The following is a 72,089-nucleotide window of genomic DNA, read 5'->3' on the forward strand; positions in this document are numbered from 1 at the left end:
TTTGAAGTACCTTTAAAAAAAATGTTAACATTCTACCATTGCTTTGTTGGCTGATAGTGAACGTGCAACAGGGGAAAGGAGGGGGGGAGGGAGTGGAGAAGGAGAGAGAGAGAGAGAGAGAGAGAGAGAGAGAGAGAGAGAGAAGCGCTAAAGAAGCAAAGGGGAAGGAGGAGGCTTAAGATTCCTCCTTGTTCCAGAGTCTGATTTGGCCCGGGAAGGCGAAAAGGAGAAAGTGTCCTGTTTTCAGAACGAGCCACGCCACGTCTCCTGTCCTCGGTTTTGCAGCAGTCTTGCGCGCTGCCGTGCTTGATAGGCACGGTCTACTCGGTCGTAAGCGCCGCGGACTTCCATTGGACACACTTCCTGGACACTTGTATACAGGATTGCAACCCAGATTTAGCTCCCCGTGACAATAATTCCAGAGCAAGCTATAAAATAATAGCTTAACTCGTTCTCTCTTACTTTTACTTTTTTTTTTTTTAGCTCAACACAAAATAGACAGTACCCCTGCAAATATTTTGATTGATCTTCCATAATCAGCAGACGCTTTACCTGGGAAACACAGGAGGCAAACAAGGGGTTTGTTTTGGAACTCAGATTCCCCCCCCCCGCGCCATTAAAAAAAATCTACGCGTGCATAAGATGTATGAATAACAGAGGTAATGTCTGTCGATGGATTTCAACAACATTTACTTCCCAGCCAGTATATTTAGGATGTCAGAAAAAGGCACGTGAACGGGAAATAACATAACATCCTTCTTCTTCTTTTTTGCGGAGGGGGAGATTTATTTCTTTTTACTAACAGGTTGGCTTCGGCTAAAGTCTTGTGCCCCCTTACTTGGGACGTGACCCGAGCTGAATAAAGTGGGACTGGTAAAAACCGTAGGATCGCGAGCTACACGATGCCCTTAAGCTAAACGCGTTTCATAGGAGATTTCTCGTAACGGATCAATAGTATTAGTGATGGAATCCTGTTGATAAAAGTGACTACCCTTCTTATCGAACTCATAGCAGTTCCCCTCTCAGCATTTCATCTCAGTTGTTAAGACACTCACAATAGGGGAACAGATGCAGCGTTCACAACATCTCATATCGGCGTCGCGCCGCAGTTTAAAGCTACGCGCGTCTCTGCAGGTTCGATCTGCATCAGCAGCTTAAGAGAGCAGCGGATGGGTCCTTAAAGGTATATCTCGTCCCCATCCTCTATAGCAGCCTCTGCAAGACTCTCTTAAGACGATTTTTTGGAAACATTATTTTTTTTGGCAGATCGTCTGCCTGAAACCACGAAGAGGAGAGTTCGGAGGAATGAATGACAACCTTGCTGGTACTTGCACAAATTGCTGGGTTCCTGCGCACTCTCCCAGCTTTTTTCTCAAAGGGATGCCGAGGTAGAATTCACCACCCCTTGCACTTGTAGAAAGCCCGGCGAATCCGAGCATCTATCATGTATTATTTTAAAGACAAGCAGGACACTGACAGACAGCTGCGGAGCACCGGGTGGAAAATCTGGGCTCCGGGAGGGAGCAAGTGACTGAAAGATCCCAGCATTTTATTTTGGCGAAACGGGACTCTCCTTAGTGGCGGCGAGAGATGCGCCAAGGTGCCTTTCGTACCACCGCGCAGCCGGATCCTGTGCGTGTGGATTTGGAAGCAAGCCTCCTTGTGTCGGAGGAGGCTGATTCCCAAATAAGTGTGCGTTGGACTGCCTGCCCCCCCCCCCCGCGCCACCTTTTCTGTTCAGGACCACAGTGGTGAGATGCGAAGGTCTATTCTAAAGCCTTTTCCCCTTCCTTTTTGCTCAGCGCAGTTTCTTTTGAGATTCTCTACGTTCTGTCACACTAACACGCCGCATCACACGACGGGACACACTGACCTGCCTCGCTGAGTACAAGGTGCAGGGGGTCCTGCTATTTTTTCGGGGGGGGGGGGAGGACAGTACCCCGAAGCTTCATATCTCTGAACAAGGTGCCTTTTCAGCCCTGGAGGGCAAAGTCGGTGAAGAAGCTAGTTCAGCCTTAGTTGTTGAACGGAAATTCGCTTTAATCGTGCCCTGTCAAATGCTTTGCCCCCTTAGTAACTACACACACACACACACAGAGTGGTACCTCGGGTTACATACGCTTCAGGTTACAGACGCTTCAGGTTACAGACGCTTCAGGTTACAGACTCCGCTAACGCAGAAATAGTGCTTCAGGTTAAGAACTTTGCTTCAGGATGAGAACAGAAATCGTGCTCCGGCGGCGCGGCGGCAGCAGGAGGCCCCATTAGGTAAAGTGGTGTCTCAGGTTAAGAACAGTTTCAGGTTAAGAATGGACCTCTGGAATAAATTAAGTACTTAACCCGAGGTACCACTGTATCTATATAAACACGGGAATACATATGTTTCAAAGTTATTTATCTCCCACTTCTCTTTCTTCTCCACTTTCCTGTTAAGTCAAACAACTTTATAGAGAGAGAGAAACAAAGTTGCGTTCAATTGACATTGCTTTCTGCCGACAGAATGTGTTTGTTACCCTTTACGTCGATAGCTGAATGGTTAAACGGGTGGAGAATTTCTTAGATGCCCTTAAACACCAGCAAGAGAGACCCAGGAAGGAAGGAAGGAAGGAAGGAAGGAAGGAAGGAAGGAAGGAAGGAAGGAAGGAAGGAAGGAAGGCTCAGAAGATGTATAATCTGTAGCCTATTTCTATTCTCTCTCTCTCTTCCTGCATAAAGCGAAGCGTTTCCTTGGCGCTCGCCTGTCTGCTTAAGAGTCACTTTGACTTGCTCCCAAGGAAGCGTGCGCAGAATTGCAGCCTGTACAGCTAAACTCTGTTGCTGATCCCCGCTCCCCTCCCCCCCCCGGAACGGCCCTTTATTTCTCCAAGAAAATACTAATAATGATCAAGCCCCCGATTTATCCCTCTGGACACAAGACAAGACCGAGGAGGAAAAGTATTTTCCCCAGGAGACCCGTTGCTGCTTTAGGTTCCAGTGGAAAGGGCAGACTGCCATTGGCAACTGCTTGCCCGGGTGACCCCAGTCGAAAAGAGCCGCCCCACCGAGACCCACCAGCGACCTCTTTTCTCTAAGACTCTCGCAGGAGCTTTAAAGCTTAGCGCTCCTTGGGCGTCAGGGCCAAACGGGCTTAAATCTATGGGGCAGGGCTTGGAGCGTAGCTTTGTTGCTTGGCTAGCAGTATTAACAGCCCGATCCATAGCATAACTTGGAGGAAGCTCCACGTTAAAAATCAGCGGCACTGACTTTTAACCAGGTTTGCTCAGGAGAGTAGTGGTTATATATGCATGTGTGTATGTGTATAGATGGGGAGCGAATTATCACCGAAGCTTTTGAACTTCCAGAGTCCCCTTCTTGTAAACGCTGACCTCTCCAACTGCCCCGGCCGCCAAGGAAGCGACAGATGGATTTACATTTTTTGTGACACGTTAAATTCCATCCTCCAAACGTTCCCATTCGCTCTGTTGCTCGGGCTCCAGAGAGGCATCGTTTTAAGAGGAGTAAGAGCAACAATAAGAACAATATTATAAACTAACAGGAGGGAAACACACGCGCCCGCATTCAACTTCAGACTCTCAAAAATGTGCTCGGGGAAAGGATTGCTCGCCCAAAGAGAGTAAAATAAATAACTACATCGACACACTGTGTAAGAAAACTGCTCCTCCGCTGTGGCTTAAAAGTGGGACAAAAACTGAAACACGAATCCCTCCTAGATTAAACTATGAAGTTCATAATTCATTGTAGAATAAATTGAGTTAAAAACAACAACCCCCAAACCGACCTAGGTTATTTCCACGGTGGGTTCCAACTGAGTGTGTTTAGGCTGTGAGATTACCTGCTCCAGAGTAATCCCATTAACAACCCTGGGGCTCCTTCGGAATGATCACAGTATGTGAATGGCAAGCCACCGTGTCTGAATACCTCTAGTTCCAGGCGACCAGAATTACCGTATAACCTGCTTAGTTAAAGAACAAAGATGTCCGCCCAACTGCAAAGGTAGCCTTATCTGTCAAAGAAAGAGGTGATATTTGCTCCTGTCTCGGTCTCCTTTGGGGGAAAGGGAGGGAGAGAAATCGAATAAAGGAATCACAACAGTAAATAACAACGTAAGGCCAAGCTGGCAGCGGGGCGGGGGAGCAATAAATAAATATTTAATAAATACAGTTTGGATCTGAAAATGATTACGGGTGAAATAAATCAGGTAAGGATGTCTCAAGCTCTGTCAGGGACATCTCCCTCTCTCTGGTGTGATGATTGTACCTGGAAAAAGGCTCAGCTAAAATTAGCAGTATTTTCTTCTAAGAAAATGCATATAGGGGTGTAGAACTACCCGCCATCAAGGCACACACGTTCACAAAGAGAGCAGAGCAGGGGAGAGAGAGATGGTTTTGAAGCCTGCTCGCCGTGTTGGGATGAAGCCCGCTTGTTGCTTATATTTTAAGAATTTTAGTGAAAAAATTAAATTGGCACTACAAACACCCTGAGCAGGAAAAGATCACACACACACAAATACACATTCTAGGGCTGTTCATCTGACTGGCTTTCTCCAGAGGCGATAAACAAATAACTTTTTAAATGACAATATAACAAAAAACTTATTTTATCTTCGCTTCTGAGAATGTTCGCAAAGATAGCGTACATAATTTTGAATAAACATACCGAGGTCCACAGTTCAATTTGGAAAGTGTATACAGTGTGGTTAATTTGTATAATCTGCCCCAGTTGTATGCTAATCGTTTGGGAAATTATCAATTGAATCGCAAAAAAAGGGGGGTTAAAACAGAAAAGGTGGTGCATGGATTAATATTTATTTACCAGGCACCATCAGAAACAAATTCATATGAGATTAAAATTATATTTTAACCTTGCAGTCGGTATATTATCCGATGAATTGTATCTATTATTTGATTAAAGCTTTCAGTCCTAGGTCATTAGTTAGACTCTAAGGAGGAATATATGGGGAAGGGAGACAGTGGGTGGCACTATACCCGCATTGACTTTATGGGAGTCGCAGGGAATATAACTGATGGAAATAAAAGGATCCTGCTTTCACCGAGGGGAAAAAATCCTTATGTTTAATTCACATTTGAAAGAATATAGGAACAACGGTCTCTGCTCTTACGCAGGAGAATTTCCCAGTAGATGGTGCGCTACGTCTTCAGTGCTGGGGTGCAGTTTTAAACATGTCTAAAGATCCCTCTGTATGGAGGATTAAATATGTAGCTCTTATTCTACACATGGGTTGGTTTTTTTTTTACTATTAATATTTTAAAAAAACTAAACGTTCACTGCTCAGTTTATGCTGGAAAGGAACAAAACAATTGTCCTTAGAAAATATATCCATAAGAATGCATTAATTATTCTCTCCGCCTCTAAATAAAAAATTTGCCATACTTTAAATAAGTTTATATCTCAGTTTATTTATTGTTTATTTTGGGATTGGGGAGCAAAGCGAAAAACGATTGCAAACGGCTTGCGCTATACCAGCCTGAGCTGTCTGTAATTTTGTAAAACATTCTGAGACTTCTCCTTCTGCAACATTTACACTGCTTGAGTCGCGGTTACCCAGTCGCGGTTATTTCCATTTTACGGATGGAGAACTGAGGCTGAAAAACCAGGACTCTCCCAGAGCCACCCAACGGGTCTCCCCAAGGAGGTGGCACCAGAACCCAGCCCCCCCTTTCCTCCTGATACCACCCAGATCTGAATTTCTAGATTTAGTTGATTTTTGGTTAAATGCTAGATAAATCCAGCACCTTGCCTGGAGAAAGCAAAGGGCTGTAAGAATATGAAAGAGACGGGGTTGCTTTGGGGTGCTAGGAATGGAAGAGAGGGTGGCAGGCACCCCTTAGATTGCTCCCCCGCTCCCCATCCACTTGCATAACCTTCTAAGGAAGAAGCAACCGGTTTTTGGGGGGGAGGGGTGAGGGGACCCGTAATTTCTGATTGGCCGAGGGCACCTCCTGATTGACAGCCGTTCCGGTCCTTTGGGCTCCGCCCCGTCGCCGTCCCTTTATTGACACTAATGAGCAAGTTCTTCCCACCGGTCTCCTGCCTGGAAGTGCTGACAGATCAAGGCAACAAATTTCAATTACAAGCCCTAATTTGTGTCCGCAGAGCGTTTGTTACCCATGTCAGAGCTGTTTGGCCCCTCAGACGAAGCAGAGCTTGCAGGAAGAAGAGGAGGAGGAGGGGGAGGAGGGAGAGGAGAAGAAGAAGAGAAGCGCTGCTTTTCCAAAAAGGAATAGATCGGGCTTGGGAAGAAAAGAGGAGGGAAAGGGAGAAGAGGAGGAGGAGGAGGAGAAGGAACCCCAAACCTCTTTGGGCTGCCTGAAGTCGGATGTAAAAGAGAAGGAGGCGACGCGAAGGCGGACGGCGCGGCCTGGAAGGAGGCGATCAGGCGCCCGGGGAAGAGTGGCGGAGGGCTCCAAGCCCGGCCCGGGCATGGCGGAGAAAAGGCGAGCGTCCCCGTGCGCCATGCTGAGCCTCAAGGCGCACGCCTTCTCGGTGGAAGCCCTCATCGGCGCCGAGAAGCAGCAGCAACAGGAGCAGCAGCAGCAGCCGCCGAAGCGGAGGAAAGTGGCCGGGGAAGAGGCGCCACCGGCGGCCGCCGAGGGCGCGAGCAGCTGCGGGAAGGTCACCGCCGAAGGCGCGGACGCTTTGGCGCCCAGCGCCGAGACGGGGCCGGCCGCGGCCGAGAGGAGCTGCGGCGTCCGGGCTCTGCCTCCCGGTGAGTGAGCGAGGTAGCGCCCCGGCCTGTGTTGTTGCGGGGGGGGGGAGGGGGGGGAATTCCCCTCTCGGGCTCCCCTTCTTTCCGCGAAAGCCCGTCTCCCCAGGCGCCCCGCTTCCGAAGACTCCCCCCCCCTCGGGGGGCGATCGTACTCTCCTTGTACCCAAACCGAGTGGCCTCTCCGGGGACAGCTGTCATGGCCCAGAGCTTGCCCTGGGTACCCTGCTAAAAACCAGGAGATCTTGACTGTGCCCAAGTGTGCCCCCCCCCCCCAGTTTTCCCAGGTCTGAGTGGGTGGGCGAGTGGGGGGAAATGCAAGATCAACCCGCTATTGTTTAAGAATACTTCCGATGGCGTGAGAATAACACACACACCCTCTAACGATCGTTTTCATTATTCAGCATTAATTTTATGCACATTGCAATATCTGTCCTATGGGTTTCCTCATCTGGTTGAGTTCAATGGGACTTGATCCCAAAGATGCGCCCAAAGGCATGCGAACACAAGAGTCTTGTGACGCTAAACCCAACGGGTTACGGTACTTGGTTTCAGACAGTGGGCACAAAATCAGGCCTGCGTAAATCTTACTGGTACCGAAAGGAATTATATACATGAGGGGTTTATCTTTAAATTACTGGTTGTGATAGTACTATTAGATGTTCTTAACTTTATCAGATAATTGCAGATGGTTTTAACCCTTATTTAGCCTGACATATATAGCTCATCTTGTTTTATTTTAGAGCTGAGTTAATATCCATTAATAAATCATCCAGTTTATACAAAATCCAGTCTTAACGATTTCTAGCTGACATATTTTTTATTCTTAATAGGAATGCTCAAGCACACCCACTTATGTCTTAATTGTTCTGTTTAGGTGCCAAACTAATGAACAGATACTTAATAACATTCTAGGGTTTCCCCCCACACGTATTGTTTTCATATCTGCTTCAGCTTTAACTAATTAGAAACACAGAGGTTTTAAGGGCACCCAGAGTCAGAAGATGTTGGATGTCTTTTATTAAATATCAAATAAACATATACAAATAATAAATATATGGAACAATACATTCCATATAATTTGTTTCTAGTCATTCATTTTTATTATTTTGGTGCCCTCCCACAAAAAATGGAACTAAAATGACTAGTATATTATCTTAGGGATTTATTTAGCGAGAAAATGGATTAACATCCTTTATAAAAATAAAGAAACCAGTTCCTTTTATATTTAATTCATTTTATATTTAATCCATTTCAAATCCTTAGGGTTTATTTTCAAATGTGTTTTGGATTGGAATGCTTGGCTTTCTATTTTAGACTGCAATCCTATGCCCATTTATCTGGGCGTAAATTCTATTGAACTCAGTGGGTCTTGCTGAGTAGCGTCTAGGCGCGAACGGGCAACCTGGGTGTAACCCACAGAAATCTTAAAGTCTCTACAGTACAGTTGAAACGCCGATTTTATTGCTACGATCATGTATACTTTTATAGCATTTGGGCCTGCGCAGTTTTGCACCTCATAATCCCCGAGAACTGTTGCAGAACCTGCCCAAAAGTCCCCCAGTGAAAATGTTCGTCGTTCAGCGAAGAAAATAGCCGTAGTTTATGAAAACTCAGGCCATCATAAAGATGCTGCAAGACTCTAATTCTTGCAGAAAAACCGAGGATCTTAAAACTGCTGTTGCGCGGAGTTGCGCCATTATCGAGGAAAAGATGAACCTCGAACTAGATGGGCAGCTCGATCCTGACCCTGGTTCGGGACTTCCACTGAAACCGACGGGCCTTCCTCGACCTCCCAGCAGACGGGCTCGAGGGGGCCGGCTTCCTCCAGGCCGCCCTCGTTGACCCAAACCGGGGCTTCCTTCTGCTCGGAGGAAGGGCCACGTCTTTCGCAAGGACGCGCGCGCCTGCTACCGAAAGACGCCCCCGACCCCCTTCCGGGGCTCGTCTCCCTTGGTGTGGCGGTGAGGGAAACGGGCACTTCTTTCCTTCCCGCCTTCGGCCGAGCCCGGCGGCCTTTCTGCCAGCAAATCCCTTTCCCAGCCCTCTTCCTTGTGCGTTCTGGCCCCGCGCAGAGGAGCGCGCCAGGCTGCGCCCAAGCGAGCAAAAACGCGGCGCGGGGGAAGGCGCAGGACGCACGTGCCGCTGGGAGAAGGAAGGGGCCGCCGGCTTGGGCCTTTCCCGGCTTGGCAGTGATCCCTAGAAGCGCCGGCCTTTCCCGAGAAGACGCGCAAGGGCACATTGCGCCCTTCGCCTCTCTAGGTTTGGCGCCGGCCTTTCCCGAGTAGCCAAAGACACGCAAGGCAGCAATAAGGGCACATTGCGCCCCGCGCCTCTCTAGGTTTGGCGCCTCCAGGCCTCGCGTTTCTTTGCCCGGCGCTCTCTCTAATCCGTCGCCCGCTTTCCCCCTCCTGCAGGTGGCTGCGAGGACAGCTTCCTGAGCGCTACGTCGCCGCCGCTATCGCCCGGAGGCCCCGCCAAGGCCAAAAGCTCCTCCCGGCCTGCTTCTCCCTTGCTGGCCCCGCCGGTGCCTCGCGTTGACCTGCAGGGCGCCGAGCTCTGGAAGCGCTTTCACGAGATCGGCACCGAGATGATCATCACCAAGGCGGGGAGGTAAGGAACGAAACGCGAAACGACACGAGCAGAGCAAGGCCTTCCGGACCCAGCCAGAAAGACTGACCGAAACACTTTGGAAAGAGCGGCAGTCCCGCAGCGCCCTTAGGCGCCTTTCCCGCTTTCGCCAACGGCGCTGCGCCACTTGGAGACGGGCCCAGGTTTTGCGTTTCCTCTCCTGGCAGAGATTGGCCTCCCCGCGAAATTTCGTTGCGAATGCCATGCATCCATTTTGCGCACTCTTGACAGTTCTCTCCCTCACATTCAGCCGGAGGGGGTTGCCTCAAAACAGCACCATTCATTTCTTAATACCCGTAGTTTATCTGCCTAACAACCCTAAAAGGTGTTTTATTTCCTTATGTTACTCTAAACGACTCGTGAGCAGGTCTTTGTAAACTGTTGAGTTCTGTGTCGTTTGTTTAAGGTTTGGTTATTAGATAGGTCATTCTGCCCCTGACCTAAACATACTGATTTTAAAGTGGCAATAAGGCTTTGCAAACTAACAGCTTGATCTGGAGTACTTGAAATAAAATCACTTGATTTAAAATGGAATTGTTTACAAGTGATGGGGTCATTTTAGAAGTGAGCCATCTGCCTCTTAAGAAGTCTGTATTGACTCTGTAGAAATATATATAAGACATGTGTATAATTACAGTGGTACCTCGGGTTAAGAACTTAATTTGTTCTTAACCTGAAGCACCACTTTAGCTAATGGGGCCTTGTGCTGCCGCTGCATGATTTTGTTCTCATCCTGAAGCAAAGTTCTTAACCCGAGGTAATATTTCTGGGTTAGCGGAGTCTGTAACCTGAAGCGTATGTAACCCGAGGTACCACTGTACAGTGCCTGACATTTTTAGCATGATTAAAATTCTACTAGATGTTTTCTGAGTAGATTATTGCGGAAGATCAAGTCAAATCCATATATACAGGAGAACCCACTGATCTCTCTTGGTTTTGCAATGTGGATGGCTTAAGATCTGATATGTTGCAGCATGTTGTTTCACAAGATAGCTTGCTCCACCATCTTAATTAAATACAAAGTCTTTTTGCTGCAGAAGCTGGATGTTTAAATTGCCTCTTAATTTCTATAATGCTTAAAGTTGCGAATACGATCCCAAATCTGTCAATATGTCAAAATGAATTAAGCAAATTGATTTATAAAGCTGGATAGGCCACAGTCATTTCAGATGATATAGAAATATGTGGACTTCTAGGTTTCCTGTTCATTATGTTAAAGGGCATGAATGCTAGGTTCTTAAAAGAGCTTTTTTTCTTCCCTTTCCAAAGGATACACATGGTAAAAACCTGCACAGTATAAAAGTATCTGAACTTATTAGAAATTACAGAAACATATTTTATTGAATCCATATGTTACCTTCTACATTTTCAGAGGGGCTTTATTAATGATTGAAGTGCAGTCTTAAACAGCACAAGGCAACATTTGTCTTAAAAGTTGTCCTGTCAAAATTTTTCTTTTTTATCTTACAGGTGCACTGAAATAACAGCAAGAACTAGTTAGCAGCAGCTAGTTTTGCCCTCTTTTTTAGTTAGGCACGATGTCAATAACTCCTTTCCCCCTTCCAAAATCTAACTTTGATTTCATGCATTTCCAACAACATCAGTAATACAAGAAAATAGCATTGCACATTCATTTGTATAGAAAGAAAAATATAACATGTCTTTGTGAAAAATATCCTTCAAAACAGATGAATAGAGACAGGTATCGGGTATATGTTAATTTGAAAATAAAATGTTTTTTAAACTTCTACAACCTATAAGCACTTCAGCGTGGTTCTAGCAAAGCTTCACATGTGACCTTTGTATTAGTGTAGATTTGATATCAATTCCTGTTCCTAAGAAAATGAACTTTATAATATCTAAAAATGAAGATTTTTCATATCTTCTGAATTAATAGAACACATCCCTTAAACGATCCCTCTGCAAGCCCAGTTGAAATGAATGGGAGCTGTGCTCTTTGATTGTACTTTGTCTATACTAGTATAATAAATCCTATGGCATTGTCATGATTCTATATTTAGGCTGTCATTCCATAGAATTCCATTATAGAATTGTTAATTGTTTGATATTGTTAAATAATAAAAAGGCTGCAGTTCCAAGCATATTTATGCAGTCCGAAGAGAAACCAGAGTATATTTATTAGAGAGTAAGTTCCTTTGAAGTTAGTAGGGATTTCTTATGGGAAAACAGGTTAGGATTGCACCTCAAGTAACTAATTCACCTTCTAGTGAAATCCTATTCATGTCTACACAGAAGTAAGCCCCGTTGAGTTTAATGGGATTTACTCACAGTTAAGTTTGTATAGGACTGCAACCTTAGACTTAAATTGTAGCCCAATCCTGATTGCATTTCTGCAGAAGTAAATCCCATTCATTTGAATGGGACTTGTTTCTAATGTCATCTTATGCCAGTGTTTCCCAACCGGTGTTCCGCGGCACACTAGTGTGCCGCGAGACGTTGCCTGGTGTGCCGCGGGAAAAATTGGCGGGGGGGGGGAATAAAGGGGGGAAAAATTATTCCCCCACCGCCAGGCGTGGGGCTGGGGCGGGGGAAGCCCGAGCTTCCCCCTCCCCCGGAACGGGACCCAGAGCCATGCCGAAGCTGCGCGCAGCTTTGGCATCGCTCTGGGAGCTTGCGGGGCTGGGGGAGGAGGAAGCCCTCCGCCAGCCTCCAAACCATGTCGGGAGACAGCGGGATGGCGCGCTGCGCCTCTCCCGCTGTCCCCCGAGTTTGCAGGGCTGGCGATGGGGAGGGGCAGGCTTCTCCCCCCGCCAGCCTTCCAGCCAAGTCGGGGGGCAGCGGCAAGGGCGCGCTGCGCCTCTCCCGCTGTCCCCCGAGTTTGCGGGGCTGGCGATGGGGAGGAGCAGGCTTCTCCCCCCGCCAGCCTTCCAGCCATGTCGGGAGACAGCGGCAAGGGCGCGCTGCGCCTCTCCCGCTGTCCCCCGAGTTTGCGGGGCTGGCGATGGGGAGGAGCAGGCTTCTCCCCCCGCCAGCCTTCCAGCCAAGTCGGGGGGGAGCGGCAAGGGCGCGCTGCGCCTCTCCCGCTGTCCCCCGAGTTTGCGGGGCTGGCGATGGGGAGGAGCAGGCTTCTCCCCCCGCCAGCCTTCCAGCCAAGTCAGGGGGCAGCGGCAAGGGTGCGCTGCGTTTCTCCGCTGTCCCGGACGGCTTTCAAAAGCCTGCCTTCAAAAGCCGTCTGGGACAGCGGAGAAACGCGCTGCCTTTCTCCGCTCTCCCGGGAAGGCAGGCAGGGGGGAGCAAAGGCTTTCGCCCCCGCCCGCCCTCTTCTGAAGGCGGGCGGGGGGCGAAAGTCCTTGCTCCCCCCTGCCTGCCTTCAAAAGCCATCCGGGACAGCGGAGAAATGCGCTGCCTTTCTCCGCTCTCCCGGGAAGGCAGGCAGGGGGGAGCAAAGACTTTTGCCCCCCGCTGGCCTTCAGAAGAGGTCCAGGACCTCTTCTGAAGGCGGGCGGGGGCGAAAATCTTTGTCCCCCCTGCCTGCCTTCCCAGGGGCTTTTAAATCGCCCCGGACAGCGGAGAAGTCCTCCGCTGTCCCGGGCGATTTTAAAATGCCGCCCGCCAGCATTTTAAGATTGCCCCGGACAGCGGAGAAGTCCTCCGCTGTCCCGGGGTTTTTTAAAATGCTGGGGGTGGGAAGAAAAGCCCTTGTCCCCCCCCCCCAGCCTTCAGAAGAGGTCGGGGGACAGACTGTCCCCGGACCTGGTCTGAAGGCGGTTTCCCTAGGAACGCATTAATTGATTTTCAAGACGAAGAGACTTGCGGAACGAATTAATTTCGTCTTGCGAGGCACCACTGTATCCGGAGAGGCGGCCTTCAGGCAAGTTTTAATTTTAATTTTCCTTCTCCCACTTAATGCCCCACGCTCGCCCGAGCAGCTTGCAGTCCTCGGTAACCACGGCGACCCGAGGGAGGGGAGGGAACAGGGAAGTCGAGGGCGGCGGCGAGCCGCGATGATGTCAGTGGGCCGCGCCGCCTCGCCCTGGCACGGTGTGAGAGCCCCGGCTAGTGGTGCGAGCTTCAGAATAAGTGGGATCCGCGTGCGCGAGACCGAGATCGCGGGTAAGGAGCTCAGCCCTGGGCAGGAGGAAGCGGGGCCGCGCGTGCGGGCCACATCCCCACAGAGAGCGAGCCTCCCCCGGCCCACCACTCCGGGCAGGTCCACTCGCATGAGGGGGCGGCGATGGCGACGGCCGGCAGCTTGCCTGCAATGCCATCCCTCGAGCAGGCGAGGAGCCCGGAGGCTACCAGATGCGAGTCCTCTTTCCCACCCTGCTCGGGAGTCCAGAGCACTTGGTCGCATTCAGGATCTAGAGTGGGGAAGCGGGGCTTGTGTCTGGGCTGGACACATTGGGCTGCCTGTGCCGCTCGACCTGCGGGGAGAAATCAGGGTGGGAGTCACGACCGTGAGGCAGGGCTGCCAAGTGTGGCAGAAGAGGACACGGCCGTCGCACCTGTCCTTAGGTAGGAGCTTCTTCCGTGTCGACCTGCTGCCCTAAAGTCTTGGCTTTTTTCTTGGCTTTTTGGCGGTTGGCACAGAAGGAAGGCAAGGGGGAGGGGGAAAAATTGAAACTTACACTTTCGTGCGTCCCTCCCGGCGTGACGCTGCGCGCTGACGTCACGGGGCTGTAATGGTGGTGTGCCTCGAGATTTTTTTCATGAAACAAGTGTGCCTTTGCCCAAAAAAGGTTGGGAAACACTGTCTTATGCATATAAGGAAAGTCCCACTGGATCAGACCATAGACCATTTAGTCCAGCATTCTGTTTTCCCGCTGGGCAACTAGATGCCATTGGGAAACCCCCGAGCAGGCGATGATCACAACGACACTCTCCTTGGTTCATGGTTAATACTCTCTGAAAAATACTTTTTATGTGATCTAGGTAATCAGCACAAGCCTGCACTGGAAATAAGAAACAAACATCACCCGTGGTCCTGCTCATGATTTCAATACACAGTTGTGTACATGGGGAAGATGCTCATTGCATACAAAGCCAGTGCTGGATGCAATGATCTGTTTGGCCCGTGGCTTAGAAATTACTTCAATTTGTTTAGAATCCAAACTGCAATCTCTGAAAAATCTGTTCTTTTGTGAATTACAGTTCCAAATTAAGCACATGTTTTCTTAGAATTACCTTTAAAAAAAAACTGCTAAAAGAAAATCTCCATTGAAAAATGCTTAACAATTGCATCTGAATGATTTGGCTGTTTGCTCTTTGACGAAATTTCAGAGGGAAAACACAAGTGTTGTTCAGCAAAAAAATTAAAATCCATGGAGGTGTGTGTCATAAGTCTATTTTGTGAATGAGTATAATTATTTAAAAAGAGAAACTTCCCACAAATAACTTTAAATGAAAAAGAATTGGAGGTAGATTCCACAAACATGTTGCTGTTTCTGTATTCCATGTCTGTTTTTTATTAAATGCTCTTCTTTTTCTGTGTTCAGACGGATGTTTCCTGCAATGAGAGTGAAAATTTCAGGCCTAGACCCTCATCAGCAATACTATATTGCCATGGACATTGTCCCTGTGGATAACAAAAGATACAGGTAATTGCAGTATATAAGACTTTGGGATATCAGGAACTGCAAAAGAATATTGCTAGTTTGGAAATTAACAGAAGGTTGTGCTTAACTCCCAAATTCCTATCTTCATCTCCCTGCATGAAAAATAAGTGCCTTGTGCCAAGCACGTGAGAACAATCAAGGCTTGTTTTATTGAACTGCTTTGTACATTGGCTCATATTTTGAACACATTCTACATTATCCGAATCGTATCCCCCCCCCCGCCCCCCATCACAAGCTGCTGTTCTTGAGCCCCCTTACTTGGGAATACTTATTGAAGCTGGGAAGACTGGGGTGGATTGTCCATAACCTGTATAAACCACTATTCTAACCGACTTAAAGAACAGCACTATGAGAGAATATTGCGTATTTTCAGTGGCTATTCAGATAGCAGTTCTCTGCATAAGGTTATTAAACATTGATAAGTGCAAAAAAACTTAAATTCTGTGCTAAACATATAACTTACTTGAACTATCAAATTATTTCAAGAGAGTGCTTGTACGAGGCACAGGTTCGAGTATAATTGCAGAATAGCACTTTTGGTGGCTTTCTTTGTTTAGTTATTTAACAGCATTTCTGTCTGTGCAGCCATTTGCAATAATTGGCTAGTAGCTATCAGTAATCACTCCTTAAATGCTTTAACATAAGGTCTTGATCATGTAGACCTCGACCAAGGCAATGCACATCTAAGTAATCATTTCCTTCTAGAACTCCTGGCATGAATTTGTAGGAATGGGAACACAGTGACTTCTTTTAGCAATTTAAGAGATGACAGATCTGCATCCCAAGTATATTTGCTGTTGCATTAAAGAAGGGTTGCCCAAATGGTTCTCCGTGTTCTTGCCTATTAGCGCTTTTAATGATACCATCATTAGAACAGTTTTTTTTAATTCTTTCGTTAAGAAGCCCAAGTTATCGAACTTAAGGAAGATAGCTTCCTTATGCTTAACTTTCCTACTCCCAGTCCTCTCAGTCTCGTTGTATAAATAGGTTCAGTCATGTCTTGTATATGGTCTGAAGTTTTTGCTCCTTTTTTAAACCAGTCATCTTACTGTACAGTACGTAATATGTGCCATTATTATTTCTGTTTTACGTTTGACAAGTTTCTCAGCAAATTGACATTTCAAAAGTGAGGGCAAACTTACAATTCCGTTACAGATTGAATGATATTAGGGAACAGAGAATGTTTCTTGGTCCAGGCTCTGATATGGACATGGAATTTTGTATAAGCAAAGCCTGTGTCCATTTTTTTTTTCTGGCAAAGAATGTTGTGTACGCTCATACCTCATGGGTTTATGGAGCATTTATCACAAGTGTTGTGAAAACGGGGGTGATTTCTTTTGTTGTTGATGACTTTCTTATCTGCCCTTCAACATAAGTGAGCTATGGGAATTTAAAAATGTAACATTAAAACAGTTTAAAGCAAATTACTGTTATAAGAATAGGGTAGGTACTGAAAATATCTCAGGTATCATAGGCCAAGATGAAGAAGTGTGTCTTGAGCATGTGACAGATGCAAAATGAAGCTGTTATGTGAGCTTTTGCATTGACACAGAGCTCTGTATATTCATTGGAGAGTGCTACCATTTTTTGCTTGTAGCCATTTCATGAAAGTACCCATGATACATGCTTCCAACATAATTTACTCATGGTTGTAATACCAGGCTGTGACTCCAGCATTAATTTTGGGAAAAATCTATGCAACTCTCTGATACTTTCTTAATATATGGAATATTGCTGCTTTCAGATGGCCTGGTTCACTTCTACGTTTTGACAGAATATCTGGATTTAAATGGTTAATTTAACTGTGTCAGAATAACTAGGATCATTATGGTTTTACTTTATTTTACCTAGGTTGTGCCTTGCACTAGCAGGAGCATGGCATAGTTGAATTTGTTTGCCCTTGCCACATTGTTATTAAATTTCCATCAAATATTTGTCCCTGTATATAAAAGGAAAACACTGGATACATTGTTTAGCGAGTCTTAAAATTGTATAACTGGCTGGATTGTAGTCTGTAATCTTTCCTTTGGCTCAACATAAATTAGATTGTTTTTTTAAAGATCAGTGTCTTGGGTCTGAACTGGAATCAGATAACATTTGATGAGTTAGTCTAAGCGTACAAACCTAAATAAGGCTTTCTTCAGAGGAGATCCCATTGAACTTGATAAGTATTCATGAACACTCATACATTTTGCATATTTTTTGCAATGGCATATCTCTTAAAGTTAGCAACAACATATTTCAAGATTGAAATTAGTAATGAAATTAAATCACCAGTAGATTGGTTTTACTGAATTTTATGTCCAGATGATTTTGTTGTACATTACAGTCTTTCTATATGTCAATGTCATACTCATTTCCTCCTCCCCCCCCCCCCTTTCCTCTTGAACTGAGGTAGAAAGCTTTTCATATTACCTCGGGTCAAGAACTTTTCATATAACAGATTTAATTAAAATTAAAATGACTAATATTATTTTAAATGGCTTAAATGGGACCAGCGCTTTGTAGATTGTGTCCCTAGGATCAGATTCCGAGTTATTGTGAGCAGAACATGGGACATTTCCTCTGTTTGTGGTGTGTGTGGGTGAGACAGATAGGTGTTTTTCACTGATTTCTCCCTTTTCCCTGCTATCCCCTTCACCTCCTGAACATCTGCTCTGTGGGGTAGGGGGCCATCTGGAATAGGTAGTGGTGGTGCTGGATCTGCAAAGGGAAGGGAAATTGATGAATCAGCCGGCAGGAGTGTTTGCTAGGACTACAACCTTTCAGCAAACGGTATGAGCCTTTCCATTTGAAGAAGGGACACTTTGAATTCAAGCCAGTGATCCCAGTTCTGCTTCTCTTGATGTCAAGGCCATTATTCCACTATAAACAGTTTTTAAAAAATTCTGATATTTAATAATTCATTATTTAAACCCAGTTAATGTTTAATGCTGTTGTAAATGAAATATTGAGATAATACTTAGGACCATAGTACCGTATAGTTTGCAAATAGAAAAATGACAGTGATTTTTAAAAAAGTTTCTGTAATAAAATAGATTAGGTTATAACCGCATCACTGCAATAGATCTCCCCATTCCAGTAATTGTGAGGCTCTAGTGCCCAGTTCCAGTGCCCTGAACTGTTTTAATATTCACTGCAGCCCAGCACATAATTCCAGCCTACTTGCAAGAGTTCTGTGTTTGCAATTGCATATAGATGGGCCTTTGGCTTGTGTATAGGTGTAAGAAGGCATCAATTTCCATTCCGACCTGTGTTTGCTGGGGGCAGTGCTGTTTCCAGTCTGCTGCAGTTCGGCTTCTGACAAAAGCTTCATTATTCGTCTTGCTTTCTTCTGTCGCAGAATTTTACATAGATAATTATGCAATTAATTTCGTAATTGCATTATGTTTACATTACTCTGCACTGTTCATTTCAGTGCAAATGAAACACAGTGCAAATGAGATGAGGGGAGTTATCAATTACGTATCATTTTCAGACTGAAAACAAGAGCGACAGTGAATACTGATAATTATTGCTGGATTGATTTTTGTTCCAGTCATGGGATGAATAAGTGAGCACTGCCAAGTTCTCCCATTTCTGTCGGAATTCTCCGACATCCTTAGATTTTAAAAATACTTTTATAAGACAAAATGTCCATTTTGTCTTGATTGTGTCAGCTGTGATTACTTGTGCCACATTACAATTAAACAATTATATTTTCAGTGTGAGAGCAAATAGCCCTTACGATGTTTACTCCCTTTTAAAACTGAATGTCCTAAAATTAAAATACACACGAAGAAGTTAAGGCTGTTTTAGAATGCTTTAAAAAGTTTCACCTTACAGAGGTTTTTTATAACGGCTGAAAATACTTCATAAATATATTCATTGGCTCAGTTTTCAATAAATTATTTTAAATGGATTGACCTATAAGTGAAAATATTATTCTGGTTATAAGATAAAGCTCAGAATTATTGTAATTTTGTGGCCTTTAAAAGAGATCTTCCTAGAATTTTGTTTTCAGTTGAAACAATCCATTTGTAATGTTAAATATTAGGCTACAACTTTTCCTGAATTCCTCCTGATATTTAGCTAATTTGTGCAACCCCCAGTTGAAGATTTTCAACAACTAGTTTAATTTGGGGGAAAGGGCTAAATAAAACAAAAATAGTCAGTACCAATCTGTTTTTCTCCTTTATAAATAAATACTGCTGCCTAGAAGTGAGTCGCCCTTTCTCCTTCCCTCATCTATTTTTTCTCCCTCCTCTTGCTTCTCCACAATGATTAAGCAATGCCACCACATTATTTCCATTCTGACTCTCATGCACATTGGGTTTCTTTCTACAGGTATGTTTATCACAGCTCCAAATGGATGGTAGCTGGGAATGCTGATTCGCCAGTTCCTCCCCGTGTGTACATCCACCCAGATTCACCCGCCTCAGGAGAGACTTGGATGAGGCAGGTGATTAGCTTTGACAAACTGAAACTTACAAACAATGAACTGGATGACCAGGGACACGTGAGTATATTATTTTCTACAGTGCACATTTAATCATCAATTGTATTTTTTTTTAAAAAAAAAACCAACAACAGTTCTTTTTGACCTACACTCTCACATTAGCAAAAATTGATTGATTTTGTGAAGCTTAGGGCAGGTTAGATACAGACATGTTTCCCTTCCCCGCCACAACAATTCGTCCGTAACTGTGTGTCATTTCCCCTTGTAGAATGATTTGGACTGTTGGAGAAGCAGAACTGAGCTTCCTAAGTAAGGGCTCATCTGTACTTCTGCTCTTCCAGCTGCCTTTCCCCTAGGGAAAACTGCTCTTTAGCGCTCAATCAGAACAAGTGAAATCGGGTTTTCAGCAGATTTCTGTTTGTTCTGATTTAAAGCTAAAGAGCGGGTTTTCCCTGGGAAAGGAACAGGGCAAGGGAGAAACTGCTTGGATTCTTGCCTAGAAAACCGCTTGGATATGTGCTTCCTACAAGCAGAAGTATGGATAGGCCCTAAATTAACTTAACTGAAAGTGCAGTTCTACCTGAACACATTGGCAGTGTATTCATAGTCTTCAGATCCCCCTCTGTAAGGTGAAACAATATGTCTGTACTTAATGTGAACATCTTCAATATCTAGCAGCCTTAGCTGGGCAAAATAAAATTCAATTAATGATTTTTTAGAAATAAAATCATTTGTGTGAAAGCCTCATGAGGTGTTAATAACAGTATTTAAAAGGAGCAACACGAGATCTACGTTCCCTCTGATAGTGATTTATTACCTACCTTATGGAGCAAGACCTTTTCACAGCTGAAGCTCATTACTTCTGCAACACAGGCAGGGAATTGTGCAGTTAAGTGTTCTGTTTGCAAGCTCCAGATTGTTTAGCTATGACAACACCTCACATGACAAAATACACTATGGTAATATTTCATTTTCTCTTCAATGCTTATGAGATGGAAGATAGACAGGCGAACTAATACCTTTCAGTTAATCCTTAAAATATCCATGTTTCCTGCCTTGGTAAAAAATTATATAAAATGGTTTTGAGACGGGACTCTTTGAGCATTTTGAAAATTCGTTAATAAAGGAATACATTAACCTCTTTTAAAGAGAGCACTGCAGTGGATTTCTAAAAACTGAGGGATGTGATGGCCATCCTAATATTCTTACAGACATGACCACACTCTTGTGAGAATGCTTCCCTCTTGGGCACAATGATTTCATGCTATGATTTCTTCAAGGCCACCTCTGGCTGGTTTGTAGCCCTGATCCATACTGAATACTCAAAGCACTTTCAGAGTCTGTAATTTTGTTTAATGAAGTTATGAATGAATATGCTACTTCTTCCACGAGCAAGTTGTTAGCCAAATTGTTGGGAATTACTTGTACAAAATCAGCTTCTTTTGAGTTCTAAGGAAGGATGAAATTACAAGGTAAATGGTCAGCTGTTTTAGAATGTCTGGGAATACAGCGGTGCTGACTTTAGTTCAGTCAAGGCTGTATGGAATTTTGACACACATAACTATGTTTTGCAGTTTGCCTGAGTCTCTCTCTCTCTCTATCCCCCCCCCCCCCCCGCTGACATTCCACGAGTAACAGTTCAGAGATAGGAGTTGGAAATTGGAATGCCTGGCCAATTGTTTTGTAAACGTCAGTATGATGTTTTAGGAAATAAACGAAGCATCCCCTAATACATTTTTGTAAGCCAGCTGAAAGCTAATTTTAACTTTTTGTCTCTGTAACTTTGAGCACTCGTTTGTCCCTAGGTTGCTGGGGTTTGATTCTGCAATCATCAGGTGAATTAGATGAAAGAGGAATATTTATTTATTTAAAAATTATATATATCCTGTTCTTCCTCCCTAAGGAGATCGGAACAGTGTAAAGTAAAAACAGTAAAATATAACAGGCAATATATACCCAGCAGACTATTTCAGTTTCAGTTCAGCGAGCCAAAATATCTGAGAGAGCTTATTAAAAAGAGAGGCTTTAATTTCTCTCCTGAATATAATCAGCAAGGATTGGAATGCATTTCCTTGGGGTGGGGTGAGAGAGTTTCAGAAGTGAGGTCTGCTTTTTTCTGCACGGTCACCTTATGAATACCTGTAGGGACAGGAACTGTCTAGAATGCTTTACTTCTAGGTCAGAATTATATGGAGAAAGACAATCAGACAAACTGGTTTCCAGCCACTTAGAGCTTTTTAGAACTCACACTTCAGATCGTATTCAGAAATTAATAGGAAGCCAAGGCAGTTAGTACAAAAGTGGTGCTTGGAGTGGGAAAAACATGAACCCTATATTTCACCTCCAAATCAAGTCTGGTTGTTGCATTCTGAATGGGTTCACATTTCTTAACTGCGTTCAAAGGCAGAGCGCCATGTAGAAATCAAGATATGAGAGGTGACTAATACACAGATCACCATAGCAAGTTTGAGGGGTCCCAGGAAAGAGATGCAGCTGGCATGCCAATCTTAATTCTGCAAAGGTGCTTCTGACTGAAGCCTGACAACCCAGGTCCAAAGCTGGGTCCAAACACATTCTCAAGCTGCAAGGCTGTGTTATCAGAGGGAGTGTAGCCCCTTTTGTGGCAGCAGTTGGACACTGAAACTGATACCTTTTGTACTGAAGAACCTCTGTTTTGCCCAGATTTAGCTTTAGTTTGTTAGTCCTCATCCTGCCCATAACTGACATCTGAGCTAGCACTGGTCTAGAACATCTACAACCTCATTGGTATCATTAGAAAGAGAGATGTAAAGCTGAGCAATAGATACAGGTGAATTAACTCTATTTCAGGAGCACTGTTGCATGCCTACGGCTACTATGAATAGGAGTACAGTGGTACCTTGGGTTACATACACTTCAGGTTATATATGCTTCAGGTTACATACGCCGCTAACCCAGAAATAGTACCTTGGGTTAAGAACTTTGCTTCAGGATGAGAACAGAAATCGTGCCCCAGCGGCGCGGCGGCAGCAGGAGGCCCCATTAGCTAAAGTTGTGCTTCAGATTAAGAATGGACCTCCGGAACGAATTAAGTACTTAACCCGAGGTACCACTGTAATAGGATTGGATATTAAATAATGAGGCACTTGTAAAGAAATAAAGTAGGGTATAGGGTGCAGTATATCAGGCCCCATCATTTCAAATAAACTCTAAGAGCCAAACATGGGAGACTCCTAAAATTGAGTTTTATTCAGCAAAGGTTCTGGAGTCTGCAGTTGACCCTGCATGAATTGATTGCTTATAATCATTATTTTCATTGGACGCAGCAGGTAGACAAACCTCTGTGAGTTAGATAATGGTAGTCTACAAACAAAGTCTCAGGATAGAAAGAGCAAGTTTCCATATTGTGTGATAATGAGGTTTAACTTCTTTCCCCGCTGAACTGAAAACTCTATCGTGGTTGGAATTCTTTGAGCACTCCACTTTAATGAGTACTTCAGCTTGGAGGAAAGTCAAGTAGCTTTTTCCTAGAGTATTTCAAAATACACATTGAACTGATTCAGTCCCGAAATGTGCCTTGAAAATTAGAATATAGGTTTTGGAGACAAAAGAATTTATAAGAAATTCATCTTTCTAAAATTGGAAAGTTTGCAAAGAATGTCATTTATTGTTACCAGAAAATGCAGAAATATAAACCAGAGAACTGGCTGTTCCAACGTGTATACTTTCATTCTTTTGCTTTACAGCAGAATGAAAAAGTGTTTTGAGATGACTGAAAGATTGCCCATGTAGAAACACAAAGGGGAATTTTTTTCTTATATAAATGCAGGGAGGAAAGTTGGAGGTAGAGTTATACAAGCTGGTGTTCAGAACTGTTATACTCATGCAAAATAAATTACTGAAACATTCTTAGCACAGTTCTTATTCCCAGTTGAACCAATGATGAGTAAGGATGCATAAATATTTTGTGGATGGCACCCTGCTTGCTCACATTTGGATGAGACAAAGAATATCACCACACTTACCTTACTCATTACTACAGTTGCTCCTTTCCCTAATTTAGTACAGAACCAGAGACGCAGAATATAGATAATTTAGTCTTTTTTATACAAAAGGTGCCTCCAGTTTTCATTATTATTTTTTCTTCTTGCTTTTTTTTAAAAGGCAGATCTGTGGCACAAACAGCCCCTCAAATAAGTAATTAATTTGTTAAGTATTACTCTTCTCTGTGTTGTTCTTTGAACCAGACATAGCGTAGGAACATATATGCCTGAGAGGTGGGCGTGCCCAACTTACAGGAATTCTGAACTGGTTTTTAGGGGAATACAATTAATAGTGAATTAAAAAAATCAAAATAATGCAGCAGTTAGCCCTTCTTAATATAGTCACTGATGAAAATAAAGCTCTACAAAACAAAGATTTAGTTTGCCTTCACAGCAGTTAATAGGCAACAACGCTAGCATGGACTCTGAACAATTTAGAGGGGCTTAGTAAAGAAAAGTAGTATACTCTAATCTGGCCTTATTTGAAAAATTGACAGAAAAGCGCTGACTAGCAACCATCAAAACAAACACATAGATATCTGTTTGGTATGACTTTATTGCTTACACAAATCAACAGCAAGTTGCCTGAAGAAGCCCACCGATTATATATGTCTGTCCCCTTACAGATGATATAGCAGCATCACAGAACACAGGGAAGATGGTTATTTTGCAAAAGGGAAATAGGGAAAGATAAAGTTTTAGATGTAAGACTTTAAATTCAATATTTGAAGGTCACAGATACTTTAATACAGGCACCCTCCAAACTCGGCCCTCCAGCTGTTTTGGGACTACAACTCCCACCATCCCTAGCTAACAGGACCAGTGGTCAGGGATGATGGGAATTGTAGTCCCAAAAACATTTGGAGGGCCGAGTTTGGGGATGCCTGCTCTAATATTAAACTCCACTATGTATTGGTCCCATATTTTCACAAGCATTACACACGCTTAAGACTGTTACTTAGGTATTATTTTCTGATGCTGACTACCTGTTGTGTGTTTTCTCGTTATTTAAAACCAAGGGCAGAATGGGAAGCTGGTATGCCTATATTTTATTTACAGATTTGGAATTTAGATGGAGCGTTGGTTGCAATATTTGTTAGTTTTCTTTTTCTTTTTAAGACAGGTTTATGGATAAGATAATAAATGAAAACAGGGAATTATCTTAACTTTATTGATACTATCTCCGTACGTATAGTATGTATACTTTATCATGTCGTTTAATAAAAGAAAATTTGAGAACTGCAGAAGAAAACATTTTTATATATTGTATCTGCACTTGTTCCAAGAATTTCAACAGTATTCTAAAATAGCCTCTTTTTGTCATGCTTATGAAATTACAGCTAGGAAGCATAAAAGCATCACTAAATAGAACACAAAAAATCCTGCCAACATATTAGCATTTTTTAAATCTTGCAATATCTTAAGCCTGTGATCCAGCACAAAACTAGTCAGGCTAAGCTTACTTATCTGTTGCCTCAGCTTTTAAGTGGCTAAAAATATAAACTGACAACATTTGATGATAGCAACACCTGTTGGTTGTCATTGACTCCAGCTGGTTGGATGTATAGGTGAATGTTCCAGGTGCAACTGGGGTTTTAAATGTGGATTAACTGTTAATGATCCATCAGGTTTTTCATGTGCGGAGGCTACAAAAACGGGGGTGAAATTATGGCCAGGATCAAAAGATTAACTCCTGCATGGGAAAGCTGGCAACTGTAACTGGAGTTAACTGTTTTCTATTTCAAGACATAAACAGAGATCCCCTTCTATGTATCTTGCACAAGACATACCCACAATTTAGCTGAAGCAGAGCAATGAGAGCAGTATTTTTCTGCATGTAATCCTCTCGATCTTGACCACAAATTATAGAGCTGTAAAGTGCAATTTTGACCATTTGCTGTTGCAAAGCTAAATGTTTGTGGGTGATGGATATTTTGGGTACATTTTGCAGAATATCTATAGTAATCTGTAACCACACCACTGGATTGGCTAGGTTTTAGCTGATTCAGGTTACAATCCTGTTCTCATTCACCTTGGAGTAAAACTTGGTGAACTCAATGTAGCTTACTTCTGAGTGGAAACATACAGATTTGCACTAGTAGACCCACTGATTTCAAAGCTTTCTTTATAGTAAGCGTGCATCTCTATGCTACAAGGCAGGAACATTGGAATGAGAAGTAGAAGAGGGAACACAAAGATTCACAATATATTTCTCTCTGGTCTTTGTTTCTAATCCAAAATTATCATATGTGTGCATGCACGTGTCTGTGTGCACGTGTCTGTGTACTCAAATCTGAAGTTTACTAAAGATTGCCTGTCTGTAAAACTGTAGGTTTGGGGCACAGGTTCTTGATGCTATGAAAGTGATGGTGAAATCTAGCTTTACAGGTGCTTTACAAACACTTTAAAAATGTTGTATGCTTTAATAGAAGCTCTTTGTAATTTCGGATTTGGAATCCATCAGGCCACGCACAGCTGATTTTCTAATCTTGCATTATATCATTTATATCATGTATCAGTGTAAGAAAAAATTCAGTGTGTTTGACAGCACAATGCCTGCTTAGACACTGCGTTCGGTAAGGATTATTTCCACGCAACCTCAGTCAGGGAGTTCATCTGCCATTGATGAATTTCATTGTGAAGATAAAAGCTATCCGCTATCCACTTCCCTGAGCAGTGAGAAATTCCAGAGATGCAACATTTTCCTAGGTTTGGTGTTCTTTCAAAAGAATTTGCTGTACATTTTTTAGTATGAGTTGGTTTGCAAATATGCATAGGTGAGTGGTGGTGGTACAGGATGGTGTGCTGCCACCAGCCATGGGACCTTGGTCAGTCATGTTGTTGCTGCTTCCCAGGAGAGGGAGGGACAACACATTGGGGAGGTTGGCATGGTGCTAACACACTGGCCAAGTCAATTTGGCACTCCTGCCAGTCCATTTGCACCATAACAACCTCCCTGCTGCCTTGCCTTTCCATCTCCTGGCAAGCAGCAGTGATACGACCAATGAGAGGTCAGGTGAGTGGCAGTGATGCACTACACTGTCCTTTATTGTAGGTGAGGTAGAAAGCAACAGTGCCCCACTGTCCTATAGAAGCTATCCAGAGAGAGACAGCTCCCGAAGCAATGTACAGTGGTACCTCAGTTTACGAACTTAATTCGTTCCGGAAGTCTGTTCTTAAACTGAAACCATTCTTAAACCGAGGCCAGGGCCCTTCCACCATTTGGCTTCCGTTCTCAGACTGAGGTAAAGTTTGCAAACTGGGACACTACTTCCAGTTTTGCGGAGTTCATAAACCGAATAGTTCATAAACAGGGCTGTTCTTAAACCAAGGTACCACTGTATTCATCTGTCTCTCACTCAGAAAACTGCAGCCTGCTTCTCTCCATCTCGTGTTTCCTTCTCTCTCCCCGCTACATACACTTACTTAGATGATATCATCCTTTGGGGGAAAGGAATGGGATATATATATCCCCTGCCCCCTTCTTCGAATAGTCTTTTTCTTATTCAAAAAATGCCAAAGAGGTCCTGTGTCGACAAGCAGTCTGATCCGTGTTCCTCCATGAAGGTCATTGGGTGACGCTGGGCTGGTCACTGCCTCTCAGCTCAACCTACCTCACAAGGTCATTGTGGGGGTTAAATGAGGAGGGGAAGAACCATCTAGGCCACCTTGAGCTATTTGGGGGGCAAAAGTTGGATATAAATGATAATAATTATAAGAATAATAATATGCATGGTGTGAATGTGACTATACACAAAAAGGCATGCTGGGTCGAAGCCAGTGTGTTCAGGACTGCAGCATAATTTCTTACTTTTCAGGGTCCTTTAACAAAGCATAACGTAAAGATCAGAACCTTTCTCGAAATGTAATATTTAACCCAGCAGAAAGCTTTCTTGTATCTTGCTCTGTATTAGGTGCAGAAGTCGAGAGATCTTACCTAAGCATGCTTTTTGGTTTTCTTCTGATGTAATGGTCTGACTTCAGTCTAGCGAAAGTTCAAGTATCCAGAAAGTTGCTTATCCAAAACAGTGTCATGTTCCCCAGTGAGGAATTAATTCATATAAAAGCATCTCAGATAGACAATACCTCATTTTTTTTCAAATGTAAAGGGCTTTCTTTTATTTGGGTAATTAGGTTTCATGGTATTTGGCGTTCAGTGTGATGCCAAAAAAGGAGGGCAATGGGAAGGATGACATGCGCTGCTGAATTTAGTATTCTGTGGCTAATAATGAAACAGGAAATTAAAAAATTCCCTCCTTTTTAATTAGATTTTCTATCGCCTGGTGCCCATGGAACTGTTTATATATAATCTCCCCATGGGCTTCCAAAAGTAATAGTTAATGTTTTTGATTCTGAACTATTCGCAGTCAATTCATATGCAACACAGAATGAACGCAAAGCTTTCTCCAAGTGAGTTTGAAAATCATGATTCATGCAGCATTATGAAAATATTTAGGCATTTGCTTCATTGCATGTGACTCGTTTTGAATTGGAGAAGGAAAGAACGGAAGTTGCTAATTCAGGAACGAGAGAGGAGACCTCACAGATTCACTGGAAATGTTTTATTTAGTCCAAAGCATTTCCAGTTTTAATTATTTCTTTCAGGACTCTGGTTAACCAAAACTGTCTACTATACAGTGTCAGTGTAAACATTTCAGATTCTCTGAGATCTTCTCTTGCTCTTTCTACTTCCAGTTTTAAACAAGGTAACTAAGCATTTTTTGGGCCATTTAGCTAGCTTTTGTTCTGTTCAGCCTCAGTGATTATCACCATATGCCTACATGTAGACGAACCCACATATACAAATGAACAATGGCCGTTCTTCATTCTCTGGGTGGAATCCAGTGTTCCTTCAACTATGGGACGCCACCTTCCTCTCATTTCCTCCATCAGCTCCCTTGTCTTGCATAATCTGCTCAAGTGGGTCCCCCAGCCCTTTGGAGCAGAATTTGAGGGTGTTCAGAGGGTTTCTGGGAAGGAGAAGAAGACAAAAAGGCCTGTTGCACAAGTGGAAGTTCTTTCTGCTTGCTATCTAGAATGAGGTATGTCTTAAGTGCGATCCTATAGTGCAGCTGAACTTGGTGGGGAACTTTAGGATTTGGCAAAATCCCCACTCCACCAGCAAAGCACCAGTTACACTATTTGCCACAACACCTTACACTGCCCTAGCCTATCAGGTGAACTTGGGTGGTGCAGATTGGTCCTGTGGGTTCCTAGGGAGAAACTACTTGGGTCCTGAGGTGATTGTGGTCAACAGCATTGTGTTTTCCTTTCCTTTTTCTTTTGGTTTATTGTGTTTAGCAAGCAGCCATTACACACATACGACAACAACAACAACAACAACAACAACAACAACAACAACAACAACAGGAATACTGCTACTAATCACAGTTGACATTTCTACTCCCCGATCCCTAGTGGATAAATCATTTCCCGTTCCCCCCTCAAGTTTTATTAAGGTTTTACAGATTTGTGTAACAAGAAATTTAGATGTTCTAAAGCAGGGGTAGGCAAGCCAATCACCTTCTCAATCCAGCCTGCGGACGGTCCAGGAATCAGCATGTATTTACATGAGTAGAATGTGTCCTTTTATTTAAAATGCATCTCTGGGTTATTTGTGGGGTGTAAAAATTCGTTCATTTCCTCCCCAAAATATAGTCTGGCCCACCACATGGTCTGAGGGACGGTGGACCAGCCCACGGCTGAAAAAGGTTGCTGACCCCTGTTCTAAAGGGTATATCTCTCTCAACATCGGACAGCAAAAAAACAAGAGACAACCTTCCCTTCTGCGATCTTAGCATGGGTGGAAATAATTCTTTCTGAAATTGTCATAGAAAGGGCACTCAAGGAGTAAATGAGTTATGTCTTCTACTGATATAGAGTTGCAGCCGCAAACTCTATGCTTCTTAGGAACTCCTTTATGTCGGCCTGTCCAGTCTGCTAATGAAAGGACGTTTAGTCTTGCCTGTGTAAAGGCTATCCTCATTTTAGCATTTGGTAAATCTGCCAGATATCTTGGCAGGGATAATGGGATAAAAGGAGCATACAATTTATTAGATTGACAGATGTTGGTCTCGGCCACTTGTGATTGCATCTCGGTGTCTCTCAGCCTTTGCAGTATTCATTTTTTAACTCTCTCAAAACCCTGCATCACAAGAAAGGGGGCAGAGAGTCCTAAGCTCATGGCAAGCGTTGTGTTTGGGGACTTGAATCTTTTTCCTGTAGGGAAAGCTGTGCACTTGCTTCTATGCTGTGGTGGTTTGGGAGCCATGCCCCCAGATCAGTTGTGGTAGGTTGGCTCTGTTACTTTCATGTCTGTGCAGTTGGCGGGTGTTATATCTGCCCCATCCTGGGAACTGGCAGCCATTGGTGGAGTTGCCAAGGACACTGGGGGTGTGACTGGCATTTTTGAGGCCTTTTAAAATGTTTCTATCATGTTTCCCATTCCCCTCCTGGGCTGAGCTCATATTGGATACAGCAGCTGTTGGGCCTACATAGTGATGGTGTATCCTCGTCGCCCTATGCTAGTTGGTATAATTGCAGTATAAGATTGCTCTGTCCGTGGTCAGTGTTTGGCTGTCCTTCTGTAAATATAGCTATGCTACATATTTCAATAATAACAGTAGTAAGGATTTAAATAGAAAAATTAAAATATTGTGTACATGCAATACACGAAAAACAAAACGTAACTAATATTCTTTGTAACTATTTATATGTTGGGTGTATTCAGCGGTTGAATTTTCATATTTCTTCATGATTCAAGAAACAGAAAGTTCCAGAGTACTTTTTAAAGGCTTCGGACAGATCTGGAGGGGATCCATCTGCAATCTGGCCACATAAGTTCCCCTTTAGCCTCTGGTAACATGGTTACAAAACTATCTCTCATGGGCACTTTGTTGAACTGAAGCCAGGCTAATTTTGAGGTTGCTTATTTATTTCTTTAAAGCATTTTTCCCTTGCTCTTTTGCCGAAAAAGGCTCCAAGAGTAGCTGACGAATATCAGGTATAAGACCAGTTTTGAGATGTGTCACATTGCCTTTACTTAGTCCTCAGACAGAACAAAACAGGAAGTGTTTAAAATACTGGCATAGAAGAAACAGAGAGTATTTTCTTGCAAAACCAATTCTTTCTCTCTTTCTTTTTGATGTAGATTATCCTCCATTCTATGCACAAATATCAGCCACGTGTCCATGTCATTCGGAAGGACTGTGGGGATGACCTCTCCCCAGTCAAACCCATTCCTTCGGGAGAAGGAGTGAAGGCATTCTCCTTTCCTGAAACTGTTTTCACAACTGTCACGGCATACCAGAACCAACAGGTAACTTTTGCTCCCCTTCCTTTTCAATGCTTCTGATTTACTGGATTTTCATTTAATTACAAGCAAATGGCTGGGGAAGAAGGGACCTCTGTCTTGACACTAGGTGAGAAAGAAAACCATCTAATGTCTATTAAGCTAGTAGGTCCCAAACCATTTCCCCCTCACAGACCACTTCAGAATTCCTGATGTTCTTGACAGATCACTTGATGATTTTTGCTGCCTGTTGTAGCAATTATAACATGCCATACTAGGCATGGTATTATTTTAATTGGTTTTTTTTTTTTTGGCTGCTGCTTTTATTTCTTATATTGCATTTCATTGTACTACAATTAGCATTTCATAGAATGCAAATTGTGATGTAAAAATATATTATAAAAATACAAGAGTCAATACAAATATGATTAAATAACAATATGAGTATTTAATGCAGACATGCCATGGACCCTTAGTGTCCTATGGGCCACACCGTGGGAACCCCTGTTTCAAATTATTTAATGGCATTTTAGTGCTTTGAAATATAGTTGTGATTTAGCAATTCAGCAGACATTCAGTATTTACACAGTGGCTTCTAAGATGTACTTGTTTATATCTCTGGACCTTCATCACCAGCATATTCTGTTGCCCTTACAGATTACCCGACTCAAGATTGATAGGAATCCATTTGCCAAAGGATTTAGAGATTCTGGACGCAACAGGTGAGCTTTGGAATACCTTGCAATTTACAGAACTCTTGCTGTTGATGATGGGGCTAGACTGTTTTATATGCTTTAGAGAAGTTTCACCGAATACTTTGCACTTCCTTTTGTATAATGACTTGCTTATGACTGGAGAGAGTGCTGTGTGCATTGGGGGTTTTTTTGGCATGTGCTTTTGTTGCATTGCTTTAATGAGATTTTATGAGATTTGGAACATAAAATCTACAATGCAAATTTGAATCACTTTTGTATCATAGGTTTGCTAACCCGAAGCAAATGCTGGCTTTAAAATAAATTGTTTTTACAGAGAAACAATGGCTTTGTGCTTTAAAAGCTCTCTCTTCCTGTTGAACATTTGCAAAGTTAGAAATTATATTCTTGAGAATAGCTTAGATTCTTCACATAGGTCATAGAAAACGATCCTATAAAAATCTTTACTTGGGGGATATGAACATTTCTCTTTCTTAAGTACTTCAGGAGAAAAATACGATTGCTTTAGTTAAAGAAAATTGGCCATTTGGTAATATAAATTGGAATGGCGGTAAAATGTGAAAATGATTGAAAGCATCTTGTATAAATTATCACCTTGGCTACGCTCCTCCAGGAGGTGGGCTTTTATCTCTACTTTAACTACAAATGAAAAGCCTCCATTAGCACGGGGCGGGGGCAGACTATTTTTTAAATCCACATTTAGCTAATACTTCTGTAACTCTTTCCTACAAAATTTATTCAGTGTTTCTGGCCACAAAACCTTAGAGAAGCAGCATCATTGGACTGCTTTCAACTGCTGTGCTGAAATGCAATTCCCATCTTGATTTAACTTTCCAAAGAAAGCAAATCCCATAAGTTAATTGTGCATTGTATGAAGAAGTGTTGTGTTTTGTCTTGGCTGTCCAATGTCTACTGCCAATCAGTTTAATTGAGAGAGCCCCAAGCTGCAGGTGTATTAGAGAAATTGAACAATATGTCTGTTATCACATCACTCATAATTCTCTAAACCTCTATCATGCCTGTCCTGCCATCATCTTTCTATCAGACTAAAAATCCTTTAACTTCTTCTCATAGGAAATGTGCTCCAAGTAACCATTTATCATCTTGGTTGCCACTTTCTGGACTTCCCCCAGCTCTATAAAATTCAAAAATAGTTTAAAACTTGTATACTTAACTCACATGTGCCATCTGTGCAGGCTTTTAAGTGGGCTTTAAAAATTATTTAATTACTACTCCTTTTAATAATGGTAAGGATTTTAATTGGGCTGCGGTTATTCTGATTTTGCTCTTTTTATGATTTTATAGTTTTATGGATTGCACTGTTAAAAAGGCTATTTATTGCTGGGTGTAGTTGTTTTGTGTTGTGGTTTTATGCTTCTGGTTTTAAATACATTGGTTATTATATTATTATTAATCTGTTTCCAAAGAGAGCCTACTTGGAATGAAAGTTTCCCTCAAAGGCAGGGTATAAATTTATTTATTAAATAATTGTAAATATTTGGGTTTGGGGAAGCATATGTTGGCCAAGAGAAAATGTTTGTATCAAATTTATAAAGAATGTGTCTGAGAACTCTCAGCATGCCTGTTCATAGTTCTCAAAAGAGATCCAGGGCCCATTCTTTTCTATGACTATGTTGATCTATTGAGTTGGGGAAACTGTTGTTGTTTGCCTCTATGCAAAAGATAGCAAATGGAGATTCTAGCAATTTCAACAAGTGCTTACATAAAGACGCAACATTCAGGAAGAATTTAATGTATTTTTAGCTTTTAAAATATTTGATTTAGCAGCAGCAACAAGGAAGAAAGCCAAAATCATGTGTCTTTGGCATATTCTTTGTGGGTCACAAGCAAGTTTATTGCAAATGGCTGTGAGGTCCAAACAACCACAGCTTGGCTGCTGCTTGATTGAAAATATTGTCTTGGAACCAGATTGTTTTCATGTAATCCTTCTACTATATGTGTGTGAGAGAGAGGGAGACAGAGACAGAGAGCAATCATAAAGTACTGTGAAACATAATAAGAAATTATTGTTCAACTCATGATTTTGTTATGTTGTTTAGGATGGGATTAGAAGCTTTAGTAGAGTCTTATGCATTCTGGAGACCTTCACTGAGGACACTTACATTTGAAGATATACCTGGGATCGCAAAACAAGGTATGAATCTCACTTGGGAACCTGAAGAATGCTAACGATTACTTACTCACTGAGGGTGCAGACTTCCTCCCATTTTGGTCATTGGAAAAATTTACATTGATTTGAGCAGATTTCACCTTTAATCGCACAATGGCACAATAATACAGTACTCAGCAATTTCAGAAATTTCATACATGAAAAAAAATATGTGGTTATCATTAACAACGCATTTCTGTGCATTCTTGGAAGTAAACTCCATAGAGTGAATGGGGTTTACTCCTAGGCAAGTGTGTATAGCACTTCAGCCTAAATATAATAACAGTGCTCTTTTCACTGTTATGGGCATAAATATAGCTTGTACTCTTATAATTTAATTTCAAAATTATTAATCCATGTTGCAGGGCTTACTAACTGATGTACTCGTGCATCAGTCTTGACATGTGAGCCAAACTAGAGTCAACCAGTCACATTCTGTACGTGGCAGCTGGTGAAAATGTTTCTTGAAATGCAAATAGTACCTTCTAGGAGAGGACTTTTCTCTGGACTGTGGCAGGAAGAGAACTTCTCCCTTTCCAGGCCACCTCATACATCTCTGAGGTTCGCATGCTTTTCCTTAGCGGCTGTTTAAGCCACCAAAAAATGGTCCATGCCAATTGCATTCTTGCACGTAACCTCATCTCAAGCCATGGCTAGCTTAGCTGCAAGTCAAATAAATGTAAAGCTACAGCTATGGCGATAATCAGAAACAGCATGACTTGCAGTGTGTCCCATCTACTTCAGGGGTAGGGTACCAGAAGTGGCCAACCCTCCATGGGCCACTTTGACAGCTGGGTGTTCTCATCCATATGTCAGTCACCTGACATATGATATTACGAGATTTAACATTCAAGCTGCAGTTGCAAAGGAAGAATTGGGAGCACACTTCAGCTGCACTCCTGATTCTTCTTTTGCAAGTAACAAATTTTCCTGGGCCTGTCAGCATATGATGCCAGGCATGGGAAAGTTGGTGCAAGTCATCCAAAACAGCCCAGAAAGCTAGCCACTGAAGCCTTGTGGACTTATTTACACCTGGTGCAAGAAGTCTCTCTCTGCCCTGCACAATGGAACAAGTATGTCAAGGTTTCTTCCATCTCTGTCTTGCAATTGCCTCTTCAATTAATACTTGCAGCTACAGCTACAGCTGTGGTGGTACAAGAAAGCCAGGTATATGCAACTTAATCCCAGGCTTCATTGCTCCATCGTAAAATGCTAAGCACCTCACACTTCTGGGGGCGGGTATGGGATCTATACTTTTACTTACTTATATACTAGTACTCTACAATAAATAATTCAGGTCTCTGCCCAAAAGCAGTTTTTAATCTGAAACTAAACAGAAAGAAGGAAAAAGGGACAGTAGGTAATTGGGACCAGTTATATACAGATGTGGTTCACCCAATTTGTGATGCTAGGCTAGTGCTGAACTTGGGGAGATGCAGGCTCAAACCTCTCCTTACGGGGTGAGCCAGGCCAGTTGCTCGCTCTCTTTTACCCTAACCTCTGTCAACTGTCCTCAGGGATTTTGTAAGAACTAAAAGGCGGCAGTGGGGGGAGAGAGACAGAGGCATATTTACCAGTCTGAGCTTTCTTAGATGGAAGGGTGGAATAAAAACACAAATAAATTAACCATGGATTTCCAATCTCCATTTGTATATTTTGAGAGCCTCTTCAGTTAAACAAAACAGTGAAAAAGCTAAACTGGCCCTAAGCAAATGGTATGTTCAGAGTTCATTAGAGGCCCCCCTGGATTAATGTTCAGAACATGATGAGATGAGCAGGAAAAATTGCTGTCCATACCAAATGCTGAAAATTGATCTGGGAGCAGTCAGAACACTGCTTCACTGCACTGGTAACTTGTACCGTGCCTGGAGTTTTCCATGTGCTTTGGGTTAGTTTTTTTTGTCATGGGTGTCAGCCTTTAGTCATATTGAGCCACTTACCTCCCACAAGAAGAGGAAGATATAAGGTTACCTTTATTTTGCCAGCAGTTGATTCAAGATGCAAACAAAACAATTCCTGATTGATATTTTAATTTTTCTTGTTGCATTTATGATTAGGTGTTATTATTTCACTCGGGTTTTAACATTCTCAATTAGTATGTCCTGCTTAGCTTGCTGGCTAGTTGAACAAATTATGACACTTTGCCAATTCTAAGCCTGAATTGCTACGTAATTCAGATATTACACATTGACTTAAAAAACGGGTCTCAGCTGAAAGTTCAACTTTAGTAAATGTGTCTTCAGTAAACTGCAAAAACTGATGTATTGCAAATCTTATAAAGCCCTTTCTATGAATTTTGCAGTGCAGTTCTCCAGTCAAGTAATGCATAGAAAAACATATATGCTTGGGTAAAGTGTCCACCAAAACTGTACCTATTTGTGAAATAACATACCAGAATGCAATATACATACACATATATACATACATATACTCTTTAGCCCTGTAAAAACCTCCCCAACACCTTTTAACGACAATCTCTAGTCTTTAACATAACCAGAACTCCAATCTTCCATGCTAAGTCATTTCAGAGATATATTCAACAACAGCAAAATAATAGACAATAAGGCAAGAAGTTATTTTCTTCTTCTAAAATCATTTGCTTCAGAATTTCCATAAAAACCCTGCACTAGAATATAAGCATAGGCAAAAACTCCAGGGTGATTCAATTTTGTGAAAACTATGTGGGGAAAATGAGTGTGCCAGAAGTATTTTTTTGATAGGAAGTTAGTTTTGGATCTGAAATCTGCATTATAGAGATACTGATGTAGACGTCCCTTAGGACTTTGCTTGGTGTTTTTCATTCCATATTAATTGCTAGGGATTATGGTGATGTAAAATAAATACCCCTCCTAAATACCTAAAGGAGCAGAGTTAGAAGAGAGATACCATTTTAATAAGTTTCCTACTAGCTATGTATGGCTTTGTGAAAAAGAATCTTCTCTGTATTTCCTCCTTTTGCTTAGGGCCACACAAGCTGGTGTTAGCAGGTGTTTAGCATTAGAAAGAGAGCCCAAGAAAACTCTTCCATATGATACACTTCCCCATCTTCTTGGCTTGACATCCCCTTTAGAGAGTGTACCGGTGTCCTGTGGTCTTTAAAAGAAATAGGGGAAAAAAATCTAATTGCCCAGGCATTGGGACTTGGGAAAGGACCTTTGACTCCTCCTTATGAGATGCACTGATCCGGATTCCAAAATTAATGAGAAAAACATGTTCATGTAATTAGTTCTAAGGGCTTCATGTGACTTTGCATAGCTGATACAAAGTGTAGCCTAAGGCAGACGTGGACAGATGCAAGTGGAGTTAAGGCTTTTAAAAAGTAAATTAAAACAAAAAAGTACCCGCCACTGCCATAGGAAGTATCCCCCTCTGAATAATTTCTGCCACCTCCCAAAACCACTGGATTCCCCTCTCCCCAAAAGAACTGTCCTTAGCAACAATAAATGTGTCGCCTGTGAATGGGCACTCCGTGTTGAACTTCGAAATTCACCAGCTGAGGCCAGGTAAAATTGAGCTGATTGGGCTGGAAGAAGACTCGGAAAGTTTGCTCAAGGGCAGGTTACCTAGCAGAACCCATGTAAACACACCTTGGTATGAATTACACGTGTGAACTAAAAATAGATATCAGAGTTGCTACAGATTGGAGTCAGCACAGAGCTCCAAAACTGGCCAGCCGTACTGCACAAGGGGAGGAGACTGACAACAGCTTGCTAATGACTTGTATGCCAATCTAAAGGCAATGTGGCCAGTGGACTGCAGTCAGTTTCTGCTTAGTGGAAGCTCCCCCCCCCTTCCCCCAGTCCAATCGCGTATGTGTGTGTGATTGTGCTGAGAAGCACCATGAAAGCCATCCAGCCCTATAAATGCATTGTAGTTGCAGCAGTGTGAAATGGTGTAACTAGAAAGAGTTGGGCAGCTCCGTGACCCTGCTCGACAAACACTCCAGCCTCAGGATTGATTGATTGATTGATTGATTGATTGATCACATTTGTGTACCACTTAATCATTAGAATTTCTAAGTGGTGTACCTAAATAGTAATTTAAAAAATCTAATGGATTTGCTATTTGGATTAATGGATTCTTCTATACGTATATTTTTTTTAAATGCATGCTATCCCTAGGGGGCAGGATTCCACTAAACAGAAACTTACTGCAGTCCACTGGCCACCTTGCCTTTAGTGGACTTAAAGCGGTGTATAAAATTATGTATGAACAGAGAGGTTTTCTCCCTCTCATAGTACCTGAGCCACACAGAGATGCTGAATCCTGGAAGGTTCGGGGCACACAGAACTTTTCCCATTTTTAAACTATGGAATTTGCTCCTACGAGACGTAGCGACGGCCATCATCTTGGATGATGTTCGGAGGGAGTTAGATATGGATAAGGCTAACCATATATTTGAGAAAAGTCAGAGGCACTATGCCTCCAAATACCAATTTCTGGGACCCATAGGTTGTCTTCCTTGTGGCCTTTTCAGACACCTCTGGTTGGCCACTGTGAGAAGAACATGCTGAAGTAGATTGGTGTGATCCAGCAGGACCCTTCTTCCGTTGTTTATTATCAGTCATCTTGCTTGGAGCTTCAGTATTGCTCTTTGAGAATTGCATTGTAGAAATATGTGGGTCTATGGGGGGGGGGAGGAATGGCTTTCCTTCAACGAAAGTAACTTTAATACTTATGTCCTAAGGTATAGTTGTACTGTAGCTGTACCATTTGAAGGGGGGAAATCTGGATTAAAATCCATCCTTAGCCAGGAAGTTTAATGGGTTACTTTGACAGATTGCTGATATAGATCAGTCTAACTTACCTTACAGGGGTTTTGTCAAAAGAAAAGAGTGCAATCCTATTTAAGCCACCTTGAGGTTCGAATATGTATGTAATAAATAATTCTCTTTTCCTAGGATGCCATTTTATACTTGGATATTTTTCTTCTTCTAGGAAATGCTGGCTCTTCTACTTTGCTCCAGGGAACCGGAAATGGAGTACCAACCACTCACCCCCACCTGCTCCCGGGGTCCCCTTGTTCTTCTCCTGCCTTCCACCTTGCTCCCAACACTAGCCAGCTCTGCAGCCTCGCTCCAGCTGACTACACAGCTTGTGCCCGTTCCGGTCTAGCCCTTAACAGATACAGCACTTCCTTGGCCGAAACCTACAACAGGCTTACAAACCAATCCAGCGAGACCTTTGCAACCCCAAGGACTCCCTCCTATGTCGGTGTGTCGGGCAGTTCGACCGTGAACATGCCTGTGGCAGGCAGCGACGGCGATGCATTCGGCTGCCCTCAGACAGGCTTATCGATGCAGATTTCAGGGATGTCTCCGCAGCTGCAGTATATCATGCCCTCGCCGTCGGGCAACGCCTTCGCTGCAAATCAAACCCACCAGAGTTCCTACAACACTTTCAGGCTGCACAGCCCCTGTGCTCTGTACGGATACAACTTCTCCACGTCCCCCAAACTGGCTGCCAGTCCTGAGAAAATCGTTTCTTCCCAAGGAAGTTTCTTGGGGTCGTCGCCAAGTGGAACCATGACCGATCGGCAGATGTTGCCCCCTGTAGAAGGAGTGCACTTACTTAGCAGCGGGGGGCAGCAGAATTTCTTTGACTCCAGGACCCTAGGAAGCTTAACGCTGTCATCATCTCAAGTATCTGCACATATGGTTTGATAAAGCCTTTTTAAAACAAAAGTACATTGGTTTCTACAATGTATTTCCTTTTTGGGATTATGCTAAGGTGATTAATGTGCCTAGTAAGGTGTTTATGCTTTAAAAAAAAAGTCATCAAGGGAAGTTTGACTTAATCTTTTGACTTGCCTATCGGCAGATATTTGAATATGTGCTCGTGTTCAGAGTTAAGCCGCGTTTGTTTGCAGAGCAGCCCATTTAGTTTCCTGGTAGCAATAGACTTCATTTTATAACACGTTTGGCCATATGCAACAAATTAAGAAGGGCTTCCTGCAGCACTCTTTCCCCCCACATCTTTCCCTCTTTAAAGAACAAAACAACACTCAGGTCTGATTTAGATGAAACAAAAAACACTTTTAAAATATATATAACTACCATTTTGTAACAGCTGTCCTTAAAGCGTTCTTACCACAACGTGCTGGTGCCACAATGCACACATTACTTCTCTGTTGTAAGAGAGATAATAAACATATGTGGGCTTGCATTAGGCTTAGTTCAGAAGTCTGTCAAATATTCTAAATAAAGGGACAGGATGATCTCCCTTCTCAATCTTTGTGGTGTATCTGGCTTCTCATGGGCACACCATTGCTTTGCGAACTCCAGGGAGCACTATGAAGAGACAACGACCTAAATTAAGCATTGGAACAGGCAACACGGCCTATTTTTCTGTACAGAATGAATTTAAAGGAGGCTTGCTCCATGTGAAGAGAGTATAAAGATGATAGAGATTTTTATATTTTAAAATATTAAATATATGTTTGCAAATATAAAAGACAAGGCAGGACTTCTACATATTTCCATAAGCTTTCTATTTAAGAATGGTGTTAGGAACAGTAGCCGAATGGTGGAGAGGGGCAGTGGCACTTGCCTGAGCTGGTAGGTGGGTCACTGTTGCTTAAGAGGAAGGAGAAGCGGAGGGGCAAGGTGCTAAGCAGGCTGGCACTCTGCAATTTGTATCAGCAGGAACACCATATTGGCTCCTCCATTGCATTTGCCCAGTGACCTGCCTGCTGCCTTGCCCTCCCTCCTGGTAAGGAGCAATGATGTACCTGCTGGGGCTTGAAGTAAGCATAGCTACTATTTCCCACCATCCACTCCAGGGTGCTGTGGAAAATCACCCTTTCTGTTTCTGTAGTTCTACAAATCGTTTGCTCACACACCTTTGTCACAGTATAGCTAAGGCTGCAATCCTATGTGGTACACCTTACAAGGAAGCCCCACTGCACAGTGGTGCTTACCTCTGAGTAGACATGCATGATATCACACTGTAAACCTTACTGCTAGCTTGTATTGAGTGTGCTCCCAAGAGCAAAAGAACGTATTGCGTAGGTTTGGGTCATCTGAAGCCTCTACTTTCCACGGACAGTGCCTTGCAGTGTGTTGACAGACTTCTGCCACATCTTGTGGTGACACTGGCAACTGGTGTAATGCAAGGAGCTTCAGTCAGAATGTAAAAATGGCCATGCTTCAGAGGATGTGCAGAAGCGGCAGTGTACATTTCTTATAACCTCTTCGAAACCCTACAAGTATGACGTTTCTAGTTGTGGGGTAAGAAACCTAAACTGTACACATTTTCTGCTTGCACCACCATGGGCAACAGTTGTTCCCCTTCAATACGCAAAACTTTAGCATTTCCTTGCCCCCATCCCAACAAACACTTGATTATAATTTTTTTCTCCTGATCATTTTCTGAGTATTTGTTTTGCCCGTGGACCTTAAAAGGAAGAAAAACATCCACGAGACACAATTAAAATAACTATACCGCTGTGCTATGTACAATACTAGAACTGCAACTGCAGAAGAAACTGTTCGTTATCCTTTTAGCAATCTTACATCTTCAGAGCAGTGAAACGAGAGCAGAAGTATTCAGGTCCAGAAATATTGTGTCTGGCTATTCCAATTGCAGGTAGGATTTGTTCAGACTTAAGCAGCGGCTCTTGTCAGATAAGTTCTGAGAAGTTCTTGTATCCGTTATACCTGGTATTTTGAATTTGTGTGCCCAATTTTAAACTTGAGCCACATTCCTGTATAAGAGGTTGGGATCCAAAAAGCCTTGTGAATGAAGAGGAAGTGTTTCCACAGGTTCATAGGGCTGGTGTCAAGAGTTTCCTTTCAGCAGCATCTTTTCACCACACTTTGGACCCTACTCTGGGGAGACCACCAACTTCCAAGATTGGCTTTCTGAAGGCTGTGAGTGGCTACAGTGGGAAGGGCAGGAAATATGCACAGTGTTCTATGCACGGCTCTTTGGATCCTGGCCAATGTTGTATGGTTCCTTAAACCCATAATATCAACTTTGCTTGTGAAGGTTTATGTTTCATGCATTAGAAGTCTACTCGGTTAACCTGCATAACTGTAAATCTTGAAGTATATTGTGTGAACACTCAGCAAGCAAAATGTCATAAAAGCACATTAGGTTTATAGTTCTGGACCCTCTTACTGTAGCAGCAAACCCTTGTTTCAGTAGGATTTCTACTGAAGATGCAGGATCGTAGTTCTAAAAGTGTTGGCATGACAGAAATGGTTGTGCCAATAAGTGGAAGCAAATATGGCACCGCATATGATGTTAAACGTGTATCTGAATTGCAAAATTTGAATTTAGGATTCTGGATGAGATTCTCCTTGAGTTTGGATGTCTCATATCAGTGTCTTACACGTTTCTATTCTAAGGTTGTCAGATATCCTGAACAATTGTTTTATTTGTTGCATGAATGCTGTTACAAAGGCAGTCAAGTTTCAAATAACAAAAATATATTAAATAAGATCCCTGCATTGCAGGGGCTTGGGTTAGATGATCAGCTCTACAATTCCGTGATTCCAATACAGTTACAAGGAATCCTGCTATAATTGAAAACATTAATATTTAAGTTACACGAAATCTTAAATGGACATAATGCTATATTTAATTTTTTAATGCAAATGAATTATATGCTGCCACCTTAGAGGAAACTATGCTAAGAAGTGATGGGGCAAAATGGACCGTGAAGGTCAAGGTCATGCTGTCTTGTAGCAAAAAAATGCAGCACAACTGAACCCCCTGGGTATGTATGCACAATTATAACAGTATCTGCTTTGTAATTTCTATTGGATTTCCATTATCCTGCCTTTTTTGCAACATTTCCCCCCCTCGTATATTAATAAAGCCATGGTATTATAATTGAAACACCTTTTCTCTTAAAATGCAGTTGCTGCTGTACATAGTAAATGGTGTATGATTACAAAGTCCAGCTTTTCATGGAATATAATGAATGCCAAATATGCAGTATATCTGTAATTATATATAGCTGTATTTTGTTTTTTAAAGCCACAGAAATGATATTAAAGTGTGTACCTAAAAACACTTTTTATTAAATTTTGAAAATAAAAATCCTTTAAAACCAACAACAACCCTCAACCTACAGCCATCCTCTTCGGAAAAGTGTCGTGCATTTTGACTGCGTGTTACATTTCTTCTTGAGGAACTCTCAGTGTGATATATCTTCCTGTCACTTTCTCCCTGCAGGGTGTTAACATTTTAATATGGTAAACGTAATACAGGAGTGGAACCGCCCGCCTCCTTAGCTATGTTTAACATAGCGTGAGACAAGAAAACCTTAAGCACCTGGTACAAGCTTACCTTTGGAGGTGGCAATCGGAACTCATAACAGGAATTCTGTACAAGGAAATTGTGGTCTGACTCTACAGCCTTCTAGGCATGGGCAGTGGAAAATTGTGGTGTAAAGAGAAACCATGTAGCAAACCATGGGAGAGATTTTTCCCCCCATAATCCGGTCTCAATATGCTACTAAAATTCGGGTATAAATGCAGCCAGCTGCAAGCTGCAGAGGAATGGGGCTTTGCAGTCACACAAGACAGGAAAACCCCCATGTTGCTGTAGAATATGTAATGGCTGCATTATTAAAGGTCTCATCATGATCCATTTCCCTCAAAACACTTGTCTCAGGTGTAAAAGTTGAGGAAATAAGTACCACTTGGATGTCATTAGGCACACAGTTGGTAGGCTTGCGGAGCGAGAAATATATGTGGAGTTCTTTTACGTGCTTAAATTTAAACCTGTTGCTATCTGTCCCCTCTTGTCATTTGAAGGTGAAGGTTGTGATAAATGTTGAGCACATGAAGAGTCTAATGCAGGCAGCCAACCAGCGACGTTTTTATTTTGGAACACAGGAATGAATGGCTTGCCGAGCTGAACTAGCCCCTGACAGACCCTTGCTATTTTGCCACATGCCTGAACTCATTCCAAAAGATGTGACGATAGGGTGAGAGCTGTTTATCGGCCAGATCTAGAAAATTAACACATGCATGTTCCACTTGGCTTCTCCCTCGCTCTGCACCCCCCAAGTATATGGTCTGCTTTTGCTGCCTGATAAAAGGAAGGAAAGATATGACTCTGCTCTCCAGATGTTTTAGACCACAGCTCACATCAGGCCAAGAACATGGTCAATGGTGATGGGAGTTGTCCTCAACATCTGGAGGGCACCATGTTGGCTACCCTTGACTTAAATGTTGCAGAATATATTGATTCACTGGCAAATGTAAGCAATGGATGATTGCACCACACTCGAGGAGGTGAGGAGGTAGAAAATGGCATGGTGGCAACCACATTAGCAATATCTGTTATAATATGCTGGAAACCCCTTGAAAACACAGCTATTGCTTCACCCGGCTAAACCAGGTGGGGGTAGCCAACGGGTCTCAAATTCTAGGTGACTTAGGGACTTAGGATAGGCTCCCATGGATTGAGCAGATGAGACCAATAGTGGGCCCAACACTCCAGAAGGTGGTTTCTTTACATGCTGTAGAGGGAAGTGAGGGGCAGATGGGGCTCATCAACCTGGAGAAGGAAAGCTCTGATCCTAAAGTTCTGTTGCCATGCAGAATATCTTCAGGAGAAGAAAAGGCTAAGGCGTAAGCCCTACACTAAATATAGCTCTCCTGAAATCTGGCAAGATTCAAACCCCACCCCTCATCAGGCAGGGTGAATATGCCTGCAAATTTCAAACAAGTCTGCCAAAAACAAAGGTATACAGGTAGATTGTTCCTCTATATCTAATCTTAAACCTTTTCTTTAAAGATTGCCAGCACAAAAAAAGCCTGGACCTATTTGCTTGTAATTTTGTAGGCTTTATCCTACCTACTTGATGACCTGCAAATTTCATTTACTTCTGCAAAAAAACCAAACCAAATACTGAAAGAGAGGATGAAACTTCATCTCCGCCCCCCAAATTGGCCTTGGCCCCCAAGCCAATTTTTCCAGCCTCCAAAGTACTCAATATCAAGGTGAGCCATTTCCCAAAGTGCTGAATCAAGATCTTGTGGTCTCTAGTGTAATATACAGCACACAACTTCGGGTATTTTGATGACACATCTTTCCATTTAGTTTTTTGTGTCAGCTACTACTGAGTTATAATATTAGACTGTAGATTTCAAATTGTATTTTCTTTTATAGTAAGCTGCTTTGGACATTGGGGGGGGGGGGCGTGTATCTAAATAATTTAACAAATTAGTAGCTAGTAGAGGTATCCCACATTGGGTAAATAGGCCTGATGCTGATAGGAATTTCTACACATGATCATGTGTCTCATAGAAGGCAGCTAGCGAATCTCCTCAGAGATCACTTTGCTCTGACAAAATTTCCTCAAGTCTTTTATTGCCTATCACTGTTTCTGACATAATCATTATATATGTGTGTCAGTGCACTACCTTGGGGGCCAAAGGGCCTTTTGGTCAAAAGGCAGGCGTAAAAATAAACTACCTACTTTTATCCTCCATGGTAACTGTTCTGAGTCTGCCCTGCATCACCAAGTCCTTAATATACTATGTGTCATATGCTGCAGCGCTTCATTCCCTGCTTCACGAGTGTATGGGATGGATAGTATGTATTACTGACTGTCACAGAAAATGGAAGGTTTCCTTGAAGTTGCTTTCACCTATGCAATAGGAAAAGAGACATCAGGCTGGGGAGAGTCCGCTCTAAGAGTTCAACAAATTGGCCTATTACTTTATTTCCCTCTCAAACGTTAACATTTTTGCCCAGGTTTGGTAAAGCAACTTAAGAGGAAGAGGTGCACAAATAAACAGATTCATGGACATATCATGTTTTGCACTATTATTGTAGATGTTCTTGTAGACTATGGTAATCAGGAAATCTACACAGTCACAACAGAGGGGGCAAAGCACACTAAATGGTTCTCTTCAGTAGGTTTCACCATCCTGGTGCACCCCTGATGTCATGGACTGCAACTGCCTGACCATGCTGTCCGGGGCTGATGAGAACCGTAGTCCAAAGCATCTGCAATAGAAGGACAACTGGAGGAACCCCAGTGTGTTGCACCAGCTTTACAAAGTGATCCATGTAGGATTGCATGAGGCAGCTACACTCATCATCCTTGCCGCGTTTCTTGTGCTTGTGAAGTGAAGAACTGGGAACAGAACATACTGTCTAAATTTCCCACAACCGTGCTCCAATGGACTGTGCTTCTGGCAAGCTTGCATTGAGCCAATGGACTCCAATGTGATGATTTCCTCATGCTCTAAACCGAATCAAGTTGGTGGTTGCAGCTACTTTTCTAAGCTGCTGACTGTCGCGTAGGCTTACAGTAGGTGAGTGCAGCAGCGGAGCACCAGGAATGGATTCTGGACAGCTTTCCTGGCCTGTTAATGGTTGGCAGAGTATTTGATGACAGTTGCAAGAATCCGATGCACAGCAGTATCCTTTACAGCAGTTTAATCTTTGTCATCAAATCCTCCAGCAGCCATGATTAATAGCAGCACTTGAGCCTAGTTTGAAAGTTGTATATTTGGCAGCTATGAACTTTGATCTATGGTTTCACTTTAAAGAATCATTATGACACAAACGTCTCCTGTGATCCTTCCCTCTAATTAAACCACACACAAATACAACATGGAGAAATCTGATGCTATTGATATAAGCTCTGTGTTTATTACGATATTTTAGGCACTTTATTAAAGTGGACTGTCCTTCCCAGCAAGATAGTAGATAAGCTCCCTAAGAACAATAATATCAACCAGAAGCATCACAAAAAGGAATTTCCCAAGGCCAGAGTTGGCTTGAAATTGGCTCTGTTGGTTTATACAGCACCCAAAGCTCAGTTAAAGGCTCAGGCTTTTTAACCCAAGCTGACATTAGTTTAATTCAATGATCCCAGCTCTTGGGCAGGCTTTTCCACAAACCATTTCCCTTTCCCCGACTGACACACAGTAGCTACCCACAGAAAGCAGAACTGTGGCCGGGACAAATGTACAAATGCATCCAGCACCAAGCTACAAAATGGCTGCTCACAGGGGTGGCCTTGCAAATACGGCAACTATTCACAGCAGCTGCCCACTAGACAATGCAAAAGAGAGGCCCACAGAAATGAACCATTTTGTCGGTCGCACACTGTAACTGCTCACCAGCCTGGAGCCTGCACAACACAGTTTTGCAGAGAGACGCAAGCACCGACATGCATACAGCACCTACATGCAGAGGTGTGCACAGAAGCAGACTGCATATATGTGCACACAAGATGCCCACACCTAGTTCAACCAACCACAGCGTCCATGATAGACAGCTGCACAAACATGCTTGGCAGCCAGCTGGACAGATGCACACAGCAGCTGCCCCACCCCATGGTGTGCCCCAGCAGCTCGGAAACATCCACAGAGTGACCCAAAAGCATCTACCCACCTACAGTAGTTGCCTGCACAAGCAGGCACAGCAGTTGCCCATGCACACATCTACAACAGCAGCTCAAATGAATGCACAACTCCATGCGGTGGCTGCCTACACTACTGCACTCCGCATCTGCCCATAGTAGCTCCCCACACAGATATGCACAGCAGCAAACAAATGCATCTGGCTTGGCTATCAGGAAGCATGGTCCACCCATATAAAATACTAGGCTCTCCCATTCCCCCCCCCTCCTTTTAACTTTTAATAATTAATTAAAGTGTCTGTTCCTAACTGGCCCCCTTCTTTAAGAAGACAACAGAAGGGCATGCTCTGGATTTATTAACCATATTAAGATGCTTGCTATTTTATCTTCAACTCCACTATAATTATTCTAGACTCTGAGTTGCTCCCCCCCGCCATCATGGGGAGAGAAAAAGGAACACAGAAAATCAGAAGCACACCCAAAGACACTGGGAAAAAACAAACATAAAAGTGAAGTATGCATAAGATCCAAAAATGCACAATAAGATCATACAAGAAAATGCATAATGCAAAAATACTACATTCCCATGAAATCCTCTGCATGTTTAGTTGGATGCAAATCCCACTGTGTTCAACTGGGCTTACTTCCAGGGAGTGTGTATACCTCAGACCTGGGCCAAATGCAACCCTCCAGACATCCATATCTGAACTTCAGGACTCTCCCTTGGCCACACGATTCAGGCTACAGATTCCACTGGTCTGTTCTGCATTGTCCTTGAGTGCCTCTGGCTGGCTGTGATGTGTCTCACTGACCTTTGTCAATGCCTTTTGTTTGCCTGGATGTAGAGGTGTGTATATGGGATTTAAAAAAAAACCTATGACTTTTGCATGGCCTTACTGTAGAAAGGTAAGAGTCACATCTGTTGCTCCATCCACTTTCGCCTTTGGCTCCACGCAATATTGGCATGCAGCCCTCAGAAGACTGACTGGCCGTGAGGAATGCAGCCCCTGGGCTGAAATAAGATTCACTGCTCCATATATGTATGTATGACTGAAGTCACATAGCAACTGGCCTAAGGTCACCCAGATTGAGAATTACGTGGGGCCTCACGCCATCCATTTATTTACTCTATAACATTATCTGGACAGTGTCCATGTGACAAGAGAAGGATGAAATTACAGGTACACATAAGTAATACAAATTACTGATAAGCCTTCTCTCCCAGTCAACAAGTTCAGCAAAGGTGCAGAAGTCCGATTCACCTTTTTCTTTGACTGAATGTGACTTAATATTTTACCATTGTCTATTCTATTTTTTTATTTGAGCATAGCTTTTGTATCATTACTAATTAAAGTTATAAGCCAGTCTTTAAAAAAAGAAAAGTACCTTAAAGCAACTTACAGCAATATAGCACAAAACAGAACAGAACCCCCCCCCCCAAAACATTTTAGGTAATAGGGTGTCTTTAATTTAGAAGAAAGGCACATGCAGCTTTACAGGATATTTTCTTTGTTGCAAGTAAATTGTTATGTTACAGTTTAACCTTGTCTGGCAAAGGAATGGAAGTTCTGGCAAAAAGAGGCTTCCTGTGACTTTCCCCACATATCTGAAACTCGATCCATTTGGTCCAGGACCAATCAAACCCACAGATTTTCTCCAGTGACCTCAGTGAAGGGTAAATTAATTGCACTCATCGGTGCCCGTAAGTGGTGTGTGTGCCGCAGGTGCTTCTTCAATCACCAAAATGACAACATATGTATGGCATGAACGCAGCCTTTTTCTTTTCTGACACCTCTGTACAATCAAAGTTTGAAACCCGGCTGGAGCTCCTTTAAGACATCCTGGCCCCAGTGCTGTCAGCCATATGTTCCTCCATCAACTGGAACTACAAACCCCTGTAACTGTATGACTTACGCTGCGCTCCAATGTAGCCTGTTCTGCATTGGCTTTGACTGACAATCTTTGGTCATTGCTACAGATGCCAGAATTTATTTCTTTGAAGTCTTGTGTATTGGAGGCTTGGGGGGGAAGGGGGGAGGGGAGGGGAGGTGCTTTCACGTTATGTTTTGCATAAGCAGGTTTTGCGCAACATCTGTCACAGCTGTGGCTGATGCACTGACGTCCACTTTCCGTTGTAGTCTATCTTGCTAAATTAAAATCAGTGATGAGGTAACTGAATACACAAATCATGCAGCACAGTTGTACTGACCTGGAGCTTTTTGTGGCTGGCTTCAGTAAATGCAGCGGGAGGAAAGGAGGAAACGTCAATGTCCGGACCTCTGGATTTTGGGTCAGCAGACGATTCTGTCACTTCAAGGAGGAAATACAGGATGTTGCAGGGCATGGCTGGCATTCTGTCACTCAATGTAGCAATGGCTTTCTAAGAGGGTTAGAAAAATTCCTGGAGGATAAAGCTATCAATGGCTTCTAGTCACAATGGCTGTATGTGAACCTCCAGAATCAGATATGGTATGCCCATGAATACAAACTGATGGGGAACAAGAGTAGTAGTAGTAGTAATTTATTATTTATACTCCGCCCATCTGGCTGGGTTTCCTCAGCCACTCTGGGCAGCTTCCAACAAAATATTAAAAATACAATGAATCATCAAATGTTAAAAACCTTCCTAAGCTGGGCTGCCTTCAAATGTCTTCTGAAAGTAAGATAGTGGGGGAGAATATTGCCCTCATATGCTATTGCCCTCATATTCTGCTTGTGGTCTTCCAATAGGCAACGGCTGGCCACTGTGGGGAAAAGGAAGCTGGACTAGATGGGTGTTTCCTCTGTTCCAGCATAGTTCTGTTTATGGTGAACCATGGCCTTCTTCTTTAAAGTGGTCTAGTGGCAACACACAAGCACACGCACACCATTGTAGCGGCATCATTTGAAAGATATTTTTGCACTCAGAACTTTCCAGAGAGATGTCTAATCATTTCCTGGCCATTAAGCACCATCAAAAAGCCATCAACCACTCACCAGTACTGGTTTGGCCAATGCCAGCATTGTTTCAAGGCAATATTTTGTGGCAGCTGCAAAGCAATGGCTTTGGTTCACGTCTTGTGGGTGCTTGTTCCTCTGTGTTGCTTGACATTGGCCTGTGCAATTTCTGTGACTGCTTGACTATCTGCTTTAAAAAATTGCACCATTCTGGGATGCTATTCTGTTCTCATGCTTCTGTGTCCAATGACTTGGGATAGGAGACTAATTCAATTCATTTCACATTTAGAGGTCTATCTAATTTGCCCTTGCACCATTGCACTTGATTCTTGCATCGTTTCCTGAAACAGACACTCGCAAGTACAACAGGACCTCTGTAAAAATTCTATTACAGTCCCAGGGTCAAAATTATGTAAAACCGAATACCAATTAACCACTCTTCTGATTTCTTCTCAAAATCATTCCCCAAGCTGCCAAAACCCTGCAAGGGTTCCAGATGTTTGTTTGCAGTGTCAGGTGTGATTTTCATGGGGGGGGGGGATTACCAGCAGGAAAAAGGTTAAGACAATTTTTCCACTACTGCACTTCAACTGAAATCCATAGTCTTCTGAATGTGCTTTTTGATGTTAAAAAAAAACAAAACAAACAAACACCAAACTGTTGGGTCTTTAATACATGCGTGCATGTAAAGGGCAATTTACATGTTAGGGCCAAAAGAGAGAAAATGACAGGAGATCTATTATCATGCCTCCCACTTATATTTAGAGGGCAGATAGTACTCACAGGGTGTGAGCATTGATTTGGATCTGGAAAACTAGAAGGAGAAACATATTAACCTTCCCCCAGCAGCACAACCCTGATCCAAATCGCACCTTGCCCTTTTGAAAAAATATGTGTGAACTCCCACTGTCTTATCTAGTTACACCCTTAACATACTTCACTGAAAGGAAATATCAGAGTTGACCTTTTTGTTAATTAAGCTTCGGCAGGACAATCCTGCAAATGTCTACACAGCTCACCTACCAATGATTGTGTACATATTACTGACTTAAAATTCAGCTAGGGCATTCTTTCTATCAACTTGGATCAGAACAGGTTTGAGAGGGAGCGCATCAAAACATGGTATTTCATATAAAACACCTGGACAGATAAAGGGAAGAAATGAATTGTGACTAACATTGTGTATGTACACCACTTCCTAAATCAGTATCAGGAGCACACTGGAGTAAATAGGAATGTGTACTCAGCCTGTGTGTGTTCTAAACAAGCCACCAAACTGAAAACGGTGCACTTTGATAGCACTGACAGAATCATTGAAATTTACTATGTACATGGAAGTCACTCACACACAGTGACCGCAACACTTCATGGCAGAGTTTCCATGCTGGAGAATAAGCAAAAAGCCACTTTTTGATGTTAGCTTGCTGGCAATTGTTCCACTGTTTACAATAACGCAACTTGATTGTTCATGTGGTTGTGGTATAAAATAGATGTGCAGACTTATAAATGGTTCTAGTAATATTGGAACAGCAAGAGTTGCTCTAAATTTGAGACACTGAGGCTAAACTTGAACCTTTAATGAGTTGGGAAGGGCTGGACAGAGTTGTATAGTTATATGCCGTATGCCAGAACACCACCTCATACCATTTGTTGTTAAAAATTAAGGGCCATAGTCTGCAGCAATGGACACCCTTGCTCAACCTAATAGCCTTGAGTATTACATATGAAGCACAGAATTGACTATGTCCCACTTCAGAGTGGCAAAAGACCTCATATGTCATAGATGTGCTGAACAGAGGGGGAAAGGCATGTGCCTCTGGCTGTTCCTGGCTTACTAACTAGAGCTGAATTGGATTCCACTTACGACACAAGGGGGATTCTCCAACCCAGTCCTATGAGCTGCTTGTGAAAGTGGAGTGCCTAAAAGACTCGGGGTTTTGGAGAGACTGACACTTAAGTAAGAATAGCTTGGCCGTGCTCCAGAGTTTGCAACAAAAGGGAACAGCAACGCACTATGCTGTCTGACAGAAGTAAGAAAGCAGAGCTGTTGAAATGACAGACATGATTGCTAAAGTCTGCTAAAGAGATAACAACACTTCCACATGAGAAGGAGGGTGAGGAGAGAGAAAGAGAGAGAGAGAGAGAGAGAGAGAGAGAGAGAGAGAGAGAAGAAAGAAACCCAGAGCAGCTGTTAGACACAAAAGGATCTTTGGCTGTGATAAAGAATTTCTCAGCAGGCGGATAATTAGACAGAATCCAGGCACCAGTCAGCAATCAATGCCACATTACATGAATAGAAAATAAAGAAAACCTAAGGAGAACCTGTTTTCTTATTTTAATTTATTGCCCACCCTTCACCTTAAGGGCCTAGGGTGGATTACAGCAATTTAAAATACAACACAGAAGGGACATGAATGTTTCCCCCCATAAATACAGTTCACGTCATAGTACAAAGCATGTTTGCTATGGCTGCATGTTCTTCCGTATCTTGGTTATACTGAAGTAAATGTTATGTGTGGCTTCATAGATACACATAAGATGACAGCTGTGGGCATGGGATGTGCAAAAGGTGTGCACATTTGCACCATCCTTCTTGCTACCTCATTACACCTATGCAGTCACAGGGATCCAAAGACCTCCGCAAGTATCACAAGGGGTTTGTTTGCCTTCATTGAGAGCACATTTATTTCATGAATGGGTGAATTCTTAAGGCCAGTCTTTCAAAAACTGTCAGACATTTTAACCATAAAAAGATGTGGGAGAAAGATTGCTGCTGCTGTCATCTGTCTGTCTTGAATGACAATGGAGTGTGCCTCTGGGGGTGAAAGCCAAACTGTTGCGTTGGCAGCGCCAAAGTGACCTCTCCAGGGTGCAAGCCTGGGTGATGTGTATGAAGGTCCTGGCTACCCAAACAAGACTCCTCTCTTGGCCTTGCTGATGTGGTCCAAAGGACAGTAGAAAAATATGTCTGGCACAAGCTTGGCTGCAGGAGCTGCTGGATAGGAGTACAAGGCGCCATCCAACTGCCTTAGAAACTCCACTCTGGATTTGTGTAGGGTTTATTCCTAAGCCTTTTCTTCTACCAAAGATAGCCCACAAGGCAGTGAAGGTTAAGGTCAGGGTTTTCCTTCTCCTAGATGGGCTACCTTCCTGGGTTGATGAGCCCCACCTGCCCCTGACTTCCCTCTACAGCATGTAGAGAAACTGCCTTAATGACCATTGGACCCGCTTATTGGTCTCATCTGCTCAATCTGCCAGAGCCTATCTTTGCATGCCGGGAAATGCAAGCGTTTGAGACCCATTGGCTCCCTCACCTGGTGCAGTTGGCCAGTCGGAGTCATCTCCCAGGGTGTAGCTGCTGTTGCATGCTGACAACATCTATGAGCCACTAGGATTGCTTTTTTTACAATCTAAGCCAATTATGCTTAACACATCTACATGGAACACGAGGCACTGAAATCAGTGGCTCTGGCTTCCTGGTACATTGGTTCATTTCAGAACTCTGAATGTTCCTGTGCAGATAATGTCTCTGTCTCTCTCATATAACTCGTGCCTGCATATGTATTTGACAACATCTCATCAACATTTGGAGAGAGATCATGTTCATACTAAGATTAGGATGCGCTGTCCCTGCCTGGAATGTCACTTGATAGGTTCCAGCAATGCTCTTCCCTGCCCTGCTTCAAGCACTTCGACATTTGCTGATGACTCTGTGGATAACTGGCATGATTTGCGATGTGCTTCTTAGCAAGCTGAGCAGCAGAATACACTAATGTGGAGAGATTTGTAGCCACCAGAAATAGAAACTTCTGCAGACAGCCCACTCATCTTGCTGCAGTTCCCTTGCCTTTTGCCTTCAGCACAACTCACTTGGTGTTAGATGAATGTGTAAAGATACAGTGGAGATTTCATGATTCAGTTGAAAGATTCCATTTTGACACTATCTTTCAGCAATTTGTTTCAGAGTGACACCCAGTATTGCTTGTTAACAGCATGTTTTGTTAAGAAGCATATCTCAAGAGAGGTGTCCATTTCCTTGCTCAAACAGCTTTTGAGTTTTTCGGAGCATCTAGGGACCCCTGCAGACTGGTGTTTTTGTGGGTGCATTCTGCAAAAGGGCACACATACAACAACAGTGCAGTTGTGGTGGATTTAAGCTGGCTCATTCAAATGTCATTATGCTTTATTAGTTGCATTAGCGATGCTCCCCCAGCTTTGCCACATTATTGGAACCGGGACGGTCAACAAAAGCAGAGGGGGGAACAAAAAAACCAGACCGCTTGTGGTATAAACAGTTACAGGATTTAAGCAGGAACATAGGGAACGTGTATTCATTGAAACAAAGTAGTATATCCACCCTCCAACGTTTGCAAGCACAAACAGTATTGAAAGTAGGGTAGAGCTTAACCTTTCTACAGATATAACTACCATTATGAGTACAAATACAGTGGTACCTCGGGTTACAGACGCTTCAAGTTACAGACGCTTCAGGTTACAGACTCCGCTAACCCAGAAATAGTACCTCGGGTTAAGAACATTGCTTCAGGATGAGAACAGAAATTGTGTGGTGGCAGCGGGAGGCCCCATTAGCTAAAGTCGTACCTCAGGTTAAGAATAGTTTCAGGTTAAGAATGGACCTCCAGAACGAATTAAGTTCTTAACCCGTGGTACCACTGTAATCATGAACCCACAATAAAAAGGATGTCCGGAGAGGGTGGTTGTAGCTCAGGAAAAGAGGTTTTAGCTCAATCCTGAAGCCTGTGTTGGCATGCAAAAGTCACAGAATAAGGTAAAAGATAAAGGACCCCGGACAGTTAAGTCCAGTCAAAGGCTACTATCTCACTGTCAGGCCAAGTGAGCCGGTGTTTGTCACAGACAGCTTTCCGGGTCATGTGGCCAGCCTGACTAAACCGCTTCTGGCGCAATGGAACACAGTGATGGAAGCCAGAGCACATGGAAACGCCATTTACCTTCCCGCCAGAGCGGTACCTATTTATCTGCTTGCACTGGCATGCTTTCGAATTGCTAGGTTGGCAGGAGCTGGGACTGAGCAACAGGAGCTCACCCCATTGCGGGGGTTTGAACCGCCGACCTTCTGATTGGCAAGCCCAAGAGGCTCAGTGGTTTAGACCACAGCGCCACCTGCATCCAGGTCCCAGCACAGAGCTGGGAGAAACCCCTAGAGAACCACTGCCACTCAGTGTTTGTGGACAAGGCTGACCTTAGATGGACCATTAGCCTGACTTGGTATAGTGTAGCACACTATGTTGCTGTGCATTATATGGGGAGATTATCCAAAGCATGGACAGATAGGCATTTTCCTGCAGGGTTGTGCTTCCTTGCAGGAGCTCCAGAAGCAGCAAGTCACTCCTGCTTTTTCCATTGCAGCTTTGGCCAAGTGTCCACACAAGATACATGCAATCCCAGATGGCATATTGAAGTGGCCCTGAAGTTAGTTCTGGTTGCCTAATGAATTACTGACAGCACAATGCCTTCTGTTCTGAAATTAAGAGATCAGTGAGCCTTGCTCCCAAAGAAGTGGAGCTAGGATTGTACAAAATGGTGCATAAGCTAAGAAAACCCTAAAGACCAAAATGGTAGAGCCTAAGCCTTTTACACTTGTGAATGCCATTTCCTTTTAAGAGTTGCAGAACACACAAGAGCTCTGTCAGAAAGAAAGAGTTGCCAGTTAGGGTGATAAAACTCTTAATTAGGTTAGCAGAACAGGGTGGGGGTGGTCTACAAGCCAGTGGAGTTTTGTTCTTCAAATCAACTCTTTCCTTCTTTCTTTCTTTCTTTCTTTCTTTCTTTCTTTCTTTCTTTCTTTCTTTCTTTCTCTTAACTTACTGTTTTCTTATGGGAAAAACTGACATTAAAAAACCTGAATACAGTAGATTGTGGGTATTTTACACTCATAGATGTCACAGCTCTGGATGACTTTGTCCTGTCAAGCTATGCAGCAGCAGCGATTCCAGCGATTTCCAGCGATTTCCAAAAGGAAAAGGATAATCAATACCCCTCCCCCTCTACCCCCATATCCTTTTTAAATATCCAAAGGGCCACCCATGTAGGCAGCTGCCATGTTTGGCTGTCAATCAGAGACATAAAATCTGAGCCAGAACGGGATAGAAATCCTTTGCAGGTTGTGTAGAGACAACTAATTTTAGCCTTGGGATGATATGAAAAATGATTGGGCCAGGCACTTGTCCAAAGCACAGCAAGGGTTGTGGCAGCATGATGACCAACAACTGCATAAATATGAGATGGGCCACGGCTGTGGGAAGAGTTTCCACAAATTATTTGAAGCGAGAAGTTACCTCCTCTCTCTCTCTTTATTTTTCCAGTTCTTTGGTCTAAGACTATTGAAATGTGGTGCTTCTGTCAGTTGCTTCCATGTCTGGAGTGATTTTTACAAGCATCTCTTTTTCAGCATCAACATGATGAGGATATGGTCGTTACTTTTTGCAGGGTTAAGACTCTCCTCCCTGCAAGAGAGGGGAGTGGTTGTGGCCAGGAGCCGGACTCCGCCTCAAGCAGGGGGTGTTTGCCCCCTGCCTCCCACTCACCTGGCTGGCGCCCACGCCCTCCGTCAGGCACCCAACCAGGTGCCTTCAAGGGGGCGTGTACAGCAGCCTGAATTGCTGCGGCGCCAGCCTCCAGCCCTCACTTTTGTTACTATTATTTTAGTAAAATATGTTCAATGCAGCTAGTGCTGGATCCTGCACTAGATGGGACATGCCTGATCCAGCAAGCCCTTTTTATGTTCTTATTTTCTAAGTGAAATGGCTACATTTGGAAATATTGCAAATTGCTCTACGACTGAAAAATCAGAGCATTTGGAAATATTGTAAATTACTCTGCGATTAAAAAATTAGAGCCTTCCTATAAAATAATCAACTGAGACTCTGATGATCAAGCCTTTTTTTTTCTTCCAGAGCTCATTGGAGCTCAACTCTGGCACCTCTCAGGTGGGCACAATTGCCATTCAAAGAAAACAAGGGAGAAGTTCATTGTGAGCTCCAGCACCATTTCCCCCTAGAAAAATAGCACTGCTGAAGATCAACCTGGCAATAAATGGGTCATGTTCAAGTTTCTCCAGTCCTGAGTAAAAACTGCATTTTAAAATAGCACTAAAACTGACTCTACCTCTTCATTATTCCAAGCACGGTACCTATTGTTTACAGGAACTTCATTATATCTGCCTTCTTAAAGGTTTAAGGATAAGGCATTAAAGCACCCAAGGAAGAAACTTCCCTGTATTTTGGAACAGATATCCAGTTTAAATAAGGCGTCCCATTCTTAGAATTAAGACACGGCAAACCTAGTGACCCAGACGAACAAGATCCCTGGGCTGTCACATACAGCTGTTGTAGGCTGATATCTATCCATCTCTGTTTACCAATGTGGTAAGGCAGAGTACAGAAGAACTGCTGAACTGTGGACTTCATCTTTCAAGTGGGAGTGCAGTCCTGTATAAGACCACAAGTAAATCACCATTTGCTTTCCCAACTCACAGCACTCTGACCTCAGTTTTTTCACGCTCATCCACTCCAGAACCACCCTCAAACACTACTTTAGCTCAGAGAATGAAAATGAGACGTAGAGTAGAAATCTCAACTGTAATGAAGTCAAACAATTTTCATCACCCCAAACCACCCAAAGCTGAGGGAAGCTACCACCTGCTCCAGCACTCTGCTCTTAAATGGCAGGTTTGAAACTAGGCAGAAGCAGAGTCTACTTCAGCATCGTTCCCACAGGTCATTCCACTGTGCAGCTCCTGATGTTCAGCAAGTAACAAAGCATTTTTGTTAAGGAAGCCATGTTGTCTTCAAGATAAGTCTACCTCCCAAAATGAATTCAACCTTGGGGGATATTTTCATTCAACACTGAAAAGAAGTCTGGGTTAAATGCTTTGACCCAGTCCTCAATGCTAAATGACCAATGGCATGGAGAGTGGTTTCATGGGATATATTAAAGTTTTCAAATACTCAAGCACTTCCTCCCTCACACCTGAAAAGGAATGAAAAGGCGGAGGATGGTTTCATGAGCTGTATCAAAACACCCGAATACTGAGGCAATTGATAACTCCCTCCAATTTTTTTTAAAAAACTCTGGGCTGAGTACACTGGCCAAATACTAAGCAACCAAGGTCAAGGAGGGTGGTTTCATGAGATATATTAAAGCACCCAAATACTGAGGCAATTTATGTGTCACTCACAAGGGTGGTGAAAGGAATGCCATCATTCTCCTGGGCTGTCATCGAAACATGGCAGCCTGTCTCCATAAGCCAAGTGTCCACATGCCCCCTGATGTGGGTCACGAAGCCTGTTGTGCTTAACTCCTTGCGCTGCCAGTTCCCCTACACACCAGTCAAGATAGAATAACAGCTGATTCACGCATCACTGTCTTGCTTGTACAAGATCTAATCCTGATAAACTTTTGTTACTTCGGTTCATGTGCTGGGCAGAAAAAGTATGGAATCCAACAATTATTTAGAGCCCTCAACAGGGCTCCCCGCCTTTCTCCTGGTCAGTCATATTTGACATGCATGAAATTTGGGAAGTGGGCCTAAAAGCAGCACAATGGATGTTTTTGTTTGACAATCCCTTTATGAAAGATTACAGGTTTAAGTGCTTGCTTTCATTTCATGCAATACTGGCAGCAGATGGAGACATACAAAGAAATCAATTTCAGCTTACTTGCTCTGGTTATTTGGATCTCTTCCCAACTCACTGTTATAGTCCAGAAGCCTAAGGAAAGAAGGAAGAAACAAGATGTATCACTGCTCTGCGATCCCTAAGTACTGTCTTGGATCTTAGTGACCAGAATTTCAGCTTGCTCACAGCTCATTGACATTTGAAGCAAAGCTGTTAATTTAGAAACTAGCAACTGAATGACTATGTTACTTCATCTATTGCAGGAACGTCCAACTGATTCTATTGGTATCAGTTTAAGCTTGCCTCGAGGGGCCAAAAAAATGTTCTTTAAATTCAAGAATCCCCCAAGTTCACCTGGTATATAAATCTAAGCAGTTCATCTGTTTGGGGTGGAGATGTTGTAGTTTTGACACATACAAGAACCCCAATGAAAAAGGTCGCGAGAAAAATTTGTGATATGGTGAGGGAAGGAGTGAAAAGAGTTGCAAACAGAAAGGGGCTGTAATTTCTATCATCCAAGGGAATCATTCCAAAAAGGCTTCTGGGTGTGCTAGAAATAGTGTGCGTCAATTCCCTTCACAGCAGGAAACCTGGGTTCAATCTGTGACTGGGAAAGAGTAAGCTCTTGAGTGTAATTATAGCAAAGTGGAACAAAAATGTATTACCGTTTTCAACAGGCAGCCCTCTGGAGGTAAAGAAAGAGCACTCTTAAAATTATGCTGGGCAGAGCCTATACCCTGCACATATTTCCTCTTTGTCTGTGGCTGGGTCCCAGGGATGAAGTGCTGACTCAGGCTTCCATGTGCTCATAGGTTCTGCTCCCAGGTCTGCACTCAGCAGAGATAGGTAGGTTCATAAAATACTTTCCTTTGCATTAGAAACAATCCAGAGTCTTGCTGCAGGAACACATACGGCGATCCCTTCACTCTCTTATGCACACAAAGGTAGGCCAAATAAAAGCCACACTCACTCAGTGGGACTAAGATGTGTAACTAGACGGTTCCATTACAGGCCCCTAAAAGGCACATTTGAGATACCACACAATGCATGGGTGCTCCTTACAGAGCACAGAAACTAGCTTGGCTTTCATTGCTGTAAAAAGCGAATCAGAGTGTAAAGGAGAACATGAAGATGTCTGCTGGAGGCCAGCAGAGGCTGGTCCTTTAGGGTGAAAGAGGTATTGCCCCACCAAATTCATCTTTCCTTCACCTATGTACCTTTCCCCTTACAACCAGTCCAGAGAGTGATGCTGCCCATCATTGCTCTGATTCTGCCTATCATTAGCTCTGGCTCCACCCACTGTTGAGTGGGGCCAGTCCATGGGAGCACATACATTTAAAGAGCAGATTTTGGGGCTGTTTATGCCCTTCTGGCAATTATCTGCAGTCTGATCCTGGGTATCTCATGTTTCCTTCACAGAATATAATGGAAACGCTCAGGCTCTGCACTCACAGAGATCCCTGAGAAAAAATGGCCCCTCTCTGATAACTCATGGAGTCCTGGCCCAAAGTGGGGGAGAAAATGCCACCCAGGGTTTATTTTTAGGTTGGAGCATAGACAGTGCTTTGGAAATCCAGGCATTCCTCCTAATGTTGGTGCTTGCTACATCCTTGATCTTCGATAGCATATATGGTAAGGTTGCAAGTTTTGAGCACCAAAGAACCACATTTTTTCCATAGATAAGAGAAATGCTCTCTGGCAGTCATTATATCTGTGATTTACAAGGAACATACAGATCTGCATTACCAGTGTCAAAGTCCACCAATACAAAGCACAGCTGTCAGAGACTGCCTCCAGGTCCCAGCTCACAGAAGACCAACGCTAGCCAGCAGAACTGTACAAAAGTCTTTATTGAAGTTTAGTTCCCATTTTCAAACCCTAGCGTGCGTCTCTACGTCTAGACCCTAGACCAGCGAAGCCTCGTCTGAGTCTCCGCCCCCTGTACACCAGTTTAAGACTCTAGCCTTACTCCACCTTCTGCGTTTCTCCTTCCGCCTCTGGGTCCTACTACCCCCCGGGGTGCCTTCCTTCCTGGACGCCTCGGATGCGGACCCCTCGGACTCCTCCCCCTCTCTTCGGCGGGCTTTGGGACCCGGCTCCCTCTCCGGGCTGCTCATTGCGCCACCCTCTTGTACATTTGAACTTGGCGCGCGCGCGCTGCCCCTGACCTTCCTTTTGACCGTTTCCTCGCTCTCTGATGCAGGCGTGGCTAACCCTGACTCATGTCCTTCCGCTGACGGAAAGCTGCCTGCTGCCGATGCCTGGGGCTCCTCCCCTCTACTGCTCTCCGGTGGGGAAGCTGGTCCCGATTTCCAGCTGCTGCTCTCTGAGTCCCCTCTGGCCCCTCCTTCCTGAGGTGTTCCCTCTGGCAACCCCCTAGCTCTGATCACGGGAGCCCCTTTCTGTGAATCCTCTGATTCGCTGGAGAGACTTAGAGACCTCGGACGGCTATCATCGCTGACCTCTCCCTCGGATTCCTCTCCCTCGGTCTCTAATTCCTCCCTTTCCTGTCCCTCTGCTCCTGAACCCCTGACAACAGCAAATGGGATTTTTTTTATCTTTCAGCACAGTGCATAGTGGATACATATGATACATTTCTTGGTCTGCATGTAATCAATCTAATGCAAACCATCAACTTCAGGACAGGAGGCTAGACTTAAACTGCTTTTGCACGGGCTGGTATCTTAAATATATTTGACAGTCACAGTTCCCATGATCTTTTGCAAGCTGCGCATGACCACAGCAATATGTTTGTCTCTCTGTAGCGTGAAACAGTTGCCCGGTGGGGGAAAGGGAATGTACTTCCAATGAGCATGCTGACAGGCCTAGGAGTGAACACTTAGCAAATATCAAAGTGCCTTTTTAGTGTGCATCAAAACTGGTTTCAGAACTCTCCAAAGATGAGAAAAATATGTCCAGAACCAAATCCTCAGGTTGAGAATAAATTGCTGTTGAGCCACTGGAACAACAAATAGAGCCTGCTGGAAGAGGATCCAAAAATAGCCAGATGCCTATGGAAAGCCCAAAAGCAGGATCTGGGCATAAAAACACTCTTCCCTCCTGCAATTTCCAGCAACCAGTAGTCAGAAGCATACAGCCTCCAGCAGCTTATCCATCAAGCTTGGTTGCCACTGACAGCATCATCCTCCATGAATTTGTTTAACTCCCCTTTAAAGAGCCACCCAAGCTAATGCACCTTTTCATATTTGTAATAATCTTGCTTTTGTCCTCTGGAAATAAGTATTTAGATAGATCTGGCTTTTGGCTTTTCATTGCTTACAGTCGTTGAAGGAAGGGTCACTTCTATGTATGTAAAAATCCACCATCTTCTTTCATTAGCACTGAGAATATCCCGAAGGAAATTTAGGTTGAAAAATTCATTAAAAGGCAAAATGCTTCAAGACTGGAATTATGCATTACACTGGCAAATATCTGTTTCACAAAAAGGTAACAGTAATGTGGACCAAGGGATATTTGTGGGAGAGTATTACCAGTGAGGGATGGCAATGAAAACTTCCCCTCCCTGTCATTCCACACGCGCCCCCTGCAACTCTTTGATGAAGCCTGACCCCCATTCCCAATTCCCCAGCTGGGTATATTTTCAGAGTCAGAAAGAGCTGTAGGGGTGTGAAGAGAGCCAGTGGGAATGGTTTGAGGTGGGCAGGAAAGCCATCTCCAAACAGAAGGAAGAGGGGAAGATATGCTTCATGTCCACCATAGTGACATAGCTTCCCAAAACACTCATGAGAAAGGAGGTGGTTCTTACATAGGTCCAGTTATACAGTTTTTTGTGTGGAACTTTGGGTCATGACACGAGTGACTTTAAAACAGAAAACAGGGCATCACTGCATAGGACTGCCCTACTTGCCAGAAACAGGACACTTCTTCAACAACTGCAGTATAACCCATTGTCTACCCTACAGCTAAAGCAGATCTTTATGATTGGTCACAACAGCTGTACAGTACAAACTACCAAGAACTCTCTGCTGTGGTTGCTTCTCCCTTTCATTAAATGAAACAGAGGCTGTCCAGAAGCTGTTCTTGCTTGTGCTGATCCCCTTTACATTCTTAGCACAGGGGGCTCCATTCAGTTTGTGCCACCATTTTGAGTTATGTTCTCCTGCCAACATTTGATGAGATGAGGGAGTGTGTGTTTAATGTGAATGAGAGGTCAGCAGTCATCTCTCACTCACCATTTTTGCTACATACAAGGCCTTTGGAGAGGTTTATGATTTCACCTTTGACCCAGGTAATAAATACACAGTATGGAGGTTATGGGATGCGTGCACTGGGTGTTTCATCCTTAAATGCTTTCTAAAGCATTTGAGAAAATGTAAGAGAGCTATATTTGTTGGGAATCCACTAAGTTCCTGGATCTACTCTGGGAAAACTTAGGATGTTTCCAGTCAGAGGCTTAATATTATAAATGGGTAATTGAGAAATTGCAATGAGTCACTGGCAACAGGTTTTCTTTTTAACTTACAGGCTTTCCTTCAGCAAAGGTACATCAGGGTTAAATGGAGGGAAATGGTGGACAGGCATTTTGATGGCAATGACATTGTGTGGATATTGCGAAAACCTCACTGCATGCATGAGAAGCATCAATTCCAAAATAAACATTCATTTGGATGTAAAAGTTGTATACAAAGGGTTTGATAAATTAAATAAATTAAGGTGGCAATCATATGCACACCTGCCTGAAGTATTTTTCCAAGTGAGCATGCATAAGGTTTGGCTGCACATTCATTTGCAGAGGGAAGACACTGGACCTGATTAGTTTTGCATAGCTGGCAAAATTTGCTCATATGTTTGGGGGCTAAAGTGCACATTTAGGATCTTGCAAAAGGAACCAGTGGTGGCTCCTTGGGTGCACAGCTTAGTTCTGCCACTGTATCCGATGATTTACAGTGGCTCAGTTGCTCCTGATTTCTGCACAGTGTCTCAGAGGGACTTTGCTTATTGGAATGATGTATTCCATGACTCTTCCCACACCCCACCACTAGCAAAACTTTGGATGGTATCATCTATAGTTACAGCTAAAACTTTCCTAAGATCTCTGGCTAGCACGCTGGCCTATCAAATATACAGTTGGTAATTGTGATTTCAAGTACCCCTGTAGATGTAGACTATCAGTTACGTTTGGCAAGATTCTTCCTCCATGTTTCCCATCCGTGAAATGGGAATCCTAGTGACCTATCTGGCAGAATTACTGTGAGGACAGACATAATAAATACTAGAGATATGATTAATAAATAACACATTAATTTAAGTTATATATAGAAGTGAAATTACATCTTAGGAAAGGGAAGACACATTTTGTAGAAGAATGCGACTTAAATTACTGCTTGGCTTTAAATGTTATGGCTTTGTTCTACTGAATATTTCCTGTGTAGCAATGACGACATCACTGATCTCCATTATTTCTCCATTTCCACAGCTATAATACATTCATCTGCTGACAGTAGCAGCCAGGAATGTATCTGTGCTTGCAGAATACAACCTGTGCTTGGTACTTCAAAAATCCTTTCGTGGAGTTGTATGAGGTACAAGGCCCAGTGCAACTAGCTCCATACCGCAAAGCCCTTGGTAGCTGTGGCATTTGCCCTCCTAGGCGTGTGGCATCATACTGGGTTCATAAGGAAAGGGTTAACTTATTGTAAAATGACTAACCAATGGGAACTCAAGGGGGCAGAGTTAACTGTGTACAGTGGTACCTCAGGTTAAGTACTTAATTCGTTTCAGAGGTCCGTACTTAACCTGAAACTGTTCTTAACCTGAAGCACCACTTTAGCTAATGGGGCCTCCTGCTGCCGCCGCACTGCCAGAGCATGATTTCTGTTCTCATCCTGAAACACTATCTATCTGCAGTTCTCTCTTTCTCCTCTTAAGTGGAGATAATTAGTGCACAACATGAGTTTTGCCATCCCTGGTCCACTCGGATGGCTGCCACTTGCAGAGATGGGGAAATGCATAGGATGAATTTTACCTGTCATATCATGAGCATTCATAGATGTTCAGAGAGCTATAAGAGGACCCAAGACTTGTTTCCAGCAAAACTAATGCTGTAGAAATCCATGTTGAAAGGGGGGGGGGGGAATGCATTTTTTCCCCTGAATAAGTGGATTTATGACCACCCTACTTCTTCTTAAAACCATAGACTCAAAGATAAAAGATTTCAGTGGATGACAAGAGGGTCACACAAACACTACCAAACAGCAGACTCACCCTTTTATCGTCTCTGGTTATTCTTCTGAGTTGCTGAGTAAATGACAGCATTTCAGGCAGGGTAAAGAGTAATGAAAGTAAGCCAGTATTTCAGTCACCTGCCTATCAATCAAATTGTGGAAGGCCAGGGGTTCAATTAATTGATGGCACCTTTGAGGCTCTCTTAGCAATTAACAAGTCAGTAATAGAAGGTGGAAAAACAAGCATCCCATTTTCTTTCCTGTAATGGAAACAAAAACAATCTCTTGTAGATGTGCTGGAAAAAGTTCCTCTTCTAGTGTGATAACAATTGTTGCATACTTTTCACTTTGAAATGCATGCTTTTCCCATAGCACAAAATGCTGCATATTTCAAACCCTGATTTTCTTTGTACCATGTTTAAATTATAGCTATATTGCATGGGGGGGAGAGATTGCTCAGGGAATGGGGCTGTAATAATAAGAGCAGGAACAATTATAATTGTTTCTATTTGTTCAGTCATTTTACAAGTAAGGACATTTCTAAAAAGACAGTTGTGGTTCGAAGACCCGACCCCCGCCATGTGAAATGAATACGCAAGGACACATGATCTAAGGTTAATGGGCAAGAAAAGGCCACAACTTTATTGATTACAGCAGTGAAAAGGTATTGGCTTAGGCATTGGATGTCTAAAACAAGGGGGTTTATTTACCAGTAGGTGGAGCCTGTTGATGCTAATCCAACTATAGGCTCTCCCCAGATGTCACTGAGGGTCGTGCCATGGCCTTCCGCCAAGCAGGCATCGGACAGAGTACACGACCGCCAGATTCCTTTAACGGAATACCCAAAAATTGAAGGCATAGGCAAGGCCACACCTAGCCCTTCGACACACCACAACACATTATTCCAATGCCTAACCGCCACCCGAGCCGATAAAGGCTCGCTTCTCCCAACACTGCTTCCCCTCCTGCAATGGCTGCCTCATTCTGTAACACATCCTGTCTAACAAGAACACAGGAAGCTACCTTAGGCCAAGTCAGACCATTGGTCCATCAGATTCAGTGTTGTCTAGCAGCAGTGGCTCTCTGGGGTTTTAAGCAGGAAGTCTGTCCTTTTCCAAGTGCTTCCACCTGCCATTGAAAATATAACTGCATTGTAGGAAGCAGATATTCCCCAGTTCCTTCTCTGAATATAACTCACTTAGGAGAGAAGTATACCCCTGTTCTTAAAATCTTTGCTCAGTATGACACCCACCCACCCAATGGAAGTTTGTGTGCCAATGTGATCCCAATTTTAAAATGTGTGTGAAAAGTGCAGAAATAACCCACACAGACTGTCTAACATTGCTTGCTTATGTTCATGTGAATGCAGCGAATAGCAGAAAGATGCAAGGTGGAGGCTGAGTTACAGTGCATAGAAAAACCCCTTCAAAAATTAAAGATTTTTATTTATTTATGCCTGTTTACACCTTAAAAAATAATAAATTTGCTTCCTTTCCACAACCTACTTTTGCCAATGGTAGTTGGTAGCATATTTGACACCTTCCAAATGCTGATCCTTGCAAATCCAGACTGAAATAAGCTTATCGAGTAGTAGCATTTTCTTATCCATGGACTGATTTCAACCCAACCACTGAGATAGCTGGGTGACAGCCGTCAAAATTCATCATTATTGGAAGTCTGTTTTTGACATGAAGAACAATTATGTTAAAAGTGAAGCTCGTTTATCTAGGGATGTGACATGTAAGTATTTGGGAGTTATCGAGTCAGGGCAAGTGTGTGAAAGAGAACAGCAGTGAGATGTAATGAAGAGAAGAACAATAGTAGCAATATTATGCCATCACCATATCAGAGCCAGTGGAAAAGGGGTTTGAATCCATGGTCATTCCTAGATTCACTGGGGAAGACTTCAGAAGTCACAGAGTTGTAATCAGTAGAGTGTAACCAATCCTTTTTATGAATTGTTTAGATGAAAAGGCTCTCATAAGAGCTTACGTATTATCTATAGAAAGAAGACCACCTCTGTCAACAAGCTTACCATTTAAAAGACATGACACCACAGAAAAAAGTGATGTGGAAGGAAGAGGAAGAAAGCAAACTCAGACACCACTTCCTAAAAATACAAAATTATTATAGCAACCATGTTGAATGGAAGCAGTTCAGGGAGATGAGAAGCCCAATGTCTCAGAAGATCTAATGAAGTCCTGCTTCCCAAATCTGCTGCAGCCTGATGGAATGGCTGCTGCCTGGTGCTAGTTGAGGGAGGAACCTAATGGAGCTGGTCAAATCCCTGCTCAGACACAATGTGCTCTGAGTGATCTTGGGCTAGTTATAATCTCTCAGTATTAATGTACCTTAAAGTGTTTGTTTTCAGAACACTCCACCCCTAGGCAGGGACTGAACCAGGAACATCTTGCATTCCAAGTGTGTGCTCTGCTATGGAACTTTGGCTGTTCTGTTGTATTTCCAGGCAGTTAAGGATATTTGGCTGCCTGTGAGCACATCTTACACTGGTGTTGTTGTCCCCCCTCCCCCATCTATTGGCCACCATCCAGCAGAGGCTAGCCACGGTGAAGCGAAATCCCACTGAAATCCATTGGATTTTAATTGCAGCCATTCAAATGCTTTCAGTTCAGAAGGTCCTGATTAACTGTTGCTCGATGTTGCCGTTTGTGTTTTGCATCTGTACACTTTAACAAGAGTGTAATAAAGAAATCGAGGAACCTGTTTTTATGGAGAAGCAGGAGTAGAATTCCCTTTGAGTAGGACCTTGGAAAAGACCTTTGAAATAACCCTCAGTTAGAGAACACAAAGACACAGGTTGTCAACATCTATTTTTTGTGTACTTTATGTGCTGTGACTGTTAATACTACCTAGAGGAGGGCAGACTGAGTTTGCTGGCTCCTCCAGGGCTGTTACACTGACACTACAGGTTTAGGAGACTATGCATGTAATATACATATGTAATATACATAAATCAAGGTGCATTGGGGGCCTTTAGAGTGCTTCAGGAATCACAGACATTTTAATGGACCACAGATTCCACCCACTGCTATGTAGCCCTTAGCAAATTTCTGGAAACTGTACATGGACAGTTGGTCTCAGAAGTGCAAAAGGGTTGAACATTCCTATTTCCACAGAGGTGCATGTGGCAAGAAAGCAGCAACTGTGGTTTGAACAAAATGGAAAAAATGATTCTGGACACACTGTGAGGGCATAGAGGAGAACACACACCCTTTGATTTCTTAAGGGGCTACACAGTTTTATGAGGCAGAGACTCTCTAAAGCTTTGCTATTGTGCCAGATGTGATAGTTTGTGTCTGATTCAGAATGAACCATTGGACAGGATCCAGGGAGATTGCTTTCCTTAACTTTTCAATACAAGAGCCCTTTTCCATTAAGAAGCCCATATGACTTACATGGGACGCGGGTGGCGCTGTGGGTAAAACCTCGGTGCCTAGGACTTGCCGATCGTAAGGTCGGCGGTTCGAATCCCCGCGGCGGGGTGAGCTCCCGTTGTTTGGTCCCAGCTCCTGCCCACCTAGCAGTTCAAAAGCACCCCTAAGTGCAAGTAGATAAATAGGTACCGCTTTATAGCGGGAAGGTAACGGCGTTTCCGTGCGCTGCGCTGGTGCTGGCTTGCCAGAGCAGCTTCGTCACGCTGGCCACGTGACCCGGAAGTGTCTACGGACAGCGCTGGCTCCTGGCCTCTTAAGCGAGATGAGCACGCAACCCCAGAGTCGGTCACGACTGGCCCGTACGGGCAGGGGTACCTTTACCTTTACCTTTATGACTTACATACAGATGTTTCCAAACTAAAAGAAAGAAAAGGAAAATGAGTGATTTGTTTTTTGGTTTATTTAACTCTTCTTTGTTAAAGATGCTTTAACCCAGTTCATTTTACCTTTCAGTAATGCATGTGTATATTCAAGGATCTGACAAATGTTGGCAGCTGCACTAGTAAATAGAGCTAGGAATGGTCTGGTGAAGAGACATTTCCAAAAAGATCAAAGCTGTACAAACATCCTATAGGAAATTAGTGAATGAATGCAAGGGCTGTATCATTTGTTTCAAAGAAACATCGAGGTGGTCTACAGAACAAACAGCATACAACAAAATATAGCAATAAAAGACATAATAATAAAACACCAGTAGTCAGAAATGCAAGGAACTGGTATTAACCATCAAGAAAAGCTTGAATAAAGAGGTCAATTTTTAATTGTCAGTGCCCACATTATCTTGATGGAGAGATCATTCTACAAGGTAGAAAAAGCCCTTCTCTGAACAATGTAGAGGTGGACATTTGTGGGCTATGGTACAGTGAACAATGCATTCTCTGCAGATTACAGTGATCAGGTTGGTATGCAAGGGGAAAAGTGCACATTTTAAAAGAAACCATGAAGGTGTTCCACAAAACAAAACAAAATGGCCAGGAGACAGGAGCGTTAATCAATACCCTGCTTATCAGTTTTTGTTTATATTATTACCACTGAATACCACTCAGCTGTGGTTTCCCATACCTGCTCTGCAAATTCTTTATTATGGCTGGCAGTTTGAACACTTCCTTCCTTATACCATAATTGCCAAACTCCTGGGAGTTTTCTCATTAAGAGACCAGTGTCGGACACTGACAGACTGCAGAACAGTGTCTAAGCTTTCAACGGCTGTCCCCTAATTATTCAAGCACTTCTGACTTCGGAGATCCATTTTAATGAGTTCAAATGAATTTCAGTTGGCAGAAATTAAAGACACCAGGGCAAAAAACCCAACACCTTCCCTTCTTGGTTTTTTAAGTTATATCTCGCCTCTTAGTTGTGTACAAGACACTATAGCCAGATTGTTTTATTCTGTAGATATTGACTACTTTTCCTGTGTTACCTCACATATCACGCCTGATGCTGTAAAACACTTCCCTTGTTGCCCATTGGGACTTAGCTTTTAAAGGACTGATTGATGGTAAGTGAAGTTTACTACAGACACCCACCTCCTTCCTGATGTCCTGCACCAACTAGCTTTCTCTGTTTAATGATGTTAAAGCGAAGGAATGAACTGGGCTTTGGGTCAGTGCCTAGGTTATAGGCTTCAGATTTTCTGCTTCAGTCATTCTCCAACTCCACTTTCAAGTCCGAGTAGGAAATCAGTATTAGACATATTTATTTATTTACAAGATTTCTCTGTCGCCTTTCACCATAAGGTCCCAGGGTGGGTTACAACAACAAAAGAAACACAGATAAAATCATCACAATGATGGAACGCATGAAGCTGTCCCAAATGGAGCAGAGCACATCACCAAGAATGCATTGGGGCTAGGAGATTGGAAGGGCCTTTGACTAACTTCTTCTCAGTTTTTGGCTTCCCTTAGGTTCTTTTGATCTTCTGATATCGGGCATTAATTACCATGCTGCAGCAAAGAACAATGTGATTTCATTTTTACTCTGACTCTTAGAGGCATCCATGCACTTACTCTGGAGTCCTTTGAAGCCTGGTATATATTAGTATATATTAGTAGTATATATTAGGTATATATTAGGCGGTGGAAGACAGGAGTGCCTGGCGTGCTCTGGTCCATGGGGTCACGAAGAGTCGGACACGACTAAACGACTAAACAACAATATATTAGTAGCAGTAAGATCAGTGGCGGGAGGGTAATTCTGCTAGACTCTCTCTCTCTCTCTCTCTTTCTCTCTCTCTCTCTCTCTCTCTCTCTCTCACACACACACACACACACACACACACACACATTGCTACTGGCCTCACTTCCATGATACATGCTCTGGTTGCATCCAGGCTGGATTACTGTAATGTATTTCATGCAGGACTGCCTATAAATATATTTTGAAAATTACAGTTTGTACAGCATATGGCAGCAAAAATGTTGGTAGGGGCCAAACATTCAGAACAGAACATTTCACATCATTCCTCTAATAGTTACGCTGGCTGTGGGTCAGTTTCCAGGCCCAATTTGAAGTGCTGGATTTGACCTTAATAGCCCTTAACAGGTTTGGGACCAGGTTATCGGAGGGACTGCCTGCTCTCATTAGAGCCTGCCTCAGTTTTATAGTCAGCTACTGACACCCTGGTCTCTGGCCCATGTAGAACTTTCAGCCCATTGAACTGAAAGACTACAGGGACAGGGTCTTTTCAGTGGTGTCCCCACAGCTATGGAACACCACCCCCTAGGAAAAAAATCTTTGGAATTTTAAGTAACAATCTTAAAACATGTTTGTTTCTGTGAGCTTTTTTAGTAATTGCTTCTGATGTTTTAACTGATAATGATGAGGGTGCTGATGTTGCATTTTATACACCACCTTGGAGGCTTTTTGTGCCCTAAAAGGCAGCATATAAAGAAGAGAATAAATGCATAATATATAAAAAGCAAAACCTTACTCTGAAGGTTACCAAATCTCAATGAATACAAAAATATCTGAAGCAGCTGATCTTCAGTAATGGACCATATGCTTCAATTGTTGCTAGACTATAACACTCATCATCCCTGACCATTGACCATGCCGGCAGGGGCGGATGTGAAGTCCAGAAACGTCACTGGTTACCCTGCTCTCCAGTATTCATGAATGAATGGCAAGCTAGCAGCTTGATGTTGGTAGTCTCATAGCCTCCCTGCTGCTTATTGAGCTGTTTCTTCAATATAAGCAGTTCAGGCTCCAAGCACATAAACACCCTGACCCTAAGCATTTGAAGCACTGCATATGCCTGCAGTGTCAACGCAGCATCATGGCTTATGACGCTGTATGGGCACAGCAGTTCATATGTTGTGTCCAAAGAATGTCCTGACAGTGAAAGATGGGCTTGCTTGACTGACTTCCCCTTGGCAGCTTGCTTGGAGATGTCAATTTGATGCATTCTATTTCGAAAGACTGGCACATTTTATTAAGCTCCAGGGAGAGAGAGGGAGAGAGAGAGAGAGAGAGAGAGAGAGAGAGAGAGAGAGAGAATGCCATTCATAGGTTGTGGTCTCCCTCTCCCATTTTATGCAGGCTGTTTGTTTTTGTGGAATGTCTTTTCCTAACTTGGCACCACCAGAAAGATTGTTCTTATCAGCATTCAAATACCAGTCACTCCCTTCTGAAGCAAGGAAAGATACACCGTGTGGTCCCAGGGGCTAAGGAAACATTGGCTTTTTGTCAGTTTGGGGGCTCGACTCTCACTGTCAAGCCCACTATCTGCTCGGTTCTCAGAGATAAACAGGAGATAGGTGCTCACAACAACACATTCCTTTCATGTTCACTTATTTCAAAAGAGGACTCTGCAGTCTACCACTAGCACATCCCTTGAAGTTATATCTCTCTGAGCTTGTCTCTTTGGCAGCTGTGTAGTAATTAGTAAACAGAGCAAAGATATTTTACACCACTCTTGACTATTCACTCAGCTGTGCAGTTGCGAACAAATGC

The 72,089-nt window shown here is 43.1% G+C and overlaps 1 protein-coding gene across 1 annotated transcript; it reads left to right on the forward strand.

Annotated features, from left to right (window-relative positions):
• The first annotated feature begins 6,014 nt into the window (after positions 1–6,014).
• TBX18 (T-box transcription factor 18) lies at positions 6,015–42,640 on the forward strand. Its single transcript, XM_028722901.2, has 8 exons — positions 6,015–6,727; positions 9,142–9,337; positions 14,812–14,913; positions 19,258–19,429; positions 30,542–30,709; positions 31,340–31,404; positions 33,456–33,550; positions 38,504–42,640. Exons 1-8 carry the CDS (start codon positions 6,442–6,444, stop codon positions 39,226–39,228), a joined length of 1,809 nt encoding a protein of 602 aa, XP_028578734.2. The 5' UTR covers positions 6,015–6,441; the 3' UTR covers positions 39,229–42,640.
• Positions 42,641–72,089: the final 29,449 nt, after the last annotated feature.

Source organism: Podarcis muralis, chromosome 3, assembly GCF_964188315.1.
Source record: "Podarcis muralis chromosome 3, rPodMur119.hap1.1, whole genome shotgun sequence".
Taxonomy (NCBI): Eukaryota; Metazoa; Chordata; class Lepidosauria; order Squamata; family Lacertidae; genus Podarcis; species Podarcis muralis.

What these genes read in the sequence shown, in the direction of transcription:
- TBX18 (XM_028722901.2), top strand. Translation starts at nt 6,442, where the DNA reads ATGGCGGAGAAAAGGCGAGCGTCCCCGTGCGCCATGCTGAGCCTCAAG. An exon ending in GTGGATAACAAAAGATACAG is followed by an intron (nt 14,914 to 19,257) that starts GTAATTGCAGTA and finishes TTCTTTCTACAG; the next exon opens with GTATGTTTATCACAGCTCCA. An exon ending in AACTGGATGACCAGGGACAC is followed by an intron (nt 19,430 to 30,541) that starts GTGAGTATATTA and finishes TTTTTGATGTAG; the next exon opens with ATTATCCTCCATTCTATGCA.